This window comes from Coregonus clupeaformis, chromosome 1 (assembly GCF_020615455.1).
Source record: "Coregonus clupeaformis isolate EN_2021a chromosome 1, ASM2061545v1, whole genome shotgun sequence".
NCBI classification, from domain to species: domain Eukaryota; kingdom Metazoa; phylum Chordata; class Actinopteri; order Salmoniformes; family Salmonidae; genus Coregonus; species Coregonus clupeaformis.
In genome coordinates, this window is record NC_059192.1 from 68442780 (window position 1) to 68514868 (window position 72089).

At 42.4% G+C, this 72089-nt stretch overlaps 1 protein-coding gene across 1 annotated transcript; it reads right to left on the reverse strand.

The window, feature by feature from the left end:
• Positions 1–3247: 3247 nt before the first annotated feature.
• adgra1a (adhesion G protein-coupled receptor A1a) lies at positions 3248–58995 on the reverse strand. Its single transcript, XM_041867542.2, has 6 exons — positions 58962–58995; positions 57394–57571; positions 25273–25396; positions 17186–17334; positions 13435–13530; positions 3248–5166 (listed from the first exon to the last, which is right to left on the reverse strand). The coding sequence occupies exons 1-6, from the start codon at positions 58993–58995 to the stop codon at positions 3708–3710; spliced, it is 2040 nt and encodes a 679-aa protein (XP_041723476.1). The 3' UTR covers positions 3248–3707.
• Between the last annotated feature and the right edge of the window lie 13094 nt (positions 58996–72089).

Sequence of the window (72089 nt, forward strand, 5' to 3'; positions counted from 1 at the left end):
TGTTTGGAGAGCTCATTGGTCTTCATGGTGCTGCTTGCTTGGTGGTTCCCCTTGCTTAGTGGTGTTGCAGACTCTGGGGCCTTTCAGAACAGGTGTATATATACTGAGATCATGTGACCCTTAGATTGCACACAGGTGGACTTTATTTAACTAATTATGTGACTTCTGAAGGTAATTGGTTGCACCAGATCTTATTTAGGGGCTTCATAGCAAAGGGGGTGAATACATATGCACGCACCACTTTTCCGTTATTTATTATTTATACTTTTTTGAAACAAGTTATTTTTTTCATTTCACTTCACCAATTTTGTGTATGTCCATTGCATGAAATCCAAATAAAAATCCATTTAAATTACAGTTTGTAATGCAACAAAATAGGAAAAACGCCAAGGGGGATGAATACTTCTGCAAGGCACTGTAGGCTACATGTGCCTTTAAAAAAAATGTGATGTAGTTCTGTCCTTGAGCTGTTCTTGTCTATTAATGTTCTGTAATATGTCATGTTTCATGTTTTGTGTGGACCCCAGGAAGAGTAGCTGCTGCTTTTGCAACAACTAATGGGGATCCTAATAAAAAATAAATAAATAATAATACCAAATAACCCCATGGATGTGAAACAAAAAGCAGGACCCACAGGGAAACTCACCCATTGGTCATTCCCCACCCAGAACGTCCAATCCACACACACACACACACACAGTTTCACATAACACACACCTTGAGGACTTCATGAGAAAATATAATGTTTTATGACACAGAGAATCATTTAAAAAAGCAATCATAAAATCATGTTTTGCCCATCTCATTCTTTTCCATAAAGCTGCCATAAGGTTTCTGTTTTTTTCTGAGCGTCTCAGTTTTTTGTCCCACAAGGTTTGACCTGCCTACTTGATCACCTACCAACTATTGGATCAACCCTGTGACTGGATTTCCAAGATAAGTCAATAACAATATTTTAGATTCACATACTCAACAAAAACAAACTTTACAATGTGGAACCAATAGACGAACCAAAACTGAACCAACACCATATGATTTCAAACATAAACGTTGCTTTTGAGTCATCCCAGACAGCTACTTTATTAGTTTAGGGCCCTAGCGACTTAGTTAGTGCATTCATCTTAAGATAGAAGTGGCTCTCACCAGGTCTCACTTTGCATTGCATTGCATTGCTTTCATTGCACTTATTCATGCCTTTTCTTCCCTGCCCTTTACAATACCCTGCATCGTGTGTACCTTTCTCTACATTGAGCCTCTATCTCTATTGCCACAGGGCATTTTCACATACCACGTTTGACTCTGAACATGTAAGGTTTGATCCACGCAGAAACTTGTGCGAAAACAAAAGGAATTCTGGTCAGACCTGGGTTCAAATGCAAAATATGTTTGCTCTAGTCTCAAGTGTAAGATCGATGGGGTTTGCCATTTTGGGACTATTCTATTGGTCCATTAAGATTGAAAAGTTCAATCAAACACAGATAAAGTACTTGAAATGATTTCAAATCGTATTTGAATCCAAGTCTGATTCTGGTCCAAACAAATTCTGTTAGGCTACCTGTCTGGGCGGTCCGTCCAGGATTAAGTACCCAAACACCAAGTATTTGGTAGCAAAACAAGCCACCAATTTGACTTCATGTAGAATTATTTTTCTGTTCTTGTGAAAAGATTATGGACTTGGCAGTGTGAACTGTGGACTGAATTTCAAACTGAAAACGTTCTCCCTTCCCTCCTCCCTTCCCTCCTCCCTTGAACCCTTGCCCTAACAAGTCTTGAACCATTGGATCGGTGAAAATGTTATGGCCGACACTCCACTGAGCCTATTGATGATTTACAACTGCACATGACAATTAGAAATAGAGCTTTTTCACTTCAAGGAAGAAGAACAAATGGCCTGGACTAAATTATAAAATATTCAAGTTCTTGTTTACTGTGTAATTTATCTCACCTGTGGTCAGTTGCAGGTGCCTATAGGGTAAAAATAGCCTTTCAACCAGTTTTGAAAAGATAACCGCATTTTAAATAGTACCAGATAGGGGTTCTTTGGCTTGTAAAAATAGCTGAACACTTTTTGGTGCTGTATATAACCCTTTATTTAAGGTTCAATAAAGAACTGTGCTCATACGGTTCTAAATGGAACTTGTATCGTGCTATAAAGAACCCTTTCTTAACATTCTATAAAGAACCATTAAAAAAGGTTTAAAAAAAGCACCAAAAAAGGGTTCCTGCTATGGTTACAACCCTTTTTGGGGCTATATAGAACACTTTTTTAATGGTTCTTTATAGATCGTTTATGGAGAATGGTTCTTTAAATAACCTTTCCAGTCTGAAAGGTTCTTTGTAAATCTTTTTGAAGAACCACGTGGTTTTTATTCTGGTCAGCCACATTATAATGTTAAAATTCCATAGGTTTTATTGTTGTGTTAATTGCCAAGTTGAATCAAGTGAGCTATCTCTGGAAATAGCTGATTTAGTCAAGCGTTCTTAATTGACACAATTGTGTATATATAATAATTTACAATTGCATAACATGTGTTGGATGTGGGTATGCAGACCCACGAGCCAATGCGGCCCCCACCCACATCAAGGTTGCCCATTCCTGCATTAGATAAATGAATGACACTCACACACGGTTGCACAAAAAGAGCTGTGAGCAAACCACGCCCCAAAATTTTCCAATGAGCCGCCTCCTCTACATTTTAATTATCATTTGTGAACTGTAAAGAACCATTGAACAGCTCAAAGGGTTCTGTGAGTCATTATGGTTCTACATAGAACCATCACCCTTCCCAAAGTACCCAAAGGAACCCTCATTTTGTAGTGTGTATGTAAAAGGAATGTAATAGTTTACCTTTAAAAACCTGAGTATGGTTTATTGATTTTGCACATTGCACCATCATGTAAACCAGAAAAGGCAAAGCTCATCGGATTAAGAGTTAGGGTGAGGTTGTGGTTATCAATACTTTGTTCTCATGTGGAAATGTGGTAAGTAGTGCTGGTGCAATATACATTTTTCACACAAGGGTGCTTTAGAAGGATATCAAAAGTATAACAAGCAATCTGGGCTATTGTAGCTGTAGAGAGAGATTTATTTTGGAATGGGTCTATATGGAGTTCCTGAAGGGCTTCATAGCAAAAGCATACGTACCACATCCATGTTTGTATGTATGTATGTATGTATGTATGCACAAACACATGCACTCACACATGCATACATACACACATATACACACCCACACACTCACACAAGTGTTACCATGTGCACACAAACCCACACATGTTTAAAATAAGTCTATGGTCTAATAGTATAAATATAAAGAGAATACCAAGGACATCTTTCATATGGGTCTCAAGCCCATATACAAATTGCATGGAACAAATGTGTGAAGAGATGCATCTATCGTGGGAATATTCTTTGTAAAAAGTGGATTCTTCATTTTGACATATGAGTTAAATAAAGGTGTATCTCGTGGTGGGTGTAGGGGTTTGCGAGAGGGGTGGGGGATACATTGAGGAAAGTCCCAGCAAAGAGATTACACAGTTGTTTTTGGTCAGAAGGCAAACAAACAGTCATAGCCCAAATGACTACACAGTAGTTTGGTTCTGAAAGAGGGATACCGTGTCCATATTAGCACAGCCTCAACAGGACTTATTTCAATCTCAGCAGGATTGCTTGGGTTTGGCAGTTAGTCAATCACAAAAGTACGGGGCTACACAGTAGTCTCGTTCTTCCATGGCCCAGTCCTTACATTACCTGTGGCATCCAACCCAAACAGAAAGTCCTCCTGTAGACTCCCATTGTGGCTTATCGTCCCTCTCCGGCTTAGTGTAGTGTGAGGCCGGGGCAGGGCCTGTATGGGTGGCTCCATCTCCATATGGAGCATCGTGTCCTCCGTCTTGGTGCTGCTGTACATGTCCGGGTCTTCTTCTTGCTGTTGGCCCGCCATTGAAAAGGGGTAATGTCCTGTGGGGCAGCGCCTGCGGCAGGTGTGCGTTTCGTGACAGGAGGGCTGGCCTTCCAGATGCAATGAGCCGTGACGGGAGAGTCCTACCTCGCCATGGTAGGAGAGCGCATCGTGCACGCTGTGACACGAGTTGTCTAGGCGCAGGGTGTGGCAACCCAGTTGCTTGTCCAGGTGAGGGCTGGGGCAGGGCAGCTGAAGGTCCGGGTGGGGGCTGTGGCAGACCAGCGGCCCATCCAGGTGCACGCTGAGGGGGCTGTTGAGGTGGGAGCTGTGCACGCTGCCGTCCATGCTGGTGGATGCCATGTGGTAGTGGTAGTCCTTCAGGCTGGGCCGCTGCTGGTTAAACGAACGCGACTTAGTCCTGTCCTTTAGGCAGCTCTGCAGGTGCAGTTTGGGCCGTGGTAGCTTGTCGTGGAGCGATTGCAGAAGTGGTGACTGGGAGCTCTCGGCGAGAAGCGGAGTCGAGGGTCCATGGACTGCCACGCAGCAGGGCCCCGCGTGATTCTGACCCGGGCTCAGGGCCGGTGGTAGCAGCAGCAGCGGCGACGACGCCATTTTGTAATGCGTGGCGGGTGTGTGGAGGAGGTGCGGTGAGTGCAGCTGCTTCCCTGAGCAGGGCGAGTTGGCGTGGCAGTGGCCCTGTGACGGCTGTGGGTGCCCGTTGTGCCCGTGCGCATGCCTGCCTCCATTCACCTCCGCCTTCTGTTTCGACGGGCAGCAGGCCCACCAGCGATGCCATACGTCGTCCCGCTTGGCGCAGTGCTGGATGAGCAAGAACAGCCCCAGTGTGATGGAGAAGGCGCCGTACAGGCAGCTGAAGACCATGTCCAGGAAGTGGCCCTGCGACACGGCCAGTGCCCCCATGGCCCACGTGGCCAGGAACAGAAAAAGCGTGAAGGCTGTGGCCCGCAGCTGGGCCTTGAACGAGTGCTCGTTGGCCAGCACGGAGGCAGCGAACGGCAGGCAGCCGCTGTGGTGCCCCCCGCCAGTCTCCTCCGGGTCGGGCCCTGCCTGGTGGCAATGGAAGGTCTCGGCCGTGGCCAAACACTGCTGCTCCTCCTTCATCAGCTTCAACTCGTACTTCCTCTCCGGGTGGCGCTTGAGCTGGATGAAGGTCCACAGGAAGTAGATGCACATGACCAGGACCAGGAGGGTCACGGGGCCATAGAAACTACCCACACTGGCCTCCCACGCCATCCAGCAGCTGCATGGGCAGAAAGGGCACTGGTCAGTTCAGGGCACTGGTCAATTATGTCATTTGTTTTACTAAAATGTCATTAGGTACCAAATTCATTAACTGTTTTTGAGTCGTGCTATACAGTATGATACCATGATATTAAATCAAGTGACGTTTTTTTTAAGAATATCAATTTATTTGTATTTTATTCCATTTTCTTTCTTGTTACTGTAAATGTAATGAATTACCTATCAAACTAGCTTATCTCACAAGCTCTTGAATCGTATAAAATGTCACCTCCCCCGCACCTCTGCCGCCGCGAGAGAGCACGCTGCAGCACTTGTCTTGGCAGTATGCAAGGTATAGGCTACAAGCGCCGGGTGGTGAGGTTTGAGTAGTACTTTTGAGTTGTGTGCTGTCATCTCTCAGAGAAGGGGATAAGTAATCCGTTTTTTTGTCAAATGCATATGTCAGCTCCAAAACAAACTCAAATAAAGTAAAGTTAGATTATTTTGACAGAATAGCTAACTAGCTAACGGATTTACATAATATTTTAGCATGGCTCTTAATTAACATAGCACTGGTGCTCCCAACTTAAAAAATGTAGGAGCTCAACATAAAATGTAGAAGCACCAGAATATTGTTTTATTTTATTGATTGAGATATAGCAAGAGATCAGTCATTAATTCATTACTATGATCATTGATCTTCTAAAGAAGCATTCCCTTTTCCTTTCTTTCTGTGCCCCCATATGTTTAGATATACTGGTAAAGCATGAAGAAAACAACAGTTTGGATTAGTACAATTTAGTCAATTCTGACTACATACAGTGCCTTCAGAAAGTATTCATACACCTTGACTTATTTCGCATTTTGTTGTGTTACAGCCTGAATTCAAAATTGATTAAATATTTTTTCTCTCTCACCCATCTACACACAATACCCCATAATGACAAAGTGAAAACCTGTTTTTAGAAATGTTTGCAAATATACTGAAAATGAAATACAGAAATATCTAATTTACATAAGAATTCACACCCCTGAGACAATACATGTTAGAATCACCTTTGGCAGCGATTACAGCTGTGAGTCTTTCTGGGTAAGTCTCTAAGAGCTTTGCACAGCTTGATTGTATAATATTTGCACATTATTCTTTTTAAAATTCTTCAAGCTCTGTCAAGTTGGTTGTTGATCATTGCTAGACAGCCATTTTCAAGTCTTGCCATAGAGTCTTGCCATAGTCTTGCTCGAGTTTGTCACGTGACTTCCGTCTCGCTTCCGCATTGTCTCCGTGCTGCTCTGCTGTTTGTTGCTACTTGGCTACCTGCCAAACTATTCACGTTTTACTTTTAATAAACGTTTAATCAATCTCTGTGTTCAACAAATTTACCAACTTTTTAGTTTTGTCCTCACTCATCTTTTTTCGTTAAACTTTTTCACCCCGGACGTTTATCCCGAGACAGAAGAGTCATTTTCCTGTGCGTTCTAGCTGCCAACTTTACGTTATTTTCCTTTTTTCCATCGCAACTTTTTTTCCCTTATTCAACTTTTTCACTCCGGACGCTTTATCTGGACATGGTTCATCAACATCTTCAACAGCCGAAGCTAAGTAGTAACATTAACATGATGTCTTCTAATTGCAGTCGCTGTACTCATAATATACAGGAGAATTCTCGCCTTACGGCGAGAATAGCTGTGCTACAAGCCCAGCTTCAGACGCAATCGTTAGGCAAGGGTAATATCAGTGTAGGAAAGGAAGAAACAGCGTCTGTGCCACCAGTAAGTACAGACAGTAACGTTAGTATAAATCCCCCGCACAGTCCCCGCAGCCGGACAACTTTCTCATGGCTTCTGGAGGGAAATACTGTTGGAATGCTCAACCGGTGTCGCTCATTCAGCCGACAGAAACCTTCAACCGGTTTTCCCCATTATGTAGCGAGTCGGAGTCTGAGTCTGAGTCTTCTCTAGTCTCTACTCCTCCCGTTACGGGGTCTGAGACTCGAAGGCTCCCACCATTAGCTCTGACAAATTGAAAACCCTAGTCATTGGCGACTCCATTACCCGCAGTATTAGACTTAAAACGAATCACCCAGCGATCATACACTGTTTACCAGGGGGCAGGGCTACCGACGTTAAGGCTAATCTAAAGATGGTGCTGGCTAAAGCTAAAACTGGCGAGTGTAGAGAGTATAGAGATATTGTTATCCACGTCGGCACCAACGATGTTAGGATGAAACAGTCAGAGGTCACCAAGTGCAACATAGCTTCAGCGTGTAAATCAGCTAGAAAGATGTGTCGGCATCGAGTAATTGTCTCTGGCCCCCTCCCAGTTAGGGGAAGTGATGAGCTCTACAGCAGAGTCTCAGCACTCAATCGCTGGTTGAAAACTGTTTTCTGCCCCTCCCAAAAGATAACATTTGTGGATAATTGGCCCTCTTTCTGGGACTCACCCACAAACAGGACCAAGCCTGACCTGCTGAGGAGTGACGGACTCCATCCTAGCCGGAGGGGTGCTCTCCTCTTATCTACCAACATAGATAGGGCTCTAACTCCTCTAGCCCCACAGTGAAATAGGGTGCAGGCCAGGCAGCAGGCTGTTAGCCAACCTGCCAGCTTAGTGGAGTCTGCCAATAGCATAGTCAGTGTAGTCAGCTCAGCCATACCCATTGAGACTGTGTCTGTGCCTCGACCTAGGTTGGGCAAAACTAAACATGGTGGTGTTCACCCTAGCAATCTTATTAGGATAAAGACCTCCTCCATTCCTGCCATTATTGAAAGAGATCGTGATACCTCACATCTCAAAATAGGGTTACTTAATGTTAGATCCCTCACTTCAAAGGCAGTCATAGTCAATGAACTAATCACTGATCATAATCTTGATGTGATTGGCCTGACTGAAACATGGCTTAAGCCTGATGAATTTGCTGTGTTAAATGAGGCCTCCCCTCCTGGTTACACTAGTGACCATATTCCCCGTGCATCCCGCAAAGGCGGAGGTGTTGCTAACATTTACGATAGCAAATTTCAATTTACAAAAAAAAAATGGCGTTTTCATCTTTTGAGCTTCTAGTCATGAAATCTATGCAGCCTACTCAATCACTTTTTATAGCTACTGTTTACAGGCCTCCTGGGCCATATACAGCGTTCCTCTCTGAGTTTCCTGAATTCCTATCAGACCTTGTAGTCATAGCAGATCATATTCTAATTTTTGGTGATTTTAATATTCACATGGAGAAGTCCACAGACCCACTCCAAAAGTCTTTCGGAGCCATTATCGACTCAGTGGGTTTTGTCCAACATGTCTCTGGACCTACTCACTGCCACAGTCATACTCTGGACCTAGTTTTGTCCCATGGAATAAATGTTGTAGATCTTAATGTTTTTCCACAAAATCCTGGACTATCGGACCACCATTTTATTACGTTTGCAATCGCAACAAATAATCTGCTCAGACCCCAACCAAGGAGCATCAAAAGTCGTGCTATAAATTCTCAGACAACACAAAAATTCATTGATGCCCTTCCAGACTCCTTCTGCCTACCCAAGGACGTCAGAGGACAAAAATCAGTTAACCACTTAACTGAGGAACTCAATTTAACCTTGCACAATACCCTAGATGCAGTTGCACCCCCTAAAAACGAAAGACATTTGTCATAAGAAACTAGCTCCCTGGTATACAGAAAATACCCGAGCTTTGAAGCAAGCTTCCAGGAAATTGGAACGGAAATGGCGCCACACCAAACTGGAAGTCTTCCGACTAGCTTGGAAAGACAGTACCGTGCAGTACCGAAGAGCCCTCACTGCTGCTCGATCATCCTACTTTTCCAAATTAATCGAGGAAAATAAGAACAATCCAAAATTTCTTTTTGATACTGTTGCAAAGCTAACTAAAAAGCAGCATTCCCCAAGAGAGGATGGTTTTCACTTCAGCAGTGATAAATTCATGAACTTCTTTGAGGAAAAGATCATGACCATTAGAAAGCAAATTACGGACTCCTCTTTGAATCTGCGTATTCCTCCAGGGCTTAGCTGTCCTGGATCTGCACAGCTCTGCGAGGGCCTGGGATCGGGAGAGACACTTAAGTGTTTTAGTACTATATCTCTTGACACAATGATGAAAATAATCATGGCCTCTAAACCTTCAAGCTGCATACTGGATCCTATTCCTACTAAACTGCTGGAAGGAGCTGCTTCCCTGTGCTTGGCCCTCCTATGTTGAACATAATAAACAGCTCTCTATCCACCGGATGTGTACCAAACTCACTAAAAGTGGCAGTGATAAAGCCTCTCTTGAAAAAGCCAAACCTTGACCCGGAAAATATAAAAAACTATCGGCCTATATCGAATCTTCCATTCCTCTCAAAAATTTTAGAAAAAGCTGTTGCGCAGCAACTCACTGCCTTTCTGAAGACAAACAATGTATACGAAATGCTTCAGTCTGGTTTTAGACCCCATCATAGCACTGAGACTGCACTTGTGAAGGTGGTAAATGACCTTTTAATGGCGTCAGACCGAGGCTCTGCATCTGTCCTCGTGCTACTAGACCTTAGTGCTGCCTTTGACACCATCGATCACCACATTCTTTTGGAGAGACTGGAAACCCAAATTGGTCTACACGGACAAGTTCTGGCCTGGTTTAGATCCTACCTGTCGGAAAGATATCAGTTTGTCTCTGTGAATGGTCTGTCCTCCGACAAATCAACTGTACATTTCGGTGTTCCTCAAGGTTCCGTTTTAGGACCACTATTGTTTTCACTATATATTTTACCTCTTGGGGATGTTATTCGAAAACATAATGTTAACTTTCACTGCTATGCGGATGACACACAGCTGTACATTTCAATGAAGCATGGTGAAGCCCCAAAATTGCCCTCGCTAGAAGCCTGTGTTTCAGACATAAGGAAGTGGATGGCTGAAAACTTTTTACTTTTAAACTCGGACAAAACAGAGATGCTTGTTCTAGGTCCCAAGAAACAAAGAGATCTTCTGTTAAATCTGACAATTCATCTTGATGGTTGTAAAGTCGTCTCAAATAAAACTGTGAAGGACCTAGGCGTTACTCTTGACCCTGATCTCTCTTTTGACGAACATATCAAGACTGTTTCAAGGACAGCTTTTTTCCATCTACGTAACATTGCAAAAATCAGAAATTTTCTGTCCAAAAATGATGCAGAAAAATTAATCCATGCATTTGTTACTTCTAGGTTAGACTACTGCAATGCTCTATTTTCCGGCTACCCGGATAAAGCACTAAATAAACTTCAGTTAGTGCTAAATACGGCTGCTAGAATCCTGACTAGAACCAAGAAATTTGATCATATTACTCCAGTGCTAGCTTCCCTACACTGGCTTCCTGTTAAGGCAAGGGCTGATTTCAAGGTTTTACTGTTAACCTATAAAGCGTTACATGGGCTTGCTCCTACCTATCTTTCCGAGTTGGTCCTGCCGTACATACCAATACGTACGCTACGGTCACAAGACGCAGGCCTCCTAATTGTCCCTAGAATTTCTAAGCAAACAGCGGGAGGCAGGGCTTTCTCCTATAGATCTCCATTTTTATGGAACAGTCTGCCTACCCATGTGAGAGACGCAGACTCGGTCTCAACCTTTAAGTCTTTACTGAAGACTTATCTCTTCAGTAGGTCATATGATTGAGTGTAGTCTGGCCCAGGAGTGTGAAGGTGAACGGAAAGGCTGGAGCAACGAACAGCCCTTGCTGTCTCTGCCGGGCCGGTTCCCCTCTCCACTGGGGTTCTCTGCCTCTAACCCTGTTGCAGGGGCTGAGTCACTGGCCTGCTGGTGCTCTTTCATGCCGTCCCCTGGGGGGGTGCGTCACTTGAGTGGGTTGAGTTACTGACGTGATCTTCCTGTCTGGGTTGGCGCCCTCCCCCTTGGTTTGTGCTGTGGTGGAGACCTCTGTGGGCTATACTCGGCCTTGTCTCAGGATTGTAAGTTGGTGGTTGGGGATATCCCTCTAGTGGTGCGGGGGGCTGTGCTTTGGCGGAGTGGGTGGGGTTATATCCTTCCTGTTTGGCCCTGTCCGGGGTTTCTTCGGATGGGGCCACAGTGTCTCCGGACCGCTCCTGTCTCAGCCTCCAGTATTTATGCTGCAGTAGTTTATGTGTCGGGGGGCTGGGGTTAGTTGGTTATACCTGGAGTACTTCTCCTGTCTTATCCAGTGTCCTGTGTGAATTTAAGTATGCTCTCTCTAATTCTCTCGTTCTCTCTTTCTCTCTGAGAACCTGAGCCCTAGGACCATACGTCAGGACTACCGGGCATGATGACACCTTGCTGTCCCCAGTCCGCCTGGCCTTGCTGCTATTCCAGTTTCAACTGTTCTGCCTGCGGCTACGAAACCCCTACCTGTCCCAGACCTGCTGTTTTCAACTCTAAATGATCGGCTATGAAAAGCCAACTGAGAGACCTGAGCCCTAGGACCATACGTCGGGACTACCGGCCGTGGTGACTCCTTGCTGTCCCCAGTCCGCCTGGCCTTGCTGCTATTCCAGTTTAAACTGTTCTGCCTGCGGTTATGGAACCCCTACCTGTCCCAGACCTGCTGTTTTAAACTCTAATGATCGGCTATGAAAAGCCAACTGAGATTTATTCCTGATTATTATTTGACCATGCTTGTCACTTATGAACATTTTTGAACATCTTGGCATGGTTCTGTTATAATCTCCACCCGGCACAGCCAGAAGAGGACTGGCCACCCCTCATAGCCTGGTTCCTCTCTAGGTTTCTTCCTAGGTTTTGCCTTTCTAGGGAGTTTTTCCTAGCCACCGTGCTTCTACACCTGCATTACTAGCTGTTTGGGGTTTTAGGCTGGGTTTCTGTACAGCACTTCGAGATATTAGCTGATGTAAGAAGGGCTATATAAAATAAAATTGATTGATTGATTGATTGATTTTCTAGCCAATTTAAGTCAAAAACTGTAACTAGGCCACTAAGGAACATTCAATATCGTCTTGGTAAGCAACTCCAGTGTATATTTGGCCTTGTGTTTTAGGTTATTGTTCTGCTGAAAGGTGAATTTGTCTCCCAGTGTCTGTTGGAAAGAAGACTGAACAAGGTTTTCCTCTAGGATTTTGCATATGCTTAGCTCTATTCGGTTTCTTTATATCCTAAAAAACTCCCTAGTCCTTGCCGATGACAAGCACACCCATAACATGATGCAGCCTCTACCATCTTGAAAATATGAAGAGTGGTACTCAGTGATGTGTTGGATTTGCCCCAAACATAACGCTTTGTATTCAAGACAAAGCTAATTTCTTTGCCACATTTTTTGCAGTTTTACATTAGTGCCTTATTGCAAACAGGATGCATGTTTTGGAATATTATATATTCTGTACAGGCTTCTTTCTTTTCACTCTGTCATTTAGGTTAGTATTGTGGAGTAACTACAATGTTGATGATCCATCCTTAGTGTTCTCCTATCACAGCCGTTAAACTCTATAACTGTTTTAAAGTTACCATTGGCTTCATGGTGAAATCCCTGAGCGGTTTCCTTGACGCCTGTATCTTTGTAGGGACTGTGTGTATTGAGACACCATCCAAAGTGTAATTAATAACTTCACCATGCTCAAAGGTATATTCAATGTCTGCTTTTCATTTTTTTTTACCCATCTACCAATAGGTGCCATTCTTTGCGAGGCATTGTAAAACCTCACTGGTCTTTGTGGTTTGATCTGTGTTTGAAATGCACTGCTCAACTGAGGGACCTTACAGATCATTGTAAGTATGGGGTACAGAGATTTACATTTACATTTACGTCATTTAGCAGACGAGATGAGGTAGTCATTCAAAAATCATGTTAAACACTGTTATTGCTCACAGAGTGACAGACTCCATGCAACTTATTAAGCGACTTGTTAAGCAACTTTTTACTACTGAACTTATTTAGGCTTCCCATAACAAAGGGGTTGAATACTTATTGACTCAAGACATTTCAGTTTTTCATTTGTAATTAATTTGTAAAAATGTCTAAAAACATAATTCTACTTTGACATTATGGGTTATTATGTGTAGGCAAGTGGCACAAAATCCCATTTTAAATTCAACCTGTAACAACAAAATGTGGAAAAAAGGGTGTGAATACTTTCTGAAGGCGCTGTATGCCTAAGAGGCCTAAATGATATATGGCAAAAATGGAGGCTTCGGACATCTATCAGGCAATCACTGAACAAAAATGCCATAAGCCAATGACAAATGGGTAGAGGGGCCGCAGAAAATCTATGCGAGCGTGATGGAGCATGGCTGTGGGACCTTAGAGGGGACTGGAGGGCAGCATACTCACTATAGGGCGTCGTCCCGACTGCCATAGTTCTCCATGCTGACGGCCACCGTGACCCCGACAATGATGAGAGGCACCCCGTCGCTGACCAAATATAATCTGAAGAGAGAGAGAGAGGGAGCAGAGGTAGATGAAAACAATCATATCAGAATCAACTGAATCCACAAAGGAGGGAGGGAGGGAGGGAGGCAGAAAGGGAGGGAGCAAAGAAGGGAGGGAGGGAGAGAGAGAGAGGGATGGAAAGCAGGAGATAGGGAGAGAAAGAGGAAGGGAGGGATGGAGAGAGGGAGGAAGGAAGGGCTCACTTAAATTGAACTTTCATCAACAAGCCGATCCTTCTGGCGAGTGACAGCACTGACTTCGGCACTCTGGCTCCTTCCCCCTGTTGCTATGGCTACCACCTGTCACATGGTGTTGGCATCACTTAATCTCCTCTGTCCTTATGTTGTTTTCTCCATGACTTATCCTCCCTGAAACCTTTCTCACCTACGTACTGTGTATGTTTGTTGTCATGGATTAAATTAACACAGTGTGTGTTCACGGTACAACTCTGTAAAATTACCACCTGCTTTTTTAAGACGGATCTTAAAAATGCACAGAGGTTTCGATTTGGTTTGGTTAATTTATTGTATTGGTACAAATGTTTGAATAATCCCTATAGGGAAGGTATTGACAAAACTATGTGTACAGCAGTGGAGGCTGCTTGGGGGGGACGGCTCATAATAATGGCTGGAACGGTGCAAATGGAATGGCATCAAACACATGGAAACCACGGGTGCAGGTAGCCTAGCGGTTAAGAGCGTTGGACCAGTAACCAACAGCTCGCTGGTTCCAATCCCCGAGCTGAATAGGAGTAAAATCTGTTGATGTGCCCTTGAGCAAGGCACTTAACCCTAATTGCTCCTGTAAATTGCTCTGGATAAGAGCATCTGCTGAATGACTAAAATGTAAAAATAAAAATGTATTTGATACCATTCCACAAATTTCTCTCCAGCCATTACCATGAGCCCGTCCTCCCCAATTAAGGTGCCACCAACCTCCTGTGGTGTACAGAGGATAACCAGCAGTGTTCCAGAAATAATCCATGCCAAACGGTCATATGGATCCTATTGTTTTCTGCAAATATAATTACATTGATTTCATTCAATGTTTAATATTATCACTAGTGTATACAACTACAGTATATCCCTGGTATATGTTTGAAATGTAAGTGCCTTTATCAGGACCCACTGGACAACAGGATTCTACATCTCAAGGCACTACCATACCAAAATCTTTTAAGAAAATAATCAAGCATAACACAACAATAAAGCATAAACAGTTCAAGCAGGCCTGTATGATTACTAAGCTGAATTCTTAGACTGGAAAGTATTACATGTTGAGATTACTTTAAATAATGCCTTGCCAATCTTTAGACCAGGGGAGTCAAACTCATTTTAGCTCAGGGGCCACATGGAGGAAAATCTATTCCCAAGTGGGCCGGACCGGAAAAATCATGGTATATATAACTTAAAAACAACAACTTCAGATTGTTTTCTTTGTTTTAATACGATCAACATACAACATAAAGCTGGAGCCTGAGGACAGTGTGTCCAAAATAGTACAAGCACAACATCACTATTAATCATAAAACACGTCAAGTTTATTTGAAAATTCTAAAGAAAAAGAACACACAAACACACAATGCCTCTGTGATTAACAGAACTGTTTCACAGATCACAGAACTATATCAGGGTGTCATTTCTCAGGCAGAAATGTAGATAAAAATAATGAAATCCTGTTCCCCAAACAAGTGCAAGAACCACAGAGTCAAGAATAGGTTAAATATACAAATAAAATAAAATCAATTAAAAACAATAGCACATCAACATAAAAACATATAAACATAAATCTGAAAGCGTTGCTCAAACTCCCGTAACAGTCCCGTTATTTTATCTTTGAACTGCTTCATGTCTGCCACATGTTGGGTCGCGCACACATTTTTCAGACAGGGGAAGTGAGCTGCATCACCACCGGCAAGTTGCATCTCCCACAATGACAGCTTCAACTTGAAAGAACGTATGCTGTCATAATACTGCGTGACAACTTTGTTGCGCCCTTGCAGCTGTTTGTTCAAGTTATTCAGGTGCTCTGTAACATCCACCATAAATGCAAGGTCCGGCATCCATTCTGCGGAATGAAATTCTAACACTGGTTTGCCCTTTTCTTCCATGAACTGTTCAATTTCTTTCGTAAATCAAAGAAACGCCTCAGCACAGCACCTCGGCTTAACCATCTTACCTCAGTGTGGTATGGCAGGCCATAGATGTGGTCTTTCTCTCTGAGAAGGCTGTCAAACTGACGGTGATTCAGGCTTCTGGATCGGATGAAATTAACAGTTTGGATGACCACCTTCATGACGTTATCCATCTTTAATGACTTGCAACACAAAGCCTCCTGGTGCAAAATACAGTGAAAAGTCAAAAAATCACGTCCTCCATTTGCAGATTGCACTTTCTCTCTGAACTTTGTCACAACGCCTGCTTTTTTCCCGATCATTGAGGGCGCACCATCTGTAGCCAGGCTGACAGCGCGGGACCAGTCCACTCCGACCCTGTCCAGCGCGCCCGACGAGTGCGTGAAAATATCAGCTGCTGTCGTTGTATCTGTCATCGGCACCAACTCCACGAACTCCTCGGTGACGGTCAATGTGTCATCAACTCCGCGGATGAAAAAATGGCCAGTTGTGCAACATCTGTAATGTCCGTGCTTTCATCAATTGCAACCGAAAACGCAATAAATTACTTTACTTTTTGCTTCAACTGGCTGTCCAAATCCACTGAAAGATCGGAAATCCTATCTGCAACTGTGTTTCTTGTCAGGCTGATATTTGCAAAAGCCTGCCGCTTTTCAGGGCACACAATCTCCGCTGCCTTCATCATGCATGTTTTTACAAATTCACCCTCATTAAATGGTTTTGAAGCCACTGCGATTTCATTAGCAATGAGGTAGCTAGCTTTCACTGCAGCGTCACTGATGTCTCGGCTGTGAGTAAACACAGACTGCTGTTTCTTCAGACCCGCCAACAGTTCATTCACCTTCTCTCATCTCCGCTGTCCTTGAAAGTTGTCATATTTGTCGGCATGAAGACTCACATAGTGGCGACGAAGGTTATATTCTTTCAGCACTGCAACATGCTCTGAACACACCAAACATACAGCTTTCCCATTCAATTCCGTGATTAAATAGGATGACCATTTTTCTTGGAACACTCTGCACTCTGCGTCCACTTTTCTCTTTTTTGACAGAGACATATTGGGGCAATGAGGGTGCCAAAGCACATAATGTTAAAAGTAGAAGCCATAATAAATATCGCGGGCAAAACAAAGTAGCTCATTGGCTGCACGTGCTTGACCTACTTGCTCTGCCCCGGTATAAACAGTTTGCTTGCTTAACACAATTGCTATTGCGCCATCCAGTGGACGCAATTGGAACAGCAGTTTATTTTATTGAAAAATTGCAGCACATTTTTATACTTTACCAATTTTTTTTAAATTATTATTATTATTATTATTATATATTTTTTTAATCATCTCGCGGGCCGGATTAAACCCGTTTGCGGGCCTGATCCGGCCCGCGGGCCGTACGTTTGACACCCCTGCTTTAGACCATCCGAAATCATAGTTTCCATCCAAAAATGATGTGAACATGGCAAGCTTTGACGATTTTTTGGGATCTGAGATTGTTTAGCTAGCTGGGTTTTGTCTGGGTTTACCTGAGTATAGTCGGCTTGGACTTTGGCTGTTTCGGCACATCTCTGTCTTGCGGTGGCGGCACCTTGGAAACGTCCTTACAAATATTCCTGGCTGTAAACGTCAACCACAGCATGGTCGAGAGCGAAGCGTAGTGGAGCACAATACCAACCTGAGTGGGTGAGAGAAATGTGTCACACATACATGAAAATAAAGAAGTGAAACTACCACTGGCAAGCTTTACCAAAGGTTATGTTTCGAGGTGCCGCCATGAAAACTGTGTAATATACCGGCTATAATAGATGATCATTCTTGTGCAGTATACTGACACATACACACACACACACACACACATATAATAAAGTCCAGTATTAGACCTGGAGTGGGCCTGTGGGTACATCCACTTTGAAGTGACCACATCTGTATTAGATGGACTTGTTCTGGTTTGAGGTGCAAGCAGAGCACAGGTGTTCTGCATTGTGTGTATGCGTGCGTGCATGTGAGAGAGAAAGAAAAAGAGATTTGCAATGAAAATCATACACATTTGGGATATTCATGGTCATGCCATACAGATGCTTCTACTGTATATCAGTGTTTCCACTGCGACTGATAACTATATGTATTTAGTAGGTAATTAGCTAGTAATTACCATTGGTTACCATTAGGAGTTACCATGTTATTTCCCCCCCCAATCCTTTCCTGACATCCCAACCAGCCCATGGTTGTTACCTGGAAACAGATATGGTAGTTTCTATGTAACAACGCTGAATCGGCATCATTACCTGTTACTCTTTAGTTATATCCCTTCCCCATAACAAACATAACATAACAGTGACATATGTTCTTGTAAAGTGAAACTAAATTGCTGACATGACAAACAAAGCCTAGATCACAATCAGGTTCTTTATTGACAAAAAAGAAATGCACAAGATACAGTGGGGGAAAAAAGTATTTAGTCAGCCACCAATTGTGCAAGTTCTCCCACTTAAAAAGATGAGAGAAGCCTGTAATTTTCATCATAGGTACACGTCAACTATGTCACGATCGTCAGGGAGAGACCAATGCGCAGCGTTGAAGGTGAACATATTTATTAATGAATGATCACACGATCAAAACAACAGACGATAACGTGATGTCTACGGTGTAACACAAACCAAATAAGAACAAGAAACCACAAACACAAAGTGAAAGACAGACAGTTAAATATGGCTCCCAATCAGAGACAACCAGCTGACACTCGTTGCCTCTGATTGGGAGTCACTCAGGCCAACATAGAAATACAAACATAGAATTACACACCCTGGCTCAACATAACAGTGTCCCCAGAGCCAGGGCGTGACAGTACCCCCCCCTAAAGGCGCGGACTTCGACCGCGCCAACTAAATACCACAGGGGAGGGACCGGGTGGGCACTCTGCCTTGGCGGCGGATCCGGCTCTGGGCCTGATCCCCACTCCCTCTCCAACCCCCCAAAGTACCCCTGGTCCGGTCTGGCCCCGCTGGCCGGAGCTGGACTGCACACTGATGGAGCGGATTGCTCTAGCTCCGGCGTAACGCATCTGACCAGTGCCGGACCAGGCACCAGTGGAACAGGCACGGGCCGTGCCGGACCGACGACGCACACCACTGGCTTGGTGTGGGGAACAGGCACGGGCCGTGCTGGACTGACGACGCACACCACTGGCTTGGTGTGGGGAGCAGGAACGGGCCGAGCCGGGCTGACGAAACGCACCACAGACTTGGTGCGGGGAGCAGGCCGGGCCGAGCTGGCGACACGCACCGTAGACTTGGTGCGGGGAGCAGGAACGGGCCGAGCCGGGCTGACGAAACGCACCACTGACTTGGTGCGGGGAGCAGGAACAGACCGGACCGTACTGGGGACACACACCACTGGCCCTACATCGGGATCTGGAACGGGCCGGACCGGACTGGTAACACACCCCAGTACCTCTCGCCGTGCCTCTCCACCTTCCATCCCCTCTTCGACCAGTGGCCCCCGTAACCTGGCAGCCTCCTTTGCTAACCCGCTGGACCGCTCTATCGCGGCCTCCTGCTGCCCGACGTCGTGAGCCCCCCTAAAAATGTTCTGGGGTCTCTCCTCCCCGTGGGCCAGGCCTCTATCGTTCTCGCCCAACTCTCGCTCTTCTGTCTCCAACTCCCGCTATTCAGCTCCTCAATGGGCTTGACCCAGTCGAAGCTCTTCCTCAACTGTTCCCAAGTCCACCCTCTCTGCTCCTCACTAGGCTTGACCCAGTCGAGGTTGCCACGGAGATCTGCTAGCGATGGCTCCTGGACACGCTGCTTGGTCTGGTTTTGGTGGTTTCTTCTGTCACGATCGTCAGGGAGAGACCAATGCGCAGCGTTGAAGGTGAACATATTTATTAATGAATGATCACACGATCAAAACAACAGACGATAACGTGATGTCTACGGTGTAACACAAACCAAATAAGAACAAGAAACCACAAACACAAAGTGAAAGACAGACAGTTAAATATGGCCCCCAATCAGAGACAACCAGCTGACACTCGTTGCCTCTGATTGGGAGTCACTCAGGCCAACATAGAAATACAAACATAGAATTACACACCCTGGCTCAACATAACAGTGTCCCCAGAGCCAGGGCGTGACAAACTATGACAGACAAATTGAGAAGAAAAAAAATCCAGAAAAACACATTGTAGGATTTTTTATGAATTTATTTGCAAATTATGGTGGAAAATAAGTATTTGGTCACCTACAAACAAGCAAGATTTCTGGCTCTCACAGACCTGTAACTTCTTCTTTAAGAGGCTCCTCTGTCCTCCACGCGTTACCTGTATTAATGGCACCTGTTTGAACTTGTTATCAGTATAAAAGACACCTGTCCACAACCTCAAACAGTCACACTCCAAACTCCACTATGGCCAAGACCAAAGAGCTGTCAAAGGACACCAGAAACAAAATTGTAGACCTGCACCAGGCTGGGAAGACTGAATCTGCAATAGGTAAGCAGCTTGGTTTGAAGAAATCAACTGTGGGAGCAATTATTCGGAAATGTAAGACATACAAGTCCACTGATAATCTCCCTCGATCTGGGGCTCCACGCAAGATCTCACCCCGTGGGGTCAAAATGATCACAAGAACGGTGAGCAAAAATCCCAGAACCACACGGGGGGACCTAGTGAATGACCTGGAGAGAGCTGGGACCAAAGTAACAAAGCCTACCATCAGTAACACACTACGCCGCCAGGGACTCAAATACTGCAGCGGCAGACGTGTCCCCCTGCTTAAGCCAGTACATGTCCAGGCCCGTCTGAAGTTTGCTAGAGTGCATTTGGATGATCCAAAAGAGGATTGGGAGAATGTCATATGGTCAGATGAAACCAAAATATAACTCTTTGGTAAAAACTAAACTCGTCGTGTTTGGAGGACAAAGAATGCTGAGTTGCATCCAAAGAACACCATACCTACTGTGAAGCATGGGGGTGGAAACATCATGCTTTGGGGCTGTTTTTCTGCAAAGGGACCAGGACGACTGATCCGTGTAAAGGAAAGAATGAATGGGGCCATGTATCGTGAGATTTTGAGTGAAAACCTCCTTCCATCAGCAAGGGCATTGAAGATGAAACGTGGCTGGGTCTTTCAGCATGACAATGATCCCAAACACACTGCCCGGGCAACGAAGGAGTGGCTTCGTAAGAAGCATTTCAAGGTCCTGGAGTGGCCTAGCCAGTCTCCGGATCTCAACCCCATAGAAAATCTTTGGAGGGAGTTGAAAGTCTGTGTTGCCCAGCGACAGCCCCAAAACATTCACTGCTCTAGAGGAATGGGCCAAAATACCAGCAACAGTGTGTGAAAACCTTGTGAAGACTTACAGAAAACGTTTGACCTGTGTCATTGCCAACAAAGGGTATATAACAAAGTATTGAGAAACTTTTGTTATTGACCAAATACTTATTTTCCACCATAATTTGCAAATAAATTCATAAAAAATCCTACAATGTGATTTTCTGGAGAAAAAAAATCTAATTTTGTCTGTCATAGTTGACGTGTACCTATGATGAAAATTACAGGCCTCTCTCATCTTTTTAAGTGGGAGAACTTGCACAATTGGTGGCTGACTAAATACTTTTTTCCCCCACTGTATGATTAATGATGGATATGACAAGTGACCTTCAGTGAAATGCTGTTTTCTGACAAAATTAGAAATGTGTAATATCTGAAAATGTAGCTATCTAGATTCTTACCCGTATACATGGATGGACGCTTCTCCCTCTCTGTCACGACGACAGGTAGCTTAGTGGTTAAGAGCGTTGTGCCAGTAACCGAAAGGTTGCTGGTTCTAATCCCCGAGCCAACTAGGTGACAAATCTGTCGATGTGCCCTTGAGCAAGGCACTTAACCCTAATTGCTCCTGTAAGTCGCTCTGGATAAGAGCATCTGCTAAATGACTAAAACATTTTAAAAAACGGATGCCATGGTTGCCCTTAGCTTGTAATCCAGAGATAGGTGTTTTATACAACAGCCTTCTGTGTGTTCTCTTTTCGACTCCGTCTGCATATTTGCAATCAAACGCCAGAATTTTCTCCATCTCCTTGGCTATCATACTCTAATTCCACTTATTTCAAAACTCGGTCCTGCAGAAAGTGGAGAGCAACGCTTATGCAGTTCTACTACGTGATATCTTAAAAAAAGCAGTTAGAAAGGATTACCTTCACATACTGACCAGCTCATGTTATAGACAGAAGCGTGCTACATGGCAGACCAATCCGAACTCATCTTTCAGCATGTCCAGCCCACTCATTATGTCAGCCAATCATGGCTAGCGGGAAGGTTGCTGTCTTTTTCTGTGGCTAAACCAACTAGGCTCCTAATTTAACAATTGTATTCGCATTTACATATGGCATACACGTTTGTTATTAAGGCACATGAAAGTTCACATGTTCCAGAAGGCATTTCTGCCAAAAAACACATTTTGATTTAAAAAAAGTTTACGTACAAAAGGCGCTCCTGTGAAGTAGTGACGCGCGACATACATCTAGTTTCCTGAAATGAGTCACATATGCAGAGCTATGGATACAAGGACTGACCATCAATGATATCAATATTATAGTTTTCCACGGAGGGCCACGCGTCTGCGGGTTTTCGCTACTCCCTTGTACTTCATTGATGAATTAAGGTCACTGATTAGTTAGGAACTCCCCTCACCTGTTTGTAATAGGTCTTAATTGGACACAAATTGAAAGGAGAAACCAAAAACCAGCAGACACTCGGCCCTCGATCGAATGAGTTTGACACCCTTAAACAAAGTATTTGTTTACATTTACTTTGTTTACAAACATTGGAGTAAAACAAGCTTATATTTTGGGGGTTCTGATGAATTGATAAGCTCATGAGGTACATTACATGACCAAAAGTATGGGGACACCTGCTCGTCGAACATCTTCCAAAATCATGGGCATTATATGGATTGGTCACCCCTTTGCTGCTATAACATGTTGCATTTCCCAGCACTGATTCAGCGTCATTACATAGAAACGACCATCTCTGTTTCCTGGCAACAACCATGGGCTGGTTGGGATGTCAGGAAAGGATTGGGGGGAAACAACATGGTAACTACTAATGGTAATTACTAGCTAAATATCTAGTAAATACATAGTCATTACCATCTTATTACCTGGTTTTTACCAAGCTGGAATGTAAAGTGGTACCGAAATGATACAGATCAGCAAGTAAACATTTATTTCTGCATCTAAAAGACAACCTGTCCAATGGCCACAGCATTACCCAGGGATAAATAAATGACAGATTTCACCTTTAAGTCACGTTTATGACATTTACATTACAGTCATTTAGCAGACGCCCTTATCCAGAGCGACTTACAGTTAGTGAATACATTTTATTTATACTGGCCCCCCGTGGGAATCGAACCCACAACCCTGGCGTTGCAAACGCCATGCTCTATCAACTGAGCTACATCCCTGCCGGCCATTCCCTCCCCTACCCTGGACGACGCTGGGCCAATTGTGCGCCGCCCATGAGTCTCCCGGTCGCGGCCGGCTGCGACAGAGCCTGGATTCGAACCAGGATCTCTAGTGGCACAGTTAGCACTGCGAAGCAGTGCCTTAGACCACTGCGCCACTCAGGAGACACATGACAACCTCATGTTTGCATTACAATAGAAAACTAAATCCAGTGCTACTGATAAAAGCAGGGTCTGTCATACTTTATTTTACAATCCCAGAAATAAACTGGATAGTAAAAAAACAATTCTGACAACCATAGTGTCATAAAATAATGCTTACAAAAAGTGGGACACTTTCATCTTTACCAACAGCAAGTTACAGACAGTTCAGCGATTTTACATATTTATACACTGCTCAAAAAAATTAAGGGAACACTAAAATAACACATCCTAGATCTGAATGAATGAAATAATCTTATTAAATACTTTTTTCTTTACATAGTTGAATGTGCTGACAACAAAATCACACAAAAATTATCAATGGAAATCAAATTTATCAACCAATGGAGGTCTGGATTTGGAGTCACCCTCAAAATTAAAGTGGAAAACCACACTACAGGCTGATCCAACTTTGATGTAATGTCCTTAAAACAAGTCAAAATGAGGCTCAGTAGTGTGTGTGGCCTCCACGTGCCTGTATGACCTCCCTACAACGCCTGGGCATGCTCCTGATGAGGTGGCGGATGGTCTCCTGAGGGATCTCCTCCCAGACCTGGACTAAAGCATCCGCCAACTCCTGGACAGTCTGTGGTGCAACGTGGCGTTGGTGGATGGAGTGAGACATGATGTCCCAGATGTGCTCAATTGGAACGGGCGGGCCAGTCCATAGCATCAATGCCTTCCTCTTGCAGGAACTGCTGACACACTCCAGCCACATGAGGTCTAGCATTGTCTTGCATTAGGAGGAACCCAGGGCCAACCGCACCAGCATATGGTCTCACAAGGGGTCTGAGGATCTCATCTCGGTACCTAATGGCAGTTAGGCTACCTCTGGCGAGCACATGGAGAGCTGTGCGGCCCCCCAAAGAAATGCCACCCCACACCATGACTGACCCACCGCCAAACCGGTCATGCTGGAGGATGTTGCAGGCAGCAGAACGTTCTCCACGGCGTCTCCAGACTCTGTCACATCTGTCACGTGCTCAGTGTGAACCTGCTTTCATCTGTGAAGAGCACAGGGCGCCAGTGGCGAATATGCCAATCTTGGTGTTCTCTGGCAAATGCCAAACGTCCTGCACGGTGTTGGGCTGTAAGCACAACCCCCACCTGTGGACGTCGGGCCCTCATACCACCCTCATGGAGTCTGTTTCTGACCGTTTGAGCAGACACATGCACATTTGTGGCCTGCTGGAGGTCATTTTGCAGGGCTCTGGCAGTGCTCCTCCTGCTCCTCCTTGCACAAAGGCGGAGGTAGCAGTCCTGCTGCTGGGTTGTTGCCCTCCCTACGGCCTCCTCCACGTCTCCTGATGTACTGGCCTGTCTCCTGGTAGCGCCTCCATGCTCTGGACACTACGCTGACAGACACAGCAAACCTTCTTGCCACAGCTCGCATTGATGTGCCATCCTGGATGAGCTGCACTACCTGAGCCACTTGTGTGGGTTGTAGACTCCGTCTCATGCTACCACTAGAGTGAAAGCACTGCCAGCATTGAAAAGTGACCAAAACATCAGCCAGGAAGCATAGGAACTGAGAAGTGGTCTGTGGTCACCACCTGCAAACCAGTCCTTTATTGGGATGTCTTGCTAATTGCCTATAATTTCCACCTGTTGTCTATTCCATTTGCACAACAGCATGTGAAATGTATTGTCAATCAGTGTTGCTTCCTAAGTGGACAGTTTGATTTCACAGAAGTGTGATTGACTTGGAGTTACATTGTGTTGTTTAAGTGTTCCCTTTATTTTTTTGAGCAGTGTATATTTACTTACCTTGAAACAAATCTATGGACAAGGAGGGCCTGCAATCAATCAAAGTGTGGTTTGCGGTCACTCCTTGTCCATATAACGCATCCAAGGTAAGGAAACACACATCTAAATATGTAAAATTGCTGAGCTATCCCTTTAATGGGAGCCTCAAAGGCATGGGGAGAGAGAGAAGCCAACTTACCATTTGACAGCAGAATGGGTATTTGATCTGATTAATGCCGCCTGCGAACACACTGAACGTCACCGCTGTGTGAAACAGGAAGTTAAGAAGTATGTGCCATCCATTCCTGCTGATGCGGATCACACTGCACAAAAACAAGGAATTTCAACAAATGCGTCGCCTGGAGTAAAGAAAATCAAGTAACAATGTCTGTCTGTCTGTCTAGGATAGACAGCCTTCTGTGTGTAATGCATTAATTGTAATGCATTATAGGCATTTATATACATTTACATTACATTTGAGTCATTTAGCAGACGCTCTTATCCAGAGCGACTTACAGTTAGTGAGTGCATACATTTTTCATACTGGCCCCCTGTGGGAATCGAACCCACAACCTGGCGTTGCAAGCGCCATGCTCTACCAACTGAGCTACAGGAGGCTACAATGTTATAAGGAACCATGAGTTATGAATGCTTATAGCAAGGCTTGTAATGGGTGTAGTACAAGGCATTATAAAGGCATTACACACACTGGTGGTTCAAATGAAACTGTCAGCAGAAAGCATATTAGAAATGGACTGGCTGTGTGGAATGCTTTATGAATGCACCACTGGCCTAGGCCCTAAGCCTTCGATGTTTGCAGATCTGACTGGGTAGGTATAAGCAAAGAAGTGGTGAAACTTCCACCATATTGCTTCGACCTTACAGATCTGCAAACTTTGAATGGTTAGTGCCAAGGGGAAGGGGTTGGGTACAATTGGGACCGGCTGTGTGAGTCAGGAAGCTATAAAAGCACTCTTCAAGCCACATGAATACTAGATTTCACCAGGCTAAACTCCAAATCGCTCCCTAGCCCCTAACCCTATATGCACTTCATATGATAGGCTGATAAGCTGATACACTCTCAGAAAAAAAAGGTTATTGAGGGGTTCTTTGTCAGGGCGGAGGGTTATATGTGTAACCATTTTCACCAAATGGTTATCAGGAAGGGTTCTTTACTGTTGTGATGGTTAGGAAGAACCATGTTTTTTCTTCAATCTACCTTTTATGCCATGAAATGCTACTCATAGGCCTGTTTCCTCCTATTTTATGGCCTAAGATATTTGAACTACTCTCCATACAGTATGGTGTAAATTACAGGCCTATTGATTAGATTATTTTATTTCACAATTAAATATAATTGTAAGTCTTGTCAGAATATTTTTACGTTAAAATGTAATTGAAAAAAGTATTATGAGGTTCATAGCCATCAGTTTTGTTGTTGTTATGAAAGTGGGAACTGCAACTCAGTAGCCAGTAAGTTATTGTAATTTTACAAGATAAGTATTACAGTATAATCTTATTTTGAGCACACTTGGGACTCAACCTCACCTGGAATTTGAACTCACAACCTCTTGATTGCCAACATCCTGAATGTCCTGCTACGCACCCAGGTCTGTGGGCATAACAGAGATTGGCCACTGATTTATTGGCAAGAAACCATTTCTGCACTTTGCTAAAAGTTGCCTAGAATCAACTAAATAATTGTCAGATTAACTAACAATACCAATGTCAAAATAGCAGTGCTCAGCGACAGTTGATGTAAAGTGTGCCTAAATGCTCTGGGGATTTGAACTTGGAACCTTTTGATCGGGAGTGCATCAATGTTTCTGCTGTGTCACCATGTATATATATATGTGTATATATATATATATATACACAGTGGGGAAAAAAAGTATTTAGTCAGAGAAAGAATGCTGAGTTGCATCCAAAGAACACCATACCTACTGTGAAGCATGGGGGTGGAAACATCATTCTGTGGGGCTGTTTTTCTGCAAAGGGACCAGGACGACTGATCCGTGTAAAGGAAAGAATGAATGGGGCCATGTATCGTGAGATTTTGAGTGAAAACCTCCTTCCATCAGCAAGGGCATTGAAGATGAAACGTGGCTGGGTCTTTCAGCATGACAATGATCCCAAACACACCGCCCGGGCAATGAAGGAGTGGCTTCGTAAGAAGCATTTCAAGGTCCTGGAGTGGCCTAGCCAGTCTCCAGATCTCAACCCCATAGAAAATATTTGGAGGGAGTTGAAAGTCAGTGTTGCCCAGCGACAGCCCCAAAACATCACTGCTCTAGAGGAGATCTGCATGGAGGAATTGGGCCAAAATACCAGCAACAGTGGGTGAAAACCTTGTGAAGACTTACAGAAAACGTTTGACCTGTGTCATTGCCAACAAAGGGTATATAACAAAGTATTGAGAAACTTTTGTTATTGACCAAATACTTATTTTCCACCATAATTTGCAAATAAATTCATAAAAAATCCTACAATGTGATTTTCTGGAGAACTTGCACAATTGGTGGCTGACTAAATACTTTTTTCCCCCACTGTATATATATATACACTGTGTACAGTGCACTCGGAAAGTATTCAGACCCCTTCCCATTTTCCATATTTTGTTACATTACAAACTTATTCTTAAATGGATTAAATAAAATAAAAATCCTCATCAATCTACACACAATACCCCATAATGACAAAGCAAAAACTGGTTTTTATAAATGTTTGCAAATGTATTAAAAATAAATATCAGAAATACCTTATTTACATAAGTATTCAGACCTTTTGCTATGCCCCCAGGTAGTAAGGGTAGGTAACAACACATCTGCCACGCTGATCCTCATCACGGGGGCCCCTCAGGGGTGCGTGCTCTGTCCCCTCCTGTACTCCCTGTTCACCCATGACTGCATGCCCAGGCACGACTCCACGACTCCAACACCATCATTAAGTTTGCTGACGACAACAGTGGTAGGCCTGATCACCGACAATGATGAGACAGCCTATAGGGAGGAGGTCAGAGACCTGGTCGTGTGGTGCCAGGATAACAACCTCTCCCTCAACGTGCTCAAGACAAAGGAGATGATTGTGGACTACAGGAAAAAGATGACCGAGCACGCCCCCATTCTCATCGACAGGGCTGTAGTGGAGCAGGTTGAGAGCTTCAAGTTCCTTGATGTCCACATCACCAACAAAATATCATGATCCAACACACCAAGACAGTCGTGAAGAGGGCACGACAAAGCCTATTCCCCCTCAGGAGACTGAAAAGATTTGGCATGGGTCCTCAGATCCTCAACATGTTATACAGCTTCACCATCGAGAGCATCCTGACTGGTTGCATCACTGCCTGTTATGGCAACTGCTCGCCCTCCGACCGCAAGGCACAACAGAGGGTAGTGCGTATGGCCCAGTACATCACTGGGGCCAATCGTCCTGACATCCAGGACCTCTATATCAGGCAGTGTCAGAGGAAGGCCCTAAAAATTGTCAAAAGACTCCAGCCACCCTAGTCATAGACTGTTCTCTCTGCTACCGCACGGCAAGCGCACCTGGAGTGCCAAGTCTAGGTAAAAAAAAGGCTTTTCTTTTTTTTTCTTTTTTTTGGGGGGGATGGATCAGCTTAATATTGTATCTTCTATCAATGTAATTGTCTGCATCACTTCCAATCCCCCATGTTTTTTATATATATACTCCCCTTCATTACTTTTCAACCCCGCCATCCTTTCCCTACTTGGAGTAAATTAGTGAACAACAATGCCCAGGCCTCTACTTCCGGTCTATACTTACTATCTACACTTTATGGACAGAGTTAATTTTACAATAATTATATTATGTATATATATAAAAAAAAATGTGCTCCTGAACTTCTTCTACTCTCAACCTCTCCAATCATTTTCATGATGTCCATCCGGTTTGCTTCTATATGCCATATCTTTCTAACTGTGCTCTTTCCCAAAAGCTCCCAACTTACAACCTATATACTTATTATGGACACAGTATGCTTACATTATTAGCTATCTTTGTTATTATTTGTTGTTATTCCCATCCGTCAACTCTATTCAATACCTCCCATCTATCTCTTAACACCATCCATATAGGATTTCTATTTGCCATATATATTTCAACCGTACTGTGATGTTTTACAAAAGTTCTGAACCTTTCTATTCTCATTGCTTCTACAGATTGTGAATTAAAAATAAACATTTTTGCTAAAAGTATTATTATATTATTGATTGATTGACTATGACTTTTCAGATCACCCAGTAATGCTATCTGCAAGGTTAGCTCCAGGTAAATATTGCAATCCTTTAGCCATTCCTGGACCTGTGTCCAAAAACAAGCTACAAATGGACAGAACCAAAACAAATGATCTAATGATTCTGTCTCTTCACAGCAAAATCTGCAGAGCTGGGAAGATTGTATCCCCCATATAAATAACATTCTATTGGTAGCAAGAATTTTATATAATCATTTAAATTGAAAGATTCTAATTTTTGAATCCAGTGTCGTTTTGCGTGTCTGTTCATAAACACTATGCCATGGGATCGGTACGTCAAAGATCTCTTCCCAACTATTTTGCAATCTATATGGGACGGCTGTCAATCCTTTGGTCCTTAAGTGAAACTGATATACTTTTTATTTATCACAGTTTTCCTTAACCAATTATGTTCTTTAATGCAAGGCCGACAGACAAGTTCCTTACTTTCTCCCCTTCCACTTTCCTCTTCCACTTTTAGGGTAAGGCTGCAATTATTTGGTTGTAATTTTGGGTAGAGCAGACATTTCCATATGTTTTTGTTAGCTGCATGTGCGATATAACTCCACCAGTCCTACCGATGATATCATTTACGAAGATTATACCTTTTTTAAACATTCTGTCAAAAAATAACGTTTTTTTGTCAATTAGTATATTTGAATTTAACCACAATATTTGTTGCATTATTTGTTCTGTCGTTTCTGGAGGATTAAATTGAAATTGCAACCAACTTTCTATGGCTTGTTTTAGAAATAGTGATATTTGGGAGATGATTTCCTTTTCAAATAACTGCAAATTAGTTGTTGTAATCTGAATAAAGGGAAAAGGCCTTTCTTGAACATTGGGTGAGACAATCTTACTAATTTGCTTGAGAACCAGTTCGGGTTTAAGTATAACTTTTGTATGACTGAAGCTTTTAGTGATAGGTCTAATGCTTTAATATTTAATAATTTCTGTCCTCCGAATTCATATTCATTATATAAATATGCCCTTTTAATTTTGTCTGGCTTGCCGTTCCAAATAAAATTGAATATTTTTTTCTCATATAATTTAAAAAACTGTTCGCTAGGCATAGGCAAGACCATAAGCATATAGGTAAACTGGGATAATACTAAAGAGTTAATCAGGGTGATTTTTCCACAAATTGACAGGTATTTTCCTTTCCATGGTAGTAAGATCTTATCTATTTTTGCTAACTTTCTATTAAAATTTATTGAAGTGAGATCATTTATTTCCTTTGGGATATGTATTCCGAGTATATCCACACCACCATCAGAACATTTTATTGGTAAACTACATGGTAATGTAAAAATTGTATTTTTTAGTGATCCAATACGTAATATAGTACGTTTGTCATAATTTGGTTGTAATCCAGAGAGGTTAGAACATGTATCTAGATCATCTATGAGGCTGTGGAGGGATTCTAGTTGTGGATTTAAAAGAAAACATGAATCATCAGCGTACAATGACACCTTTGTTTTTAAGCCCTGTATTTCTAATACTCTGATATTATTATTGGATCTGATTTTAATAGCTAACATCTCGATGGCCACAATAAATAGATATGCCGATAGTGGACAACCTTGTTTCACTCCTCTTGACAGTTTAAAACTTTCTGAGAAATAGCCATTATTTACTATTTTACACCTAGGGTTACTATACATGATTTTGACCCATTTTATAAGAGATTCTCCAAAATTGAAATGCTCCAGGCATTTATATATAAACCCCAGTCGAACTTTATCAAATGCCTTTTCGAAGTCTGCTATGAATAGCAGGCCTGGTTTCCCATATTTTCCATAGTGTTCTATTGTTTCCAATACTTGCTTTATATTATCTCCAATGTATCTTCAATGTAAAAAACCTGTCTGATTAGAATGAATAATATCCGACAATACCTTTTTAATTCTATGCGCTATTTTGTGCATTTTTCCCCATATTCCATCCAGTTTGCTTTATTTTAATAATATATTACACTTGATCTTTCTTGAATAAGTTTCTCAATTTCTTTTAGTTTTTCCTCTAATTTATTCTGAGCCTCTATGTTACAGTTTTTATTGCCATCCATCTGTTCTGTAAGACTTTCTATTTCCTTTCTTAGTATAAACTCTTTTGACCTAAATTGCTTTTGTTTTCGAGATGAGTACTGAATTGCATGGCCTCTAAAGGCACATTTAAAGGTGTCCCATACAATAAGGGGATTCGCTGTACCTATGTTATGTTGGAAAAAGTCAGTTATAAATTCCTTTGTTCTAATTATAAATAAATTATCATCCAATAGGCTTTGATTAAATGTCCAATATCCTCGCCCACGTGGAAATTCAGTAAGAGTAATGTATATGCCTATTATATGATGGTCCAACCGCATTCTGTCCCCTATCAACGCTTTTTTTACTTTTGGTGCCAACGAGAATGAGATAAGAAAGAAGTCAAAACGACTAGCTTGATTCAGTCTCCGCCATGTATATCTCACTAGATCAGTATATTTAAGCCTCCATATAATTCTACTAATTCTAATGTATCCATGACATTCACAATTTCCTTAAGAGCATGTGGGTGATTGTTTGTGGTGTGATTTCCTTTACGGTCCATTGAGCTATTTAAAACAGTATTATAATCCCCCACCATAACAGTATTGTCTTGAATTGCTTGCAGGCTTGATAATTTATTATATATATTGTCAAAGAATTGTGGATCATCATTATTTGGTCCGTAAAGGTTAATGAGCCATATCTGTTTATGGTCCAATAACATATTTAAAATAATCCATCTACCTTGCGTATCTATTTTGACAATTTGCACATTCGAATCGAAATTACTATTAATTAATATCATCACCCCTTTTGAATTTCTTTGCCCATGGGAGAAGTATATTTCCCCCCCATTCTTTTTTCCACGCTACTTCATCTCGAATTGTTGAATGAGTTTCTTGTATACAATAGATATTATATTCCTTCTCTTTGAGCCATGTAAATATTGTTCTTCTTTTGTTATTATCAGCTAAGCCATTACACTTATAACTGGCTATACTTATTTCACCATACACCATAATGAGATACAAGTTTCAAGTCTATTTATCATTATATATGTTTGTAAATTTACCAATAAAAAAATACCGTAATGACTGAGTGTCCATATAGCTGTACCGTGATATTTGCATTGCTACGGAGTAACCCTTCAATTGTTCTCCACTAATTCCCCCGCTAAAGCCCCTCCCCATCCCAAGTTGAGCCGTCATCCCAGTGATCAGCATCCCACCCACGTCCCTCCGGATCCCTAAGGCCCCGAGAGGCCAGGACCCATCCATCGAAAACAGCACACAGTGCCACCCACAAAACAGAAGCAGATTAACCGCCAAAAGCATTTCCAATGCTTTCACCTCTATATATATATATCTATTTAACTATTTAAAAAAAATTATGCATATCCTATTTTCCATCATTATCAATTAATATGCGTAATAATGTTGGCAGTTCACGCGTAGGATTCTAACATATAACCCGGATTGCCATTGTATTACATTTAATTAATTGACAAGCAATTATTATCCTAGCAAATAATTCCCGTGGTCCATCCCATACCCCCCCACAACAGATGCCAGACAAGCACACACGCACACACTCACATACTCCAACACACTCAACCCCCCTCCTCCACAATCCACCATAAAATCAGATACTCAACGGCTGTTATATCCCAGAGCCCAACTCGAGAAATAACTTGATTTACGAGTGCACATACAGTTAAAGCTGATTGAGAAAGCTTGCAGATTGAGCAGAAATTGATAACAATTTGAGATTTGATTAATCTACTTAATCTATGTCAAGTCCGAGGTGATGGAGATCAGATCCACCCTCTTCACCTGAGACACAAACACTCTGATCCCCTGTTGTAACCATTTTCCCAAGCATCTCCGTGCGGTCAGACCTTTGATTATTTTGTGCCACCTGGGCCACAATGATAAACCCCCTCTCTGATTGTCCGAGTGTGACCCCCTCCCCATGGGTTACTGCAGCCAGTGTTGCCAGCACTGCCACTACCTGGGTGGGCGTACCCCACCAGAATCCCCACCGGCTAGGTAAAAGGTCGTCAAGGTTCTCATTAGCAACTTTGAGAATTTCCTTGTATATTATGCTCTCCCTTCAGGGGGCTCTGGCTTTGTAGGACCAACCCTGCCAGGCAGGCTCAGAATCTTGAGGGGGCGGTGCTGCTCAAGTAGGTCTCTGACCGCATTTATTTCTCTGTTTAGGCTGCATACTCACAGCAGGTCCATAAAAGAGATGGGAACTTCTCTTTGGTGTATGGGTCGCTCAGGTGGGTGTCCAGGTTATAGGGTTAGGGATCTTTCCATCATGATAGGACAATGAAAAATTTGATTAGATGTATACTATATTTAAAAATGTATATCCCTCATCTACACAAAATTGAAAGCTCTCTCTCACTACCCCTGCTCATAGACCCCCGGTCGGCTCTGGGATATGCAACCATTTCCCCTCTCACTCACTTAACGCAGCTCCTTTTCAAACACAAAAATGTACACCACATGGTTGACTGCGGAAGAAATGGGCCGAGCGTGCAAACGCACCCGCATCTGCCGCAAGGGGGAAAGGACGCCAGAGAGAACACAGGACCAACCACCACAACCATCCGCCAAAACAACAACCTCCCGCCAAAAAAGCCATGTTCTAATTATTTGTATTTAAAGATGTGTTATTCTGCTTGTTATGTCGTTTTATCCTTTTATAAAATACTATACTTACTATAAATGTTATTTAATATTACAATCCCTATCATTGCTAGTATCAGGTGCTCCAATATTCGACTCCTCTATTACAACTTTTAGAATAGCCATGGAGTAGTCTTTGTGTCTCTGAACATTTGGTTGTCAATATATAGTTTATCCACCACGAGTGCAACACGTTTCCCATTTAATCTGTTTTCCTTGAAGATTGGATACAGAATTTGCGCCTTTCTACAATCTCCCTCGGGAACTGATCATTCATGCCTATTTTCGTGCCAGCAAGTCTTTTTCCTAGGCTTTTCACCATAGCTTTATCCTTAAAAAAAGCAAATTTGGCAACGATTGGGCACTCATATTTCTGTCCTCTTTTTCCGAAACGGTGTACACGTTCGAGTTGGATTTTATCGATAGCCTCGAGTGGGATTTGTAGCGCTGTATGCAGGAAGTCCTTCATAATATTCTCTGTTATTTCTCTCTCCTTTTCCTGAATATCCGTAAGTACTAGATTTTCCCTCATCGATCTAGTTTGGATGTCTAGTAAGGCTTCTCTCAGAAGGTTGTTCTCCTTTTTTAGTTCCCTAACATCCGTTTCCATTTTAGAGACTGTCACTTTTAATTCTTTGGTTTCTTTCTCCATTACCAAAGCTTTTTCGTCACTCATTTGAAGACTCGCTTTCAACTCTTTTACGTCTTTACTGACCAATTCTAGTATGCCCAATTTGTCATTTATCGACTTCAACAGGTCGCTTTCCACACTTACCATACCCAGTGGTGAAAAGCATATATCATCTGTATCAGTCGATGAGTCGCGTTTCCTTTTGGGGATCAGCTCTCCACGCTTGTCTTCAGTCATGTTTGGGTGTTGCGTGTTGTTGTAATATTTGTCGATATATTTCTCTAGCCTTATGATCTGTTTTGTGTTATTATCCAGATTGAATTATATTAACTGCGAATATATGAAATGCTAATATTTAGTCTCATTTTTGAATATTATGTTTTTATCTTGAGGTGTTTTGTACCGCTTTCTATTCAATACGCCATCTTGTCTATGCGTGCCCAGCTTCTACCCCCAACCCATAAGACTCCTGAACAGCTAATCAAATGGCTACCCGGACTATTTTAATTGTTCCCCCCACCCCCTCTTTTACACTGCTGCTACTCTCTGTTTATTATCTATGCACATTCACTTTAACTCTACCTACATGTACATATTACCTCAATTACCTCGACTAACCTGCCCCTGCACATTGACTCTGTACCGGTACCCCCTGAATATAGCCTCGCTACTGTTATTTTACTGCTGCTTATTTTTTACTTATCTATGTTTTACTTAACACTTATTTTTCTTAAAACTGCATGGTTGGTTAAGGGCTTGTAAGTAAGCATTTCACTGTAAGGTCTACACCTGTTGTATTCGGCGCATGTGACAAATATCATTTGATTTGATTTGAATTGTGACACGAAATTGAGCTCAGGTGCATCCTGTTTCCATTGATCAGCCATGAGACGTATAAACAACTTGATTGGAGTCCACCTGTGGTAAATTCAATTGACTGGACATGATTTGGAAAGGCACACGCCTGTCTATATAAGGTCCCTCAGTTGACAGTGCACGTTAGAGCAATAACAAAGCCATGAGGTCGAATTAATTGTCCCTAGAGCTCCGAGACAGGATTGTGTTGAGGCACAGATCTGGGGAAGGTTACCAAAAAATGTCTGCAGCAAAGGTCCCCAAGAACACAGTGGCTTCCATCATTCTTAAATGTAAGAAGTTTAGAACCACCAAGACTCTTCCTAGAGCTGGCCGCCTGGCCAAACTGAGTAATCGGGGGAGAAGGGCCTTGGTCAGGGAGGTGACTAAGAACCCGATGGACACTCTGACAGAGCTCCAGAGTTCCTCTATGGAGATGGGAGAACCTTCCAGAATCCCAACCGTCTCTGCAGCACTCCACCAATCAGGCCTTTACGGTAGAGTGGCCAGACTGAAGCCACTCCTCAGTAAAAGTCACATGACAGCCGCTTGGAGTTTGCCAAAAGGCACCTAAAGCACTCTCAGACCATGAGAAACAAAATTCTCTGGTCTGATGAAACCAAGATTGAACTCTTTGGCCTGAATGCTAATCATCACGTCTGGAGGAAACCTGGCACCATCCCTACGGTGAAGCACGGTGGTGGGTCACTCTATTCACTTGTGTGTGTGGTGTGACCTGCTCCCTTATTAATACATTTTGAATAAAGTAATATCCTGATTGGTGATTGACCTTGTCTCTCCTAATTAATTAATTAAAATGTCCACGTCACTCCCCAAATACAGGTGACTCAAGGCTGTAATCGCTGCCAAAGGTGCTTCAACAAAGTACTGAGTAAAGGGTCTGAATACTTATGTAAATGTGATATTTCAGGGGTTTTTAAATACATTAGCAAAAATGTCTAAAAACCTGTTTTTGGTTTGTCATTATGGGGTATTGTGTGTAGATTGATGAGGGTAAAAATCTATTTAGTCCATTAAAAAATAAAGGCTGTAACGTAACAAAACGTGGAAAAAGTCCAGGGGTCTGAATACTTTCCGAATGCACTGTATATATATATATATATATATATATATATATGCAAATATTTTGGGTAGCCATTTCATTAGCTGTTCAGGAGTCTTATGGCTTGGGGTAGAAGCTATTAAGAAGCCTTATGGACCTAGACTTGGCGCGCCGGTACCGCTTGTCGTGCGGTAGCAGAGAGAAAAGTCTATGCCTAGGGTGTCTGGAGTCTTTGACAATTTTTAGGCCCTTCCTCTGACACCGCAAACTTAATGATGGTGTTGGAGTCGTACCTGGCCATGCAGTCATGGGTGAACAGGTAGAACAGGAGGGGACTGAGCACGCACCCCTGAGGGGCCCCCGTGTTGAGGATCAGCGTGGCAGATGTGTTGTTACCTACCCTTACCACCTGGGGAGGCCCGTAAGGAAGTCCAGGATCCATGACCAGCCATGACCAGCCTTTCAAAGCACTTCATGGCTACAGACGTGAGTGCTACGGGTCTGTAGTCATTTTGGCAGGTTACCTTATTGTTCTTGGGTACAGGGACTATGGTGGTCTGCATGAAACATGTTGGTATTACAGACTCAGGTTGAAAATGTCAGTGAAGACACTTGCCAGTTGGTCAGCGCATGCTCGGAGTACACGTCCTGGTAATCCGTCTGGCCTTGCGGCCTTGTGAATGTTGACTGTTTAAAGGTCTTACTCACATCGGCTATGGAGAGCGTGATCACACAGTCGTCCGGAACAGCTGATGCGCTCATGCATGTTTCAATGTTGCTTGCCTCAAAGCGAGCATAGAAGTAATTTAGCTAGTCTGGTAGGCTCGTGTCCCTGGGCAGCTCGCGGCTGTGATTCCCTTTGTAGACTGTAATAGTTTGCAGGCCCTGCCACATCCGACGAGCGTCGGAGCCGGTGTAGTACAATTCAATCTTAGTCCTGTATTGATGCTTTTCCTGTTTGATGGTTCGTCGGAGGGCATAGCGAGAGTTCTTATAAGCATCCGGATTAGAGTCCCTCTCCATGAAAGCGGCAGCTCTATCCTTTAGCTCAGTGCGGATGTTGCCTGTCATCCATGGCTTCTGGTTGGGGTATGTATGTACGGTCACTGTGGGGACGACTTAATCAATGCATTTATTGATGAAGCCGGTGACTGATGTGGTGTACTCCTCAATGCCATTGGAAGAATCCCGGAACATATTCCAGTCTGTGCTAGCAAAACAGCGGCCGGCTACGACAGAGTCTGGATTCGAACCAGGATCTCTAGTGGCACAGCTAGCACTGCAATGCAGTGCCTTACACCACTGCGTCACTTGGGAGACACTAGGAGCGCCACCTCTGGATGAGAGTTTTCCTGTTTGCATATGGCCTTATACAGCTCATTGAGTGCGGTCTTAGTGCCAGCATTGGTTTGTGGTGGTAAATAGACAGCTACAAAAAATATAGATGAAAACTCTTTTGGTAAATAGTGTGGTATACAGCTTATCATGAGATACTCTACCTCAGGCGAGCAAAACCTTGAGACTTCCTTAATATTAGATTTCATACACCAGCTGTTGTTTACAAATATACACAAACCGCCACCCCTTATCTTACCGGAGGCAGCTGTTCTATCTTGCGGATGCAGCGTACAGTGGCTTGCAAAAGTATTCACCCCCCTTGGCATTTTTCCTATTTTGTTGCCTTACAACCTGGAATTAAAATAGATTGTTTGGGGGTTTGTATCATTTGAATTACACAACATGCCTACCACTTTAAAGATGCAAAATATTTTTTTTGTGAAACAAACATAAAAGAAGACAAAAAAAGAGAACTTGAGCATGCAGAACTATTCACCCCCCCAAAGTCAAAACTTTCTAGAGCCACCTTTTGCAGCAATTACAGCTGCAAGTCTCTTGGGGTATGTCTCTATAAGCTTGGCACATCTAGCCACTGGGATGTTTGCCCATTCTTCAAGGCAAAACTGCTCCAGCTCTTTCAAGTTGGATGGGTTCCGCTGGTGTACAGCAATCTTTAAGTCATACCACAGATTCTCAATTGGATTGAGGTCTGGGCTTTGACTAGGCCATTCCAAGACATTTAAATGTTTTAAACCACTCAAGTGTTTATTTAGCAGTATGCTTAGGGATTTTGTCCTGTGGAAGGTGAACCTCCGTCCCAGTCTCAAATCTCTGGAAGACTGAAACAGGTTTCCCTCAAGAATATCCCTGTAATTAGCGCCATCCATCATTCCTTCAATTCTGACCAGTTTCCCAGTCCCTGCCGATGAAAACCATCCCCACAGCATGATGCTGCCACCACCATGAATCACTGTGGGGATGGTGTTATTGGGGTGATGGGTTTGCGCCAGGCATAGCGTTTTCCTTGATGGCCAAAAACCTCAATTTTAGTCGCATCTGACCAGAGTACCTTCTTCCATATGTTTGGGGAGTCTCCCACATGCCTTTTGGCGAACACCAAACGTGTTTGCTTATTTTTTTCTTTAAGCAATGGCTTTTTTCTCGCCACTCTTCCATAAAGCCCAGCTCTGTGGAGTGTACATTTTACATTTTAGTCATTTAGCAGACACTCTTATCCAGAACGACTTACAGTTAGTGAGTGCATACATTTTTCTTGCCCCCCGTGGGAATCGAACCCACAATCCTGGCATTGCAAGCGCCATGTTCTACCAACTGAGCTACAGGAGGCCTTGACAGCTTAAAGTGGTCCTATGGACAGATACTCCAATCTCCGCTGTGGAGCTTTGCAGCACCTTCAGGGTTATCATTGGTGTCTTTGTTGCCTCTCTGATTAATGTCCTCCTTGCCTGGTCTGTGAGTTGTGGTGGGCAGCACTCTTTTGGCAGGTTTGTTGTGGTGCCATATTCTTTCCAATTTTTAATAATGGATTTAATGGTGCTCCGTGGGATGTTCAAAGTTTCTGAATTTTTTTTATAACCCAACCCTGATCTGTACTTCTCCACAACTTTGTCCCTGACCTGTTTGGAGAGCTCCTTGATTTTCATCGTGCCGCTTGCTTGGTGGTGCCCCTTGCTTAGTGGTGTTGCAGACTCTGGGGCCTTTCAGAACAGGTGTATATATACCGAGATCATGTGACAGATCATGTCACTTAGATTGCACACAGGTGGACTTTATTTAACGAATTATGTGACTTCTGAAGGTAAGTGGTTGCACCATATCTTATTTAGGGGCTTCATAGCAAAAGGGGTGAATACATAGGCACGCACCACTTTTCCGTTATTTATTTTTTAGAATTTTTTGAAACAAGTCATTTTTTCATTCCCCTTCACCAACTTGGACAATTTTGTGCATGTCCATTACATGAAATCCAAATAAAAATCAATTTAAATTACAGGTTGTAATGCAACAAAATAAGAAAGGCGCCAAGGTGGATGAATACTTTTGCAAGGCGCTGTATGTTATCCATGTCGTCGTTCAGCCACGACTCCGTGAAACATAAGATATGTGATCCGTGATCGTAGTTTGTCTATTTTGTTATCCAATGATTGTACGTTGGCTAATAGGACTGATGGTAGAGGCAGATTACCCACTCGCCGTCGGATCCCTAAAAGACACCCCGACTTACATCCCCGATATCTCCGTCTCTTTCTCATGTGAATGATGGGGATTTGGGCCTTGTCGGGTGTCTTAAGAGAATCCTTCGTGTCCGACTCGTTAAAGAATAAATCTTCGTCCAGGAAGAGGTGAGTAATCGCTGTCCTGATATCTAGAAGCTCTTTTCGGTCATAAGAGACAGTGACAGAAACATTATGTACAAAATAAGTTACAAATAACGCAAAAAAACACACAGACGATAGCACAACTGGTTAGGAGCCCGTAAAATGGCAGCCATCTCCTCCGGCACCATTATCTCCACTATGGAGGAGGAGGTGTGATGGTGTGGGTGTGCTTTGCTGTTGACACTGTGATTTATTTAGAATTCAAGGCACACTAAACCAGCATGGCTACCACAGCATTCTGCAGCAATACGCCATCCAATTTGGTTTGCGCTTAGTGGGACTATCATTTCTTTTTCAACAGGACAATGACCCAAAACACACCTCCAGGTTGTGTAAGGGCTATTTGACCAAGAGGGAGAGTGATGGAGTGCTGCATCAGATGACCTGGCCTCCACAATCACCCGACCTCAACCCAATTGAGATGGTTTGGGATGAGTCGGACGGCAGAGTGAAGGAAAAGCAGCCAACAAGTGCTCAACATGTGTGGGAACTCCTTCAAGACTGTTGGAAAAGCATTCCAGGTGAAGCTGGTTGAGAGAATACCAAGAGTGTGCAAAGCTGTCATCAAGGCAAAGGGTGGCTATTTGAAGAATCTCAAATCTCAAATATATTTTGATTTGTTTAACACTTTTTTGTGTTCCATATGTGTTATTTCATAGTTTTTATGTTTTGATGTCTTCACTATTATCCTACAATGTAGAAAATAGTAAAAATAAAGAAAAACACTTGAATGAGTAGGATTGTCCAAACTATATAAACTGAACAAAAAAAGTTATGAAACATGCAACAATTTCATAGATTTGACTGAATTACAGTTCATATGAGGAAATCAGTCAATGGAAATATATTCATTAAGCCCTAATCTATGGATTTCACATGACTGGATATACAGATGCATTATGCCTGCGCATACCATAACCCCACCACCACCATGGGGAACTCTGTTCACAACGCTGACATCAGCAGACTGCTCGCCCACACGACGCCATACACGTGGTCTGCGGTTGTGAGGCTGGTTGGACGTTCTGCCAAAACACACCTCCAGGTTGTGTAAGGGCTATTTGACCAAGAGGGAGAGTGATGGAGTGCTGCATCAGATGACCTGGCCTCCACAATCACCCGACCTCAACCCAATTGAGATGGTTTGGGATGAGTCGGACGGCAGAGTGAAGGGAAAAGCAGCCAACAAGTGCTCAACATGTGTGGGAACTCCTTCAAGACTGTTGGAAAAGCATTCCAGGTGAAGCTGGTTGAGAGAATACCAAGAGTGTGCAAAGCTGTCATCAAGGCAAAGGGTGGCTATTTGAAGAATCTCAAATCTCAAATATATTTTGATTTGTTTAACACTTTTTTGTGTTCCATATGTGTTATTTCATAGTTTTTATGTTTTGATGTCTTCACTATTATCCTACAATGTAGAAAATAGTAAAAATAAAGAAAAACACTTGAATGAGTAGGATTGTCCAAACTATATAAACTGAACAAAAAAGTTATGAAACATGCAACAATTTCATAGATTTGACTGAATTACAGTTCATATGAGGAAATCAGTCAATGGAAATATATTCATTAAGCCCTAATCTATGGATTTCACATGACTGGATATACAGATGCATTATGCCTGCGCATACCATAACCCCACCACCACCATGGGGAACTCTGTTCACAACGCTGACATCAGCAGACTGCTCGCCCACACGACGCCATACACGTGGTCTGCGGTTGTGAGGCTGGTTGGACGTTCTGCCAAAACACACCTCCAGGTTGTGTAAGGGCTATTTGACCAAGAGGGAGAGTGATGGAGTGCTGCATCAGATGACCTGGCCTCCACAATCACCCGACCTCAACCCAATTGAGATGGTTTGGGATGAGTCGGACGGCAGAGTGAAGGAAAAGCAGCCAACAAGTGCTCAACATGTGTGGGAACTCCTTCAAGACTGTTGGAAAAGCATTCCAGGTGAAGCTGGTTGAGAGAATACCAAGAGTGTGCAAAGCTGTCATCAAGGCAAAGGGTGGCTATTTGAAGAATCTCAAATCTCAAATATATTTTGATTTGTTTAACACTTTTTGTGTTCCATATGTGTTATTTCATAGTTTTTATGTTTTGATGTCTTCACTATTATCCTACAATGTAGAAAATAGTAAAAATAAAGAAAAACACTTGAATGAGTAGGATTGTCCAAACTATATAAACTGAACAAAAAAAGTTATGAAACATGCAACAATTTCATAGATTTGACTGAATTACAGTTCATATGAGGAAATCAGTCAATGGAAATATATTCATTAAGCCCTAATCTATGGATTTCACATGACTGGATATACAGATGCATTATGCCTGCGCATACCATAACCCCACCACCACCATGGGGAACTCTGTTCACAACGCTGACATCAGCAGACTGCTCGCCACACGACGCCATACACGTGGTCTGCGGTTGTGAGGCTGGTTGGACGTTCTGCCAAAACACACCTCCAGGTTGTGTAAGGGCTATTTGACCAAGAGGGAGAGTGATGGAGTGCTGCATCAGATGACCTGGCCTCCACAATCACCCGACCTCAACCCAATTGAGATGGTTTGGGATGAGTCGGACGGCAGAGTGAAGGAAAAGCAGCCAACAAGTGCTCAACATGTGTGGGAACTCCTTCAAGACTGTTGGAAAAGCATTCCAGGTGAAGCTGGTTGAGAGAATACCAAGAGTGTGCAAAGCTGTCATCAAGGCAAAGGGGTGGCTATTTGAAGAATCTCAAATCTCAAATATATTTTGATTTGTTTAACACTTTTTTGTGTTCCATATGTGTTATTTCATAGTTTTTATGTTTTGATGTCTTCACTATTATCCTACAATGTAGAAAATAGTAAAAATAAAGAAAAACACTTGAATGAGTAGGATTGTCCAAACTATATAAACTGAACAAAAAAAGTTATGAAACATGCAACAATTTCATAGATTTGACTGAATTACAGTTCATATGAGGAAATCAGTCAATGGAAATATATTCATTAAGCCCTAATCTATGGATTTCACATGACTGGATATACAGATGCATTATGCCTGCGCATACCATAACCCCACCACCACCATGGGGAACTCTGTTCACAACGCTGACATCAGCAGACTGCTCGCCCACACGACGCCATACACGTGGTCTGCGGTTGTGAGGCTGGTTGGACGTTCTGCCAAAACACACCTCCAGGTTGTGTAAGGGCTATTTGACCAAGAGGGAGAGTGATGGAGTGCTGCATCAGATGACCTGGCCTCCACAATCACCCGACCTCAACCCAATTGAGATGGTTTGGGATGAGTCGGACGGCAGAGTGAAGGAAAAGCAGCCAACAAGTGCTCAACATGTGTGGGAACTCCTTCAAGACTGTTGGAAAAGCATTCCAGGTGAAGCTGGTTGAGAGAATACCAAGAGTGTGCAAAGCTGTCATCAAGGCAAAGGGTGGCTATTTGAAGAATCTCAAATCTCAAATATATTTTGATTTGTTTAACACTTTTTTGTGTTCCATATGTGTTATTTCATAGTTTTTATGTTTTGATGTCTTCACTATTATCCTACAATGTAGAAAATAGTAAAAATAAAGAAAAACACTTGAATGAGTAGGATTGTCCAAACTATATAAACTGAACAAAAAAAGTTATGAAACATGCAACAATTTCATAGATTTGACTGAATTACAGTTCATATGAGGAAATCAGTCAATGGAAATATATTCATTAAGCCCTAATCTATGGATTTCACATGACTGGATATACAGATGCATTATGCCTGCGCATACCATAACCCCACCACCACCATGGGGAACTCTGTTCACAACGCTGACATCAGCAGACTGCTCGCCCACACGACGCCATACACGTGGTCTGCGGTTGTGAGGCTGGTTGGACGTTCTGCCAAATTCTCTAAAATGACGTTGGAGGCAGCTTATGGTAGATAAATGTACATTCAATTCTCTGGCAACAGCTCTGGTGGACATTCCTGTAGTCAGCATACCAATTGCAGGCTCCCTCAAAACTTGAGACATCTGTGACATTGTGTTGTGTGACAAAACTACACATTTTAGAGTGGCCGTTTATTGTCCCCAGCACAAGGTGCACCTGTGTAATGATCATGCTGTTTAAAGTATTCAGACATCTCCGGTATACATTATATGTAGTGTTTTCACCATTACCGATCATTTGCTCTTTAATCCCACCCCTCAGCTACTCTCAGCCTATCCCACCTATCACCGTAGACAAACCTTGTTTGATTTCCATGTGCCATATATTTTTAAACTGTGCTGTGATGTTTTATATGAATTTTGAACCTTATTGTTGATTGATTAACTATGGCTTTCAAATGACCCAACACTGCTATTTGTAGGGTTACTTTTAAATTAATGTTATGATTTTTTAGCCATTCCTGAACCTGTGACCAGAAACAAGCTACATAGGGGCAATACCAGAATAAATCTGCAGAGCTGAGATTGTTGTTTGCCCCATATATACATTTGAAGTCGGAGGTTTACATACACTTAGGTTGGAGTCATTAAAACTTGTTTTTCAACCACTCCACACATTTCTTGTTAACAAACTATAGTTTTGGCAAGTCGGTTAGGACATCTACTTTGTGCATGACACAAGTAATTTTTCCAACAATTGTTTACAGACAGATTATTTCACTTATAATTCACTGTATCACAATTCCAGTGGGTCAGAAGTTTACATACACAAAGTTGACTGTGCCTTTAAACAGCTTGGAAAATTCCAGAAAATGATGTCATGGCTTTAGAAGCTTCTGATAGGCTAATTTACATGATTTGAGTCAATTGACGGTGTACCTGTGGATGTATTTCAAGGCCTACCTTCAAACTCAGTGCCTCTTTGCTTGACATCATGGGAAAATCAAAGTAAATCATCCAAGACCTCAGAAAACAAATTGTAGACCTCCACAAGTCTGGTTAATCCTTGGGAGCAATTTCCAAACGCCTGAAGGTACCACGTTCATCTGTACAAACAATAATACGCAAGTATAAACACCATGGGACCACGCAGCCGTCATAACGCTCAGGAAGGAGACGCATTTTGTCTCCTAGAAATGAACGTACTTTGGTGGGAAAAGTGCAAATCAATCCCAGAACAACAGCAAAGGACCTTGTGAAGATGCTGGAGGAAACAGGTTCAAAAGTATCTACAGTGAGGGAAAAAAGTATTTGATCCCCTGCTGATTTTGTACGTTTGCCCACTGACAAAGACATTATCAGTCTATAATTTTAATGGTAGGTTTATTTGAACAGTGAGAGATAGAATAACAACAAAAAAATCCAGAAAACGCATGTCAAAAATGTTATAAATTGATTTGCATTTTAATGAGGGAAATAAGTATTTGACCCCCTCTCAATCAGAAAGATTACTGGCTCCCAGGTGTCTTTTATACAGGTAACGAGCTGAGATTAGGAGCACACTCTTAAAGGGAGTGCTCCAAATCTCAGCTTGTTACCTGTATAAAAGACACCTGTCCACAGAAGCAATCAATCAATCAGATTCCAAACTCTCCACCATGGCCAAGACCAAAGAGCTCTCCAAGGAGATCAGGGACAATATTGTAGACCTACACAAGCCTGGAATGGACTACAAGACCATCGCCAAGCAGCTTGGTGAGAAGGTGACAACAGTTGGTGCGATTATTCGCAAATGGAAGAAACACAAAAGAACTGTCAATCTCCCTCGGCCTGGGGCTTCATGCAAGATCTCACCTCGTGGAGTTGCAATGATCATGAGAACGGTGCGGAATCAGCCCAGAACTACACGGGAGGATCTTGTCAATGATCTCAAGGCAGCTGGGACCATAGTCACCAAGAAAACAATTGGTAACACACTATGCCGTGAATGACTGAAATCCTGCAGCACCCGCAAGGTCCCCCTGCTCAAGACAGCACATATACAGGGCCGTCTGAAGTTTGCCAATGAACATCTGAATGATTCAGAGGAGAACTGGGTGAAAGTGTTGTGGTCAGATGAGACCAAAATCGAGCTCTTTGCCATCAACTCAACTCGCCATGTTTGGAGGAGGAGGAATGCTGCCTATGACCCCAAGAACACCATCCCCACAGTCAAACATGGAGGTGGAAACATTATGCTTTGGGGGTGTTTTCTGCTAAGGGGACAGGACAACTTCACCGCATCAAAGGGACGATGGACGGGGCCATGTACCGTCAAATCTTGGGTGAGAACCTCCTTCCCTCAGCCAGGGCATTGAAAATGGGTCGTGGATGGGTATTCCAGCATGACAATGACCCAAACACACGGCCAAGGCAACAAAGGAGTCGCTCAAAAAGAAGCACATTAAGGTCCTGGAGTGGCCTAGCCAGTCTCCAGACCTTAATCCCATAGAAAATCTGTGGAGGGAGCTGAAGGTTGGAAGCCAGTGGAGTGTGCGGAGGAGCGGGGTGACATGAGAGAACTTGGGAAGGTCGAACACCAGACGTGCTGCAGCGTTCTGGATAAGTTGTAGGGGTTTAATGACACAGGCAGGGAGCCCAGCCAACAGCGAGTTGCAGTAATCCAGACGGGAGATGACAAGTGCCTGGATTAGGACCTGTGCCGATTTCTGTGTGAAGTAGGGTTGTACTCTTTGAATGTTGTAGAGCATGAACCTGCAGGATCGGGTCACCACTTTGATGTTAGCGGAGAACGACAGGGTGTTGTCCAGCGTCATGCCAAGGTTCTTTGCACAATGGAGTTGTCAACCGTGATGGCGAGATCAGGAGCGGACAGTCCTTCCCCGAGAGGAAGAGCAGCTCCGTCTTGCCGAGGTTCAGCTTGAGGTGGTGATCCGACATCCACACTGATATGTCTGCCAGACATGCAGAGATGTGATTTGCCACCTGGTTATCAGAAGGGGGAAAGGAGAAAATGAATTGTGTGTCGTCTGCGTAGCAATGATAGGAGAGGTATAGATATGACAGAGCCGAGTGACTTGGTGTATAGAGAGAATAGGAGAGGGCCTAGAACTGAGCCCTGGGGGACACCAGTGGTGAGAGCACGTGGTGCGGAGACAGATTCTCGCCACGCCACCTGGTAGGAACGACCTGTCAGGTAGGACGCAATCCAAGAGTGAGCAGCGCCGGAGATGCCCAACTCGGAGAGGGTGGAGAGGAGGATCTGATGGTTCACAGTATCAAAGGCAGCGGATAGGTCTAGAAGGATAAGAGCAGAGGAGAGAGAGTTAGCTTTAGCAGTGCGGAGAGCCTCCGTGACACAGAAGAGCAGTCTCAGTTGAATGACCAGTCTTGAAACCTGACTGGTTTGGATCAAGAAGGTCATTCTGAGAGAGATGGCAGGAGAGTTGGCTAGAGACGGCACGCTCAAGAGTTTTGGAGAGAAAAGAAAGAAGGGATACTGGTCTGTAGTTGTTGACATCGGAGGGATCGAGTGTAGGTTTTTTGAGGAGGGGTGCAACTCTCGCTCTCTTGAAGACTGAAGGGACATGGCCAGCGGTCAAGGATGAGTTGATGAGCGAGGTGAGGTAAGGGAGAAGGTCTCCGGAAATGGTCTGGAGAAGAGAGGAGGGGATAGGGTCAAGCGGGCAGGTTGTTGGGCGGCCGGCCATCACAATTCGCAAGATTTCATCTGGAGAGAGAGGGGAGAAAGAAGTCAAAGCATAGGGTAGGGCAGTGTGAGCAGGACCAGCGGTGTCATTTGACTTAATTATTATTATTTTTTTTATAAATGAGGATCGGATGTCGTCAACCTTCTTTTCAAAATGGTTGACGAACTCATCCACAGAGAGGGAGGAGGGAGGGGGAGGAGGAGGAGGATTCAGCAGGGAGGAGAAGGCAAAGAGCTTCCTAGGGTTAGAGGCAGAGGCTTGAAATTTAGAGTGGTAGAAAGTGGCTTTCGCAGCGGAAACAGAGGAAGAGAATGTAGAGAGGAGGGAGTGAAAAGATGACAGGTCCGCAGGGAGTCTAGTTTTCCTCCATTTCCGCTTGGCTGCCCGGAGCCCTCTTCTGTGAGCTCGCAATGAGTCATCAAGCCACGGAGCAAGAGGAGAGGACCGAGCCGAGAAGAACAGCATCTAGTAAAGATGAGGTCAAGCGTATTGCCTGCCTTGTGAGTAGGGGGGGTGAGGTCAAAAGAGGAAAGGAGTGGAAAGAAGGAGGCAGAGAGAAATGAGTCAAAGGCAGACGTAGGGAGGTTAAAGTCACCCAGACCTGTGAAGGGTGAGCCATCCTCAGGAAAGGAACATATCAAGGCGATAAATGACAAGGATGTTAAGGCTAGTGAGGGGAAAAAGAGAGAATATCCACTTGGGAGAGATGAGGATTCCTGTGCCACCGCCGCGCTGACCAGATGCTCTCGGGGTATGCGAGAACACATGGTTAGACGAGGAAAGAGCAGTAGGAGTAGCTGTTTTCTGTGGTAATCCATGTTTCCGTCAGCGCCAAGAAGTCGAGGGACTGGAGGGTAGCATAGGCTGAGATGAACTCTGCCTTGTTGGCCGCAGAACGGCAGTTCCAGAGGCTGCCAGAGACCTGGAACTCCACGTGGGTCGTGCGCGCAGGGACCACCAGATTAGAGTGGCAACAGCCACGTGGTGTGAAGCGTGTGTATGGCCTGTGTAGAGAGGAGAGAACAGGGATAGACTGACACATAGTTGACAGGCTACAGAGAAAGGCTACAATAATGCAAAGGAGATCGGAATGAAATGTACTAAACATCTGGGAAAGCGAGAGAGTGGGGCCTCCTCACTTACGTTTCACTGAAACACTCAAATATAACTCTCCCAACTTCCACTTTAGAAATTATAATTGTTGTAAACTACAGCAATTCAATGTTTCTAGGAATGGACTCTAACTTAGTTTATTCAGCTAGCTAACTTGGTACACCGAATCCTATGACGCCAAAGCCAACTAGCATGCCAGCCTCCAATAACACGGTTTAGCACCAATACTCGGTTACAACAAACCACCAATGTGTTAACACGCCAAGCAGATAATTTGTGTCCGTGTCTAACGTTGTGTAAAGTTTTGGGTTAGCTTTGACAGTTTGAGTGAGTATGTCGTCAACTTATTCAGCCAGTTAATTAGCTAGAATAGTTAGCATACTAGCTAGCCATTGCTCTCTGCCAACGAACTAACCCCTCCTCCCATGGCACGAACACACAGAGAGCCAAGCTAACATTAGCTAGTCACCGATGTCCCGAATTCCCTTGAACGACTATGGTTACCAGTATGTAAAAACAAAACAAAATAAATGTAGGTTATTGCATACCCTTAGTAGCTACTGTTAGCCAGTTAAGTGCAAAGCTAGCCACTGAATCGATTCAGCCAGTTCGCGTCTGTCCCAACGGAGAGAAAGCGGCTCCAAATATTAAAGCTAGGTCGTTCCAGCTATTGTTTAGTTAGCTATCCAGGTAGCTACATTTCGAGTACAGTAGCTACTAACTACCTAACGTTAAAGCTTCAGATAATGAGGTTAGAAAAACAGCTGAACGGTAGGTAGCTAGCTGGCATAATTACAGGTACTCTTAAACTTGAAATAACATTGCAAACAACTATCCACAGTTGCTAATACAGTGGGTGAAAAAAGTATTTAGTCAGCCACCAATTGTGCAAGTTCTCCCACTTAAAAAGATGAGAGAGGCCTGTAATTTTCATCATAGGTACACAACAACTATGACAGACAAAATGAGAATTTATTTTCCAGATAATCACATTGTAGGATTTTTTATGAATTTATTTGCAAATTATGGTGGAAAATAAGTATTTGGTCAATAACAAAAGTGTCTCAATACTTTGTTATATACCCTTTGTTGGCAATGACACAGGTCAAACGTTTTCTGTAAGTCTTCACAAGGTTTTCAAACACTGTTGCTGGTATTTTGGCCCATTCCTCCATGCAGATCTCCTCTAGAGCAGTGATGTTTTGGGGCTGTCGCTGGGCAACACGGACTTTCAACTCCCCTCCAAAGATTTTCTATGGGGTTGAGATCTGGAGACTGGCTAGGCCACTCCAGGACCTTGAAATGCTTCTTACGAAGCCACTCCTTCGTTGCCCGGGCGGTGTGTTTGGGATCATTGTCATGCTGAAAGACCCAGCCACGTTTCATCTTCAATGCCCTTGCTGATGGAAGGAGGTTTTCACGCAAAATCTCACGATACATGGCCCCATTCATTCTTTCCTTTACACGGATCAGTCGTCCTGGTCCCTTTGCAGAAAAACAGCCCCAAAGCATGATGTTTCCACCCCCATGCTTCACAGTAGGTATGATGTTCTTTGGATGCAACTCAGCATTCTTTGTCCTCCAAACACGACGAGTTGAGTTTTTACCAAAAAGTTCTATTTTGGTTTCATCTGACCATACGACATTCTCCCAATCCTCTTTTGGATCATCCAAATGCACTCTAGCAAACTTCAGACAGGCTTGGACATGTACTGGTTTAAGCAGGGGGACACGTCTGGCACTGCAGGATTTGAGTCCCTGGCGGCGTAGTGTGTTACTGATGGTAGGCTTTGTTACTTTGGTCCCAGCTCTCTGCAGGTCATTCACTAGGTCCCCCGTGTGGTTCTGGGATTTTTGCTCACCGTTCTTGTGATCATTTTGACCCCACGGGGTGAGATCTTGCGTGAGCCCCAGATCGAGGGGAGATTATCAGTGGTCTTGTATGTCTTCCATTTCCTAATAATTGCTCCCACAGTTGATTTCTTCAAACCAAGCTGCTTACACATTGCAGATTCAGTCTTCCCAGCCTGGTGCAGGTCTACAATTTTGTTTCTGGTGTCCTTTAACAGCTCTTTGGTCTTGGCCATAGTGGAGTTTGGAGTGTGACTGTTTGAGGTTGTGGACAGGTGTCTTTTATACTGATAACAAGTTCAAACAGGTGCCATTAATACAGGTAACGAGTGGAGGACAGAGGAGCCTCTTAAAGAAGAAGTTACAGGTCTGTGAGAGCCAGAAATCTTGCTTGTTTGTAGGTGACCAAATACTTATTTTCCACCATAATTTGCAAAAAAATTCATTAAAAATCCTACAATGTGATTTTCTGGATTTTTTTCTCTCAATTTGTCTGTCATAGTTGACGTGTACCTATGATGAAAATTACAGGCCTCTCTCATCTTTTTAAGTGGGAGAACTTGCACAATTGGTGGCTGACTAAATACTTTTTTCCTCCACTGTAGTTACCAGTAGCTACCCGCTAGCTAGCTTTATTGGTCCAGGTAGTGAGTTAGCTAGCCATTAATATTATAGACTGATCATGTCTTTGTCAGTGGGAAAACATACAAAATCAGCAGGGGATCAAATACTTTTTTCCCTCACTGCATATCCACAGTAAAACGAGTCCTATATCGACATAACCTGAAAGGCCGCTCAGCAAGGAAGAAGCCACTGCTCAAAAACCACCATAAAAAAGCCAGACTACGGTTTGCAACTGCACATGGGGACAAAGATCGTACTTTTTGGAGAAATGTCCTCTGGTCTGATGAAACAAAAGTAGAACTGTTTGGCCATAATGACCATCGTTATGTTTGGAGGAAAAAGGGGGTTGCTTGCAAACCGAAGAACACCATCCCAACCGTGAAGCACGGGGGTGGCAGCATCATGCTGTGGGGGTGCTTTGCTGCAGGAGGGACTGGTGCACTTCACAAAATAGATGGCATCATGAGGAAGGAAAATTATGTGGATATATTGAAGCAACATCTCAAGACATCAGTCAGGAAGTTAAAGCTTGGTCGCAAGTGAGTCTTCCAAATGGACAATGACCCCAAGCATACTTCCAAAGTTGTGGCAAAATAGCTTAAGGACAACAAAGTCAAGGTATTGGAGTGGCCATCACAAAGCCCTGACCTCAATCCTATAGAAAATGTGTGGGCAGAACTGAAAAAGCATGTGCGAGCAAGGAGGCCTACAAACCTGACTCAGTTACACCAGCTCTGTCAGGAGGAATGGGCCAAAATTCACCCAACTTATTGTGGGAAGCTTGTGGAAGGCTACCCGAAACGTTTGACCCAAGTTAAACAATTTAAAGGCAATGCTATCAAATACTAATTGAGCGTATGTAAACTTCTGACCCACTGGGAATGTGATGAAAGAAATAAAAGCTGAAATAAATCATTCTCTCTACTATTATTCTGACATTTCACATTCTTAAAATAAAGTGGTGATCCTAACTGACCTAAGACAGGGCATTTTTACGAGGATTAAATGTCAGGAATTGTGAAAAACTGAGTTTAAATGTATTTGGCTAAGGTGTATGTAAACTTTCGACTTCAACTGTTTTATAACATTCTGTCAGTGGCAAGAATTTGTTATAATAATTTAATTGGAAAAACTTGAGGTGTTGAATCAAGTGTTGTTTTTTGTATCAGTTCAAACACCATTTGCCATTGAATCGGTATATCGAAAATCTCTTTCTAGCTATTTTGCAACCTTTATTGTGCACCTTAAAAAATTATTGTGCTATATTTTTCTATTTATGCCAATCTTTTTCAGCCATTTTTTTTCTTTAATATATATCAGACAAACAACTTCCCTACCTTCTCCTTCTTCCATTTGCCTCCACCATTTTTGCGGTAATGCTGCAATCAGTTGGTTGTAACTCTGGATTTAGCAAACATTCCCATATATTTTCGATAGCTACATGCGTGACATAACTTAACCATTCTTATTCATAATATCATTAATAAATATATTATTTTTTAAACTTTGTTTCCATTAAGTATTTTTTCTATCTGTCAGTATATTTCAGTTTAACCACAATATTTGTTGTAATATTTGTTCTGTCTTTTCTGGAGGATAACATTTAAATTGTAATCAGCTTTGTATGCTTGTTTATTAAGAAAGGGTGATACTTTGAACAAAGTTTCATTTTCGATTAATCGAAAATGAGAAGTTGTAATCTGTATAAAGGCAAAAAAGCAATTTTTTAACAAAGGATGAGCCTTTCTTAGTTATCTAATGGAGCAGTTTGGGTTTAGTTGATGTTTGAGTGAAGCTTTTAGTGAGAGGTTTAATGCTTTAATATTTAATAATTCCAAACTCATATTCATTATATAAGTAGGCACATCCGGGATGCTGACCTTCTATTAAGATTGCCCGTCTTAATCTTTTATTTTTATTGGCCAATCTGAGATATGGCTTTTTCTTTGCAACTCTGCCTAGAAGGTCAGCATCCCGGAGTCGCCTCTTCACTGTTGACGTTGAGACTGGTGTTTTGCGGGTACTATTTAATGAAGCTGCCAGTTGAGGACCTGTAAGGCGTCTGTTTCTCAAACTAGACACTCTAATGTATTTGTCCTCTTTCTCAGTTGTGTACCGGGGCCTCCCACTCCTCTTTCTATTCTGGTTAGAGCCAGTTTGCGCTGTTCTGTGAAGGGAGTAGTACACAGCGTTGTACGAGATCTTCCGTTTTTGGCAATTTCTCGCATATAATAGCCTTCATTTCTCAGAACAAGAATAGACTGACGTGTTTCAGAAGAAGGTTATTTGTTTCTGGCCATTTTGAGCCTGTAATCGAACCCACAATTGATGATGCTCCAGATACTCAACTAGTCTGAAAAAGGCCAGTTTTATTGCTTCTTTAATCAGCACAACAGTTTTCAGCTGTGCTAACATAATTGCAAAAGGGTTTTCTAATGATCAATTAGCCTTTTAAAATGATAAACTTGGATTAGCAAACACAACGTGCCATTGGAACACAGGACTGATGGTTGCTGATAATGGGCCTCTGTACGCCTATGTAGATATTCCATTAGAAATCAGCCGTTTCCAGCTACAATAGCCATTTACAACATTAACAATGTCTACACTGTATTTCTGATCAATTTGATGTTATTTTGATGGACAAAAAATGTGCTTTCCCATGAAAACAAGGACATTTCTAAGTGTCCCCAAACAGAAATATATTTCTCCCTCCCAGTCCTTTTTCCACACAACCCAATCTATAGTTGTAGAGTGATTTTCCTGTAAACAAGAAATATTATATTCTGGGGTGGAAATGTAATAATCATTACATATTATGCTGTTTTTACTTAGATAATTGTCTATTGTTATATGTTAGTATTTTTGCTGATACAGGCTTGTCTTGTGTGAAATCTGAGCGTACAGATTTATGAGCTGTTTGAGTGCGACCGCAGTATGTGACCTCCTGTGTTTACGATTGGCAGGAATTTAGCTATGTGGGAAGTGCAGGGAGGAACAGAGAATGGTGGCAATATCAGCTATCTTGATCAACACAGACGAGCTAAATTACTTTTTACAACTCTGTTTCCAGGGCCTGTTTCTGCACATCTGCTAACTGTCACAAAGAACATATAAAAGGATGTACTTTCTATAAGAGGAGAGAGACAATTCTGTTCGTGAAGCTTTCATCTCTTAACTATTCTCAGTGATGGTTGATTGCTTCATTTTTGCAAATCTTATAATACATTTTTGTTTGAAAGAATCTGCAGTGTCTCTTCCTATAGAATTTCTGCGACAATTCTTTCTCTATTAGCCAGGTAAAAATGTATCTGCTGAGCCATTACAATTGTAACTGGTTATACTTATTTCCCCACTTACCATAATGATACCCACGTTTCAGTTATACTTACCATAACCAATGTTTGTAAACTTCATCAAAAAGCTCCATCAAAAAGCACGCTAATGATTGAGTGTCCATTTAGCTGTACCATAATATGTGCACTGTTAGGCATACTGTAGCTGCAACTGTGTAAACCTCCAATTGTCCTCTAATATTCCACCCACTAAAACCTCCCCGCATATCTAGGAGGTGTGTTGTCTGTAGCCCTTTCCTGCAGTCAATTACCAAAAGTGCCCTCTTTGGCCTCATGAGTGGAATGTTACTAATATTTTTCAGAATTTCATAATGAATCATCATAAATAAAAAACAAATAATATTTTGTGTTTTAATGCCAAACGGTTTTGTTATATTTCAGTCTTCTGCTATGTATATAAAGTGTAGTATTGGGATGGAAACTCAAAATTAATACATTTAAACTCTATATCTGACATGGTACATGTGTCTTCTTTTTTTAAGGTGTATACTTTTGTTTCAAAGTAGATTTGTTTAAGACTATCAAGAGTCACTCTGTGTGACCCTGATTTAGCTCACTGCAGTAAATGGTTAAGACCATCAGTCCACCTCCCTGACCCATGACGTGCTTTTGCGTCCTAAGCAAACCTTTGTCAGCCAATTGGCATAGGCCAGAGGGAAATATGGGCAGTCCCATGATAACCTAATTTAATACTGTCACCCTTCATTCAAACATTCAAAGGCCAAAAGGTATTTTGCATGTCTATGAGGGTGCTTCTTAAGAGAGAATTAGCCATAACATGCAAAACGGTCAGAAACTTTTAATAATAATAATAATAATAATATAAAATAATAACAGCACAATATTATAGATTCATGCTCATATTAAGATAATCCTAGCAAAGGCTATAAGCATGTCAGCCCAGTCTGTTCAGTTCATCGGATACATATTTACATATTTATTTCAAAAAACATATACAGTACATAAACTGAGTGATCAAAACATTAGGAACACCTTCCTAATATTGAGTTGCACCCCCTTTTGCCCTCAGAACAGCCTCAATTCATTGGGGCATAGACTTTACAAGGTGTCGAAAGTGTTCCACAAGGATGCTGGCCCATGTTGACGCCAATGCTTCTCACAGTTGTGTCAAGTTGGCTGGATGTCTTTTGGGTGGTGGACTATTCTTGATACACACAGGAAACTGTTGAGTGTGAAAAACCCAGCAGAATTGCAGTTCTTGACACACTCAAACCTACTACTATACCCTGTTTAAAGGCACTTAAATATTTTGTCTTGCCCATTAACCCTCTGAATGGCACACATACACAACCCATGTCTCAATGCTTAAAAATCCTTCTTTAACCTGTTTCTTCTCCTTCATCTACACTGATTGAAGTGGATTTAACAAGTGACATCAATAAGGGAACATAGCTTTCACCTGGATTCACCTGGTCAGTCTATGCCATTCAAATAGCAGGTGTTCCTAATGTTTTGTACACTCAGTGTACACACTGAACAATAAGGGTATGGTTAGCGTACAGTGTTGGGGTACAAAACGGTCAAAGGTACACATAAGGTACCTTCAGAGGTACACATATGATGGTGCTGTTCGGTACATATTAAGGTACATGTGTGAATAATCTAGTAGAATGATAAATTTTTCTACCCAATATATTGAATATAAGGAACAATCATCTATGTTCTTTGAAATGTAGGTGGGGCACTGTACTGGTGGGGCTCATTAGCATATATGGGGGCATGGTCTAAAATATGTTGTATTTGTGCCAACCGTGCTTTATGGTTATGTTAATGTTCTGAGCACCTCTTTTGTCCAGTTCTCAAAAGTGAGTTTACAATTTAATCAACTTTCAAAGCAAAATTACTTTCCCATTGTTCCTCAACTGTAGCGTATGATATACAATTTTGTAGCTCTGAGTCTCTACTTTTATCCAATGTAAAAAACACAACTTCAAATTTTGCTGGCTCCCATGAGAGGTTGACTCACAAATAATCTGAATACAGCAATAATTTGTAATCGCTTACAGAAATGACACCTTAATTCAGTTCTAAAATACAGTAGCTTATTATGTATTTTCACTGTAGCCGGTAGAGACATGTTTTACAGTGTAATGAAGAACCCTCTGGTTCCTGGTAGAACCGTCCGCAGATGGTTTAACAAAGAACCATTATAAAAATGTTCTTCACAGCCCAAGAAAAGGGTTCCCCTACAGGGGCAAAATTAATAACCCTTTTTTGGTACTAACTATTTAAAAAAATCTGAGAGTGTAGGCTAGGTGGAATTTCCACCATATTGTATACACCTATATATCAATCCTTCCAGATCTACCCATGAACCCCTGCATTTGTGTGGCTCAGTTAGTAGAGCATGGTGCTTGCAAAGCTAGAGTCATTGGTTCAATGTCTACTGAGGCCACTGTTATGAAAATGTATATGTGCAATACTGAAAGCCACTTTGGATAAAAACGTCTGCTAAATGGCATATATTATTATAAGAAATTGTGAGTCTTTACCTGTAATGCATTATGTAAGTCATGATTGACACCAGCACACAGAGCAGCATGACCGCTGTGCATGCATACACGACCGGGTGCAGGTAATCTCCTGGGTATGGTGGGAAAGACAGCACCCTCTTCAAATCCTGAAACACAAGCACAGACCATGTAGGGACATGTTTTTCATTGTATGTATCTCACTAGACAGTGAGACGTGTCATTCCACGAATAGAGTGCCTTTTGGGTAGTGTAACGTTGTAAAAAATAACTATTGATTTCAACTAATTTTAACATTCTGTCATAAAGAGCACAGGTTAAACATCATAACAAACAGTTTTCCCATCTCAAGAGGTTAAATTAAGAAAAATTACAAAAAAAGTGACCATTAAACTGACAGGGTTGACCGTAACAGTGTTGACGATTTCATCTTAAATCAGCCATAACTCCCCTTGTGACAGGGGGAATGGAAGCTTGTAAAAAATGTGAACTTGTTAAAAAATGTCTAACCTATCTATCGGTAACAGGGTTGATGTGTTATGCTCGACGCGATCAGTTTTCTACCACAAAACACCATAAAATGGCCAAAAATTGTAGAACTAGCTCATCTACTTTCATAATATGATTAGATATTTTTATTTTATTAATTGTTTTACCATATTAAAATAATAATTCAGTTCACGTTATAGGGTTGACCTTTAAACCTGAGCTAAATAAGTAAACATTTTCAGAAATCACATTTCCAAAGCAAACAAAATAATTAGGGCTTTACAATGATGGTGAAACGTTTTTATTTGGGGGATATTAAAGTATTACAGTATTACAAATCAGCATGGCATGGTTTGAGTATGGTTTTAAGTGACTGAAATGTATCAGAAAGGTATCGGGAAGTTCAGGAAAACATCAAGGAAAATCATCAGGCAATAATTGTGTATGATCTTCTGTGTAAAAAAAGTAATTTCATGCTGATTTGGTGCCAGGTCCTGTACAGTCTGTTCTAACGAGCCCAGCGTGGCTTATCAAGAATGGAGTCATAATAGTGTATAGCCCCAACCAGAAGTCCAATCAAAAGTTAAAGCCAAATTAGTAAGAAGAAAACAGAAACCACTGTTTGTCCCAACCACTAATAGAGGATATCGAAGATTATCTCACTGCACATTTTAATTCACGGGCAATAAAGACAAAACATCGGGTAAAAAACCAAAGTATTATTTTAGATTCTGAGCTAAATTTCTTTGGAATGTGACCAAAATAGCTTTTTACCACCTGAAAAACATTGCCAAGGTGCGGCCGTTTCTCTATCAGGCTGATACAGAGAGACTCATACATACTTTTATTACAAGCAGGCTTGACTACTGTTATGCTCTCCTGTTTGGTCTACCCAAGAAGGCCATTGGCCAAATGCAAAACATACAGAATGCTGCAGCACAGGTACTGACCAAGACAAGACGGAGAGCACAAATTACACTGGTTTTAAGGTTGGGTGTCTGTGAGTTTTAGAATTCATTTTAACATTATTCTATAGATTTTTAAATCAATCCACGATTGTGCACCCCAATACATGTCAGACATGTTTTTAAATGATGTACCCAGTAGGTCCCTCAGGACCTCTGGCGCTGGCATTTTAACTATCCCAAAGCCTAGGACCAAGAGGCATGGAGAGGCAGCCTTTAGTTATTATGCCCCCAGCCTCTGGAATAGCCTGCCAGAGAACCTTAGAGGGGCCGAAACTGTGGATATATTTAACCTCTATGGGATCGGTGTCCCGTATACGGGACGGTGATTAGCATGACTGTTGTAAGTAACAGCAAACTTTCCAGGACATAGACATGCTTATATGGGCAGAAAGCTTACATTCTTGTTAATCTAACTGCACTGTCCAATTTACAGTAGCTATTACAGTGAAAACATACCATGCTATTGTTTGAGGAGAGTGCACAACAACAAAAAACTTATCACGGCAACAAGTTTGATACATTCACCTCTGAAGGTAAATAATGTACTTACATTCAGTAATCTTGCTCTGATTTGTCATCCTAAGGGTCCCAGAGATAAAATGTAGCATATTTTGATCAAATCCATTTTTATATTGAAATGTAGGAACTGGGTTCTACAGTTTGAACCCCTGCTGTCTCTGGCTCCACACCCACCCCGCCCGGCCATCTAGATGTGTGAAAGTTAGTGTATAAGCTAATGATCCATCATGTATGACATTCCTGGGAGTGTGTAAACTTACATTTTGTATTACCATACCATTTTTGTATGTTCTCTATAGTTATGTACTTGAAAATGTATCAATTGACCAATTCGGCACATTTGGGCAATTGTGGCCTTTCTCTTGCATTTCAAAGATGATAAAAAAAATAAAACACGCATGTTTTTTTGTTTGTATTATCTTTTACCAGATCTAATGTGTTATATTCTCCTACATTCATTTCACATTTCCACAAACTTCAAAGTGTTTCCTTTCAAATGGTATCAATAATATGCATATCCTTGCTTCAGGTCCTGAGCTACAGGCAGTTAGATTTGTGTATGTCGTTTTAGGCGAAAATTGAAAACAAGGGTCCGATCCTTAAGAGGTTAAAATAGATCTTAAAATGCATCTTTTTAGCTTTGCTTTTCCTTTGGGTGCTTTTTAGTCGTTCAGTTTTTGTCATTTTGTTTTTTATTTTATGTGTGTTGTGTAGTAAAAAAAAAAAATCAGATTTTTTTCCTGTGAAGCCTATTGCGTTGCATTCTATGTCTGAAATGTGCTGTATAAATAAAGATTGATTTGATTTGATGATACATGTATGTGATCCAACTGTTAAATTGAGTGTTTTATCAAAATGTACACACATAATGGGCTCTATTTGAACAAACCTAACACAATGTTAAATCTAAGTGCTGGCAGTAGCGCTATAGGTTCGGTCGGGGGATTGTGGAGGCCAGGTCATCTGATGCAACACTCCATCACTCTCCTTCTTGGTAAAATAGCCCTTACACAACCTGGGAGGTGTGTTGGGTCATTGTCCTGTTGAAAAACAAATGATAGTCCCACTAAGCCCAAACAAGAGGGGATGGCGTATCGCTGCAGAATACTGTGGTAGCCATACTGGTTAAGTGTGCCTTGAATTCTAAATAAATCACAGACAGTGTCATCAGCAAAGCACCCACACACCATAACACCATGCTTTACGGTGGGAAATACACATGCGGAGATCATCCGTTCAACCACACTGCGTCTCAGAAAGACACGGCAGTTTGAACCAAAAATCTTACATTTGGACTCCAGACCAAAGGACAAATGTCCACCAGTCTAATGTCCATTGGTCGTGTTTCTTGGCCCAAGCAGGTCTCTTCTTCTTATTGGTGTTTTTTTTGCAGCAATTCAACCATGAAGGCCTGATTCACACAGTCCCCTCTGAGCAGTTGATGTTGAGATGTGTCTGTTACTTGAACTCTGTGAATCAGTTATTTGGGCTGCTATTTCTGAGTCTTGTAAGTCTAATGAACTTATCCTCTGCAGCAGAGGTAACTCTGGGTCTTCCATTCCTGTGGCGGTCCTCATGAGAGCCAGTTTCATCATAGCGCTTGATGGTTTTTGCGACTGCACTTGAAGAAACTTTCAAAGTTCTTGACATTTTCCGTATTGACTGACCTTCATGCCTTAAAGTAATGATGGACTGTCGTTTGTCTTTGCTTATTTGAGCTGTTCTTGCCATAATATGGACTTGGTCGTTTACCAAATAGGACTATCATCTGTATACCCCCCCACCCCCACCTTGTCACAACCCAACCGATTGGCTCAAAAGCATTAAGAAGGAAAGAAATTCCACAAATTAACTTTTTAGAAGAGACAACTGTTAATTCAAATGAATTCCAGGTGACTACCTCATGAAGCTTGTTGAGAGAATGCCAAGAGTGTGCAAAATATATAGTTTGATTTGTTTAACACTTTTTTGGTTACTACATAATTCCAGATGTGTTATTTCATAGTTTTAATGTCTTCACTATTATTCTACAATGTAAAAAATTGTAAAAATAAAGAAAACCCTTGAATGAGTAGGTGTGTCCAAACTTTTGACTGGTAGTGTATATTCTTTTGTGCTATTTTCACAGCCGGAATTGTGAGCGCAATAGCTGGCGGTGGTGTGAAAGGGTTAGGTTTTGATTAATAAACACTGCACAAAATGATTTGTTTGAACATGTATACGAAGGTATACCTTCAGAAAGTATTCACACTCCTCTACTTTTTCCACATTTTGTTGTGTTACAAAGTGGGATTAAAATTGATTTAATTGTACTTTTTTGTCAATGATATACACAAACAACTGTAATGTGAAAGTTTGTAAATAATATATCAAAAATAAGTATTCAATCCCCTGAGTCAATACATGTTAGAATCACCTTGGGCAGCGATTAAAGTTTTGAGACTTTCTGGGTAAGTCTCTAAGAGCTTTGCATACCTGGATTGTACAATATCTTCACATTATTCTTTATAAAATTATTCAAGCTCTGTCAAGTTGGTTGTTGATCATAGCTAGATAGACATTTTCAAGTCTTGCCATAGATTTTCAAGCTGATTTAAGTCAAAACTGTAAGTAGAAAACTCTTGGTAAGCAACTCCAGTGTATATTTGGCCTTGTGTTAAAGGTTATTGTCCTGATGAAAGGTGAATTTGTCTCCCAGTGTCTGTTGGAAAGCAGACTTAAATTGTGGAGTAAATACAATGTTGTTTTCTCCTATCACAGCTATTAAACTGTTTTAAAGTTACTTTTGGCCTCAGGGTGAAATCCCTGAGCGGTTTCCTTCCTCTCTGTCAACTGTTAGGAAGGACGCCATTATCTTTGTAGTGACTAGGTGTATTGATACACCATCCAAAGTGTTATTAATAATTTCACTGTGCTCAAAGGAATATTCAATGTCTGATTGTTTTTTTACTTTACCCATCTACCAATAGGTGCCCTTCTTTGCGAGGCATTGGCAAACCTCCCTGGTCTTTGTGGTTCAATCTGTGTTTGAAATTCACTGCTCGACTGAGGGACCTTACAGTAATTGTACGTGTGGGGTACAGAGATGAGGTAGTCATTAAATAATAATGTTAAACACTATTATTGCAAACAGAGTAACTCCAATCAACTTATTATGTGATTGGTTAAGCACATTTTTTTTCTTAACTTATTTAGGCTTGCCATAACAAAGGGATTGAATACTTATTGACTCAAGACATTTCATCTTTTCATTTTTAATTAATTTGTAAATATTTCAAAAAACATAATTCCACTTTGACATTATGGGGTATTTATTGTGTGTAGGCCAGTGAAAAAAAAAATCTCAACTGAATCCATTTTTAAATTCAGGCAGTAACACAACTAAATGTGGAAAAAGTCAAGGGGTGTGAATACTTTCAAAGTAGGGCCTGTGCTAAAATTTGATTACATACTGACAGTTACACATTACTATGTATTCAGATATCCCCAGATTTCCTATACCCACACACACTGAATCATCTTTATACACTATAAGAACGCTCAACGTATGTCCAATTGAGAACGTACATCAACACGTCCAATTGAGAGTGTGCTTCACCACATTAGCACAGATAGGTAATTGCCTGACGAATCAAACTGAATTGTTCCACTGCTCTATGTTCGCAACTTCAAACTGCAGTAAAACAGTGGGACCCAAATGAATAAGACTGATAACCGAAACATGTTTTTTCCCCTCGGAGTAAGATTTTGTAGGTAATGGGCAGGCTCATGGATCTGGGCTCATTTATAAGCGATGCATATGCTCAAAATATGCCCCAAAACACGCTTGCACATGTTTTCACGCAAAAGTTGGCATTGTAAAAACTGAACTTGACGTGAGAATGTGCTTATTCTCCTGCAAATTGTAGACCATGCATACGCACAGTTTCCAGTGGTTGAAATGTTGCATTGCAAGAAGGCAAAAGGAGCCTAGTTGCCTTGTGCAAATGGGGAATATATGACGACACTCTTAGTTATAACAAAAACACTGGCAGCCTAGCTAAATACAGTGCATTCAGAAAGTATTCAGACCCCTTGACATTTTCCACATTTTGTTACGTTACAGCCTTATTCCAAAATTGATTAAATGTTTTTCCTCATCAATCTACACACAATACCCCATAATGACAAAGCGAAAACAGGTTTTTAGAAATGTTAGCAACTTTATTAAAATAAAAAACTGAAATACCTTATTTACATAAGTATTCAGAGCCTTTGCTGAATAATTATGTAAATGTCATATTTCAGTTTTTTATTTTGTATAAAACAAATATATATACAGTGGGGAAAAAAGTATTTAGTCAGCCACCAATTGTGCAAGTTCTCCCACTTAAAAAGATGAGAGGCCTGTAATGTTCATCATAGGTACACATCAACTATGACAGACAAATTGAGAAAAATCCAGAAAATCACATTGTAGGATTTTTTATGAATTTATTTGCAAATTATGGTGGAAAATAAGTATTTGGTCACCTACAAACAAGCAAGATTTCTGGCTCTCACAAACCTGTAACTTCTTCTTTAAGAGGCTCCTCTGTCCTCCACTCGTTACCTGTATTAATGGCACCTGTTTGAACTTGATATCAGTATAAAAGACACATGTCCACAACCTCAAACAGTCACACTCCAAACTCCACTATGGCCAAGACCAAAGAGCTGTCAAAGGACACCAGAAACAAAATTGTAGACCTGCACCAGGCTGGGAAGACTGAATCTGCAATAGGTAAGCAGCTTGGTTTGAAGAAATCAACTGTGGGAGCAATTATTAGGAAATGGAAGACATACAAGACCACTGATAATCTCCCTCGATCTGGGGCTCCACGCAAGATCTCACCCCGTGGGGTCAAAATGATCACAAGAACGGTGAGCAAAAATCCCAGAACCACACGGGGGGACCTAGTGAATGACCTGCAGAGAGCTGGGACCAAAGAAACAAAGCCTACCATCAGTAACACACTACGCCGCCAGGGACTCAAATCCTGCAGTGCCAGACGTGTCCCCCTCCTTAAGCCAGTACATATCCAGGCCCGTCTGAAGTTTGCTAGAGTGCATTTGGATGATCCAGAAGAGGATTGGGAGAATGTCATATGGTCAGATGAAACCAAAATAGAACTTTTTGGTAAAAACTCAACTCGTCGTGTTTGGAGGACAAAGAATGCTGAGTTGCATCCAAGAAAACCATACCTACTGTGAAGCATGGGGGTGGAAACATCATGCTTTGGGGCTGTTTTTCTGCAAAGGGACCAGGACGACTGATCCGTGTAAAGGAAAGAATGAATGGGGCCATGTATCGTGAGATTTTGAGTGAAAACCTCCTTCCATCAGCAAGGGCATTGAAGATGAAACGTGGCTGGGTCTTTCAGCATGACAATGATCCCAAACACACCGCCCGGGCAACGAAGGAGTGGCTTCGTAGGAAGCATTTCAAGGTCCTGGAGTGGCCTAGCCAGTCTCCAGATCTCAACCCCATAGAAAATCTTTGGAGGGAGTTGAAAGTCCGTGTTGCCCAGCGACAGCCCCCAAAACATCACTGCTCTAGAGGAGATCTGCATGGAGGAATGGGCCAAAATACCAGCAACAGTGTGTGAAAACCTTGTGAAGACTTACAGAAAACGTTTGACCTGTGTCATTGCCAACAAAGGGTATATAACAAAGTATTGAGAAACTTTTGTTATTGACCAAATACTTATTTTCCACCATAATTTGCAAATAAATTCATTAAAAATCCTACAATGTGATTTTCTGGAATTTTTTTCTCATTTTGTCTGTCATAGTTGACATGTACCTATGATGAAAATTACAGGCCTCTCTCATCTTTTTAAGTGGGAGAACTTGCACAATTGGTGGCTGACTAAATACTTTTTCCCCCCACTGTGTATATATATATATATATATATATATATATATATATATATATATATATATATATATATATATATATATATATATATATATATGTTTTTGTCATTATGGGGTATTGTGTGTAGATTGATGAGGGAAAAAAACAATTTAATCAATTTTAGAATAAGGCTGTAACGTATCAAAATGTGGAAAAAGTCAAGGGGTCTGAATACTTTCCGAATGCACAGTATATTAACATTAGATATTGGCGAGAACTGGAACACGTCTATCCAGAGCATCCCAAACATGCTCAATGGGTGACATGTCTGGTGAGTATGCAGGCCATGGAACAACTGGGACATTTCCAGTGTCCAGGAACTGTGTACAGTTCCTTGCGACATGGGGCCGTGCATTATCATGCCGAAACATGAGGTGATGGCGGCGGATGAATGGCACGACAATGGGCCTCAGGATCTTGTCACGGTATCGCTGTGCATTCAAATTGCCATCGATTAAATGCAATTGTGTTCATTGTCTGTAGCTTATGCCTGCCATACCATAACCCCACCGCCACCATGGCATCAGCAAACCGCTCACCCACAAGACCCCATACACGTGGTCTGCGGTTGTGAGGCCGGTTGGACGTACTGCCAAATGATCTAAAACGACGTTGGAGGCGGCTTATGGTAGAGAAATTAACATTACATTCTCTGGCAACAGCTCTGGTGGACATTCCTGCAGTCAGCATGCCAATTGTATGCTCCCTCAAAACTTGAAACATCTGTGGCATTGTGCTGTGTGACAAAACTGCACATTTTAGAGTTGCCTTTTATTGTCCCGAGCACAAGGTGCACCTGTGTAATGATAATGCGGTTTAATCAGCTTCTTGATATGCCCAGTGGTAGAAAAAGTACCCAATTGTCATACTAGAGTAAAAGTAAAGATACGTTAATAGAAAATGACTCAAGTAAAAGTGAAAGTCACCCAGTAAAATAATATTTTATTTAAATTGCTTATATTAAGCAAAACAGACTGCACAATTTTTTTATTTTTCATTTATTTACGGATAGCCAGGGTGTTGTGTGATTTCATAGTGTTGTGTGACCCAGGGGGAGAGTTGGTAGATAAGTGGCTTGGTACCACAGAGTCTACATTCCGTTATGTCAAAGGAGATTACTGAGGTTGATCTTAGAATAATTGATGGACAGGATATAGTGACAGGGGTAAAGAGTAATAACATCAAAGAAAGGGAGTGCCCATGGAGGTTTACCAGATGGTCGTGAAGAAACGTGTAGCAGAGAGTATATAAGTGAGAGTATTTCATTCTAAGTCAGTTCGGAATGGTAAGAGGCAGGGCTATGTCTGTCATATCGAACTATGGTACCATATTACATATCTTATATGAACTCCCCATCAAAAGTGTCTAAGTATATCATTACATTCTTAATTACTTGATACCCTAGAAACTCATCATAACAGATTGGCGTATAAACGAACAGGATGCAGTTCACAGCTGAACTAACAGGTAAGCAGACTTTCATTTTTTTGATTATGTCAAATTCTGCTTATCTGTGGTAAGGCTTTGCTGTAACAGACTTTTAAAATTCTATATTTTAAAAGGGGGACAATGAGTGGTATTGCGTTATTTAGTGGGATGTAAGGAGAATTATCAAATTAGACAATAACAGGGTGCTATGATTCTAAGAAGGGTTTGGTCAGAGTAATGACTAAAAAAACAACAGAGAAGAAGGAGAATGGGTGTAACAATAGTGGGCGTAGGGTCTTTTAATGTGGGCGACATTGTGGAATGGGTCAGAGGTTCGAGTCCTCAACATGACGAGATTATACAGTGTACGACATTATGAAATAGAATAAGGTATTTTGGTACATAGGGTCGAGTCCTGTGTCGACAGAATATAGATATGAAGAGGTCCGAGTCCTTGGTAGAAGGTTATAAAGGCCCTATAAGGTATTTTGGTGTAGGTTCGAGGCCTACGGTTGAAGGTTAAAATTCTTCGGTTGAAGACTACAGTCCTTAGTAGAAAGACAATCCTAAAAAGGTGAAAAGTTGTGAGGTTCAAGTCCTCAGCAGACTTAGGGATAAATGTTAGAGCCCTTTATCATTATGGTTTGAGGTCATGAATGTTTAAGAGTTTGATAAAGGACATGGTTTGAGGCCATGAATATTTAAGAGTTTGATCAAGGATATGGTTTGAGGCTATGAATGTTTAAGACTACTGTGGTAGAACATTATAAAATGAGGAGAGAATTAGACATGTGAATTACTCAAAACGGCCAGGAGATGGAGCCAATGCAATATAACATATTGAATCATAGCACCAAAACGACAAATAGGAACTAAAATGTAATACAGATCAGGATGGGGATTTTAATTTAAGTATTTAATTACTAAAATTGCATGAACTAATAGCAGTAATGAATGGCCAGCTTAGTAGACCGATATCTGGAAAAACAGTCACCATTAAGAGTAAAGCGGAGCGTCATTTAACTTGAAGAGAGAAACAGGAAATGACAAAATTATTACAGGCAAATCCGCAGTTAGAATAAGTATTTTGTAAAAGTAATGTAAAGTTAAGAAATTGAATGGGACAACATGGGCTATCTTATGAACAAAGAGCAGAAGGTAATTTGAATCTGAGGGGTGCATTATAAGTTGTAAAAATGGGTATAATAATTTGATATAAGTTTGGATAATAAGTTCCAATATATAACATAATTAATTCATAGAATATCAAGGAGTGGTATGGAGATTGTGAGGTTATTTTAGAGAGTAGTGGAAAGGTCTGTATTTTCTGGATAGGCAGGGCAGTGTCCGGGAAATTACAGTCTATTTTTTGGTCCGCTGGGAAAATGTTTGAAGAAGTGATTTGTGTCGATTAAGAATGGTTAAAAACAGCACGAAGGGATTCTTTGATGTGAGTACCTAGAAGTTTCTAACGTTATATATGTATTAACTTGCTCACCCAAACGTAGACGTATGTTATGGGTGGGGGAGTAATTAATATGGGTTTTCTAAGTTTGTACCGTTGTTGGATCATGTGATAGAGATAAGGTTTAAGGAATAAACTGACCATAAGTAATGTGGTTATAGACGTAATGTATAATATAGTACAAAGCCAATATAGGGTTTCCATTGAACTAATTATCAGGGTAGAGCTAAGGTAGTGAAGTGAAGTAACTTCATTTTGTATCAGAGGGTAAGATGACAAACCATTATAATCGAGCTATTTGTGGAATTTATTTCTCATTTCAATGGCATAGAGTAAAATCTGTATTCATGAGTGTAATTCAACTGATGGTATGTGTTGCTTGAACGGATACTACAGAGTATTTGGTTTGGTGATGTAGAATGGAAGGCTTGTAGCATGTTTTGGTTCAAATAGAAAGACTCACTTATTTAACAGGTATAGAGAGACGAATGCATGGTTTTTTGGCATTGACTAAGGGTTTGCTAGATTAAATTATTGAGAATGGTGGTGTAATGTCTATAAATAAATTGAATATTGATACTCTGGATATAAATTCAATATAAGATGGTAAACTACAGCAAGTGTTTGGTATTGTAGCCTGAGCAAGGACAGTTACCTAAATCTGATGTATCCTAATAATGGCAGATTGGTGCTTTCATATGAGCTGTGGCTATGATCTTAGTTGATTAAAGGGGAAATAGAATGTAGTTTAGGATGCACAAAGAAGCGAATGTCTTATCTTTATGGGAAGTGAAGCAAGGGAATTCTGAGAATAAAAGGAAATATAACATTGACTGAGGACTATGGATACTTTTGGTTGAGGTCAATACAGAAGTATTATGGACATACTATCGTAATAGATTAAATGAACCAAACATGACGTTACTACAGTAATTTAGGATGGTTAATGTTGTTACGTTAGTTTTTAAACCCTAGGATAGAGGGAAATGCAGAATGCTGTTTGAGAATGTGTTATTTTGTCTACTAGTAAAAAAAAGAAGAATTTCCATGTTTTTTGTCTGCAGGTGTAAACATTGGGGCTCGCTGAAACGTGAGAGAGCTGTAAGGGACATTATGGGTTATGTTAGGTGTACAAGGATCAATGGTTGCTGAGGAGAAGGAAGTCGTAGGGGGTTGAATGTTTGGTGTGTGTCACGATCGTCGTAGGAGTGAGTAGACCAAGGCGCAGCGTGTGAACCAAACATGACTTTATTTAATTAAAGTACTAACAAAACACGACTCGTGAAGTCCACGGTTAACAATACCGACACGGAACAAAAACCCACAACACCCAAGGGAAAACATACAGTTTAAATATGGCTCCCAATCAGAGACAACCCACAACAGCTGACACTCGTTGCCTCTGATTGGGAGCCACTCTGGCCAACATAGAATACACAACCTAGAACACCCAACATAGAAAATGAACACATAGAATGAACACACCCTGGCTCAACATATAGAGTCCCAGAGCCAGGGTGTGACAGTACCCCCCCCTAAAGGCGCGGACTGCGACCGCGCCTCAACAAAACCCCAAACAGGGGAGGGCTGGGTGGGCATTCCTCCTCGGAGGCGGCTCCGGCTCCGGCCTTGACCACCACCCTTCCATAATTCCCCCGTAGCGCCCCTGGTCCGGTCTGACCCCGCTGGCTGGATCTGGACTGGACATTGACGGAGCGGATTGCTTACGCTCCGTTGTGGAGCAGCTGACCGGTCTTACCAGGCTGACGACTCGCACCCCGGGCTTGGTGCGAGTAGCAGGAGCGAGGCTGAACCAGGCTGACGACTCGCACCCCTGGCTTGGTGCGAGTGGCAGGAACAGGGCTGGACCAGGCTGACGGCACACCGTGAGGCTTGGTGCGTGGAGCAGGGACAGGCCGGGCCGGGCTGTCGACGCACACCGTAGGCTTGGTGCACGGAGCAGGGACAGGCCGGGCCGGGCTGTCGACGCACACCGTAGGCTTGGTGCGTGGAGCAGGGACAGGCCGGGCAGGGCTGGCGACGCACACCGTAGGCTTGGTGCGTGGAGCAGGGACAGGCCGGGCTGGGCTGTCGACGCACACCGTAGGCTTGGTGCGTGGAGCAGGGACAGGCCGGGCTGGGCTGTCGACGCACACCGTAGGCTTGGTGCGTGGAGCAGGGACAGGCCGGACCGGGCTGGCGACGCACACCGTAGGCTTGGTGCGTGGAGCGGGAACAGGCCGGGCTGGGCTGTCGACGCACACCGTAGGCTTGGTGCGTGGAGCAGGGACAGGCCGGACCGGGCTGGCGACGCACACCGTAGGCTTGGTGCGTGGAGCGGGAACAGGCCGGGCTGGGCTGGCGACGCACACCGTAGGCTTGGTGCGTGGAGCAGGAACAGGCCGGACCGTACTGGGAACACACACCACTGGCTTTAAACGGGGATCAGGAACGGGCCGGACCGGACTGGACTGGTAATACACCTCAGTACCTCTCGCCGTGCCTCTACAACTTCCTTCCCTCCTCTCGCCAATGGCTCCCGTAACCCGGTGGCCTTCTCCTCGTCTCCCATTACGCCCTGTGGCAGCCTCCTGCTGCCCAGTCGCCCATGCCGTGTGCCCCCCCCTAAAAAATTATTGGGGGTGCCTCTCGTCCTTCCGACGATGGCACTGCTGACGCCGCTGCTCCTCTCCTGCCTGGGTCTCCCCCTTCATAGCCCTCCGGTACCGGACGGCCTCCTCCTCGGTAATCTGCCCCCAACCGAGGAGGACATCCACCAGCGTCACCTCCTGTGTGTGTTCCTGGACACGCTGCTTGGTCGTTGTATGGTGGGTTTTTCTGTCACGATCGTCGTAGGAGTGAGTAGACCAAGGCGCAGCGTGTGAACCAAACATGACTTTATTTAATTAAAGTACTAACAAAACGCGACTCGTGAAGTCCACGGTTAACAATACCGACACGGAACAAAAACCCACAACACCCAAGGGAAAACATACAGTTTAAATATGGCTCCCAATCAGAGACAACCCACAACAGCTGACACTCGTTGCCTCTGATTGGGAGCCACTCTGGCCAACATAGAATACACAACCTAGAACACCCAACATAGAAAATGAACACATAGAATGAACACACACTGGCTCAACATATAGAGTCCCAGAGCCAGGGTGTGACAGTGTGAAAGGGCTAGCTAGTTAGTGGTGAGAACTTGTGACGTTTAGAGTGGTGACGTAACAGTCCCCTGCAGCTCAGTTGGTAGAACATGGCGCTTGCAATGGCAGGGTTGTGGGATCGTTTCCCACGGGGGGCCAGTATGAAAATTTATGGACTCACTAACTGTAAGTCGCTCTGGATAAGAGCGTCTGCTAAATGACTAAAATGTAAAATGTAAATGTAACTTGGTCTGCGACATGGAAGTAGTTGTTTAACGTGCTTTGCAAGGACAGCAGATTTTGTGGAGCGACGGGTAATGGTGTTTCGATGGTGAACGTTGTGGATATGGGCAGAGGGTTCCTGGTTCGAGCCAAGGTAGGGACAGAAAGCAAAACTTTTACGTTGACCTAGATCACTAGGTGAATTAAATGTTTTATTTTACCTTTATTTAACTAGGCAAGTCAGTTAACCAGGGGGTCTGTAGTGACGCCTCAAGCACTGAGATGCAGTGCCTTAGACCGCTGTGCCACTCGAGAGCCCATTGATAACATTATGTGAAAGGGATTGTCTTACCAACACATAGAGGATAGTATAACATAGTAATTAAAGTTGCATAGCTGTGAATAGATGTTTTGTTAGTTTTGACTATAACTTCACAATCATTTGTCATCTGTTGAAGTAACGTTAGATGGAAAGTCAGCGGTAGAGTATGATAGATTTTGTAGAGGGTTTTCTGTGTTACAAAGTAAGTAGCTTT

What these genes read in the sequence shown, in the direction of transcription:
- adgra1a (XM_041867542.2), bottom strand. Translation starts at nt 58,995, where the DNA reads ATGCCAGCGCCAGAGGTCCTGAGGGACCTACTGG. An exon ending in GGTCCTGAGGGACCTACTGG is followed by an intron (nt 57,572 to 58,961) that starts GTACATCATTTA and finishes CTGTCTAGTGAG; the next exon opens with ATACATACAATGAAAAACAT. An exon ending in TCCAAGCCGACTATACTCAG is followed by an intron (nt 13,531 to 17,185) that starts GTAAACCCAGAC and finishes CTCTCTCTTCAG; the next exon opens with ATTATATTTGGTCAGCGACG.